This window comes from Diachasma alloeum, unplaced genomic scaffold, assembly GCF_001412515.2.
Source record: "Diachasma alloeum isolate Michigan unplaced genomic scaffold, Dall2.0 Dall_scaffold_00213, whole genome shotgun sequence".
NCBI lineage: Eukaryota > Metazoa > Arthropoda > Insecta > Hymenoptera > Braconidae > Diachasma > Diachasma alloeum.
This window is the reverse complement of record NW_021680378.1, coordinates 125,621-197,709: the sequence shown is the minus strand read 5'-3', so window position 1 is coordinate 197,709 and position 72,089 is coordinate 125,621. Positions and strand designations below refer to the sequence as shown.

Here is a 72,089-nt window from a genome sequence, read left to right as displayed (position 1 = left end):
AATAATGATAAAACGCAAAAACGGTATATTATTTCGCGTCAATCCGATCAATAATTTGCCAGGAAAATGAAAAAAACCTGAATTTTGACCGAAAGGGTTTAGTACATCCTTAAGGATATCCAAGTACTTTGACTATTTTTTCTCCAGTGAAATGTTTTTCTACTTTTGTAGTCGAATATCAAAGCTTTCATTTGAGCCCCATTTAACCCTAAGTTTCCGGACATTTTACCATAATTTTATTATTTAAACTTTGCTGGTCTGAATTTTAATATGGAAATTAAACTGTTAGAAAACATTTTAAAATTGTGAATAAAAATTTAGAAAGTTTAGTTTTGGAGGAAGATTAATTAAATATTTTGAAAATTGCAATTTTTGAAAATTACAAACATTTTCTATGAATAATTTATTCAAATTAGATGTTATTAACCATTATTAACACATTCCTCAATTTAACCTACCCGAGTCGAATCCCAAGCACTTCAATTTTTTTCATTTCATGTACGTCTTTTCAATCTTTAAAAATAAGGAATTTATGAACATTCTATTTTCCACATTCAGAATTTTAACAGAAATTAATTTTATGTCTATAAAAATAAGGTTTCCAACAGTTTAAACAATTTCAATTATTTATTTACAAACAACGAATGTTTAAAAAAATAATAATTCTGTGCAAAATGTAATTTTAAAGACACTGAATATTTATGATTTTTTTTCAAATTTTTCTCACGGAATTTAATTGACAAATTTGATGATTGAAAGTGGTTGAATCTATAGTGTAGTCTGTACCAAACTGTAAAAGATACTTGGATATCCTTAATTTAGAGCATTCTCATAAGTTTTTCTATCCTCATAAGTTGTTGAAAGCAACAATAAAATAAGAAATGGTTTTATGAAATTTCCATTTTTTTCAATAGCTGGGGAATATTATAAACATTATCTACGAAAAAAATGGGGACAATCTTAAGAAAAACCTGTTGTCTAGGGATGTACCTTAAGGTATATCCCAAGATAATACCATTCAAAAGTTAGTCCCTATGAATTTCCCCTGGATCAATTATATCATAGGGGTCATAATTTTTCAATATTTGACCCGAAGAATAATTTTTCATTTATCCTGTAGCCCCATTTGAAATAACACTGATTTAACCTTGGGATTCAATTTAATTTTTTGTTCTTGGGGTAAATTTGAGCTACTCTCCTTGGTAAAATAATTTAATGAACATCCAAATTTTCTTTTTTTTGTCAGACGGTTTCGTTACCCGAAGCTGGTGCAACCGGGTCTAAATGGCTTAATTTATTGCACTCTCATAAGTTATTGAGTTTTGCTATCCTCATATATTATTAATGAAGGCAACAACAACTGTTTGAATCAAATAAGAAATTATTTCTTAATGAATTGTTTGAATCAAATAAGAAATGATTTCACGAAATTTCCATTTTTTAGAGCTGAATATCGCAACAATATCGAAACTATGAACTAGAAAATTTCACAAAAAATTCAGTCTGTTCGGAATTTATCAATCTACCATGGATTCGTTTTTTAATACCATCGTCAGAACCGTTTTCTGATGAGATGGAAAAATCGAGTTCGGGGGGACTCATAACATTATTTACTATCTCCTAAACTGTGTAGTACAGCTAGTTAGACTTTTTTTCAATAGCTGGAAAATATTATAACCATTATTTATGAAAAACATGAGGACAATCGTAAAAACCTGTTTTCCAGGGATATACCTTAAATAAGTTGTTCAATAAAACCTCATTCACTTCAATCGATAACATAATTAAAATGACTATCATAGATAAGTACTAAAAATGCACTGCTCAATCACTTGGAGGAATCTATAAATAATCACAATCACAGATTTTTCAAAATTGTTTATTGCACTATTCTCTCAGAATCAAGGAGAAATGTAATGTTTAACTTCACATGCACCAGTTGACAGATGCATTATAACAGTTTAGAGACACGAGTGGACGTGAACTCGTCACGAAGAAGCCCGGACGAGGACTGGAGACTGGCTGGAAGATTTTCATTTGGGTCACCGGTATACGAACACGCAGTATAGCGGATCTCAGTTGCGTTAGGTATCCAGTAACAGTGTTGGAGCGTTTTGTCTCTCACTGGTGCTGTTGGAGGGGAATTTGTGCTCTCTTGGGCATGGAAAAATCACTCGTATCGTGGCTGAAGGGGGGATGAATTGCTCAGAGTGAAGGTGCGGACAGCATGTTGTATGGGTTTTTCGATGGAAAACTATTCCAGGCATTTGGGGAATACATTCGTTAGGATGGATGGAGGAATGGGGAGTGAGCACTCAGTGAAATCCGGTACGAGGAAGTCACTTAGGTGTTTTTTTTGCTCTTGTGTGGATGAATATATTTCCTCATTAGGGAATTTATGGTTTCTGGTAAGGGATTTGTTTGGATTATTCTTGGCGTCTTTCAAGACACGCACGAAAAAATTCAATAGAAAAATCTATCGAATTCGTTAGAAAATTCTATTGAATTTCTATTAAACTTTCTACTAGTTTTTGGCCGATTCTATTGACATGTTCAATAGAACAAATGCAATAGAAAAAGTTAACAGAGTTCGATTTTTCTATATAATTTATTCTTTTCATATATTTTCTATAGATTTGCTCGACTCAAATTCTATTTTTCTTTTCTTATCATTAAGAAAATCAAACGAAAAAACTTAGAAAATTTGAGCCCAGGAAATTCTATAGAAAATATCTCAATAGAATAAGTTATATAGAAAAATTGAATTCTATTGACTTTTTCTACTGAATATTTTCTATTGAACATTACAATAGAATCGGCCAAAAACTAATAGAGCAGTTCAATAGAAATTCAATAGAATTCTCTAACGAATTCGATAGGTTTTTCTATTAAATTTTTTCGTCCGTGGGGGCCTTCGGGAAGGCTTGATCATGTTGATGTTTTTTCATTTTCAAGTTTGTGAAAATTTTCGGGGAAAAATTGAGTGCATTCTGATGGATTTCGAAGTGTAAGGGAGATACCGAAATTTTTGTCATGACCTTTTTTATAGCCTTCAGTACTCTATCTTTTTTTACATTAACGAAGGAAATTTATATAGCGTTCTACATCTTTGTAACGTCACAGGAAATGATCGGATGGGATTTGGATGAGGTAGGAGGGGATCCGGAATTATTCTCAGTATGAATAACGAGAAAATTTTTACTGAAAAAAATTGATAGTCCAGCCCTCAACGTACTCTACAAAAAAGATCATTATGAAAATTTCATTTTCTTCCTTAGATTCGAAGATATTCCTGGAAAACTTAGAGAAGAATTATTCCATGGAATAAAATTAATTGAATTAAATTTTTTTTGTGGATTAGTTTGAGGACAAGCGAAAAATAGAGTGGGATAAATTTGGAAAATTCATGTTGAAGAATTTCTGTAGAAAATGCATCGATAGGAAAAGTAGTACAGAATGATGAAATTGTTTTTTTTTAAGGAATAATTTCTATTGGACGTTTTCTATTCAAAAATGCACATTAAGGCTGTAGAATTCTTCAATAAAATCTGCAATTGCGATTGCGATTTTCAGTAATAGGTCAGTAGAAATTATTCGATAGGAAAAATCAATAGAATTAGTTATTTCATTTAGAATTAATTTTTCATTTGATTCTTTAATATAAAAAAGAAAAATAGAGAAAAATAGGCATCGGCATAATCATAAATTTCCATTAGAGTTGAATTTTCAATAAATTAATTGTTAATATTTCTCATCAAATTTTAAATGATTAAATTATTCATCAATTAAATATTCAGATTCCAAATTATTTTATCAATCAATGATTGAGTTCGAAAGATTATTTGGCTAATCGAAAAATACTTTTATAAAATTTAGAAATATTTACTCAATAGTTCATTGGAGATTTAAATTACCAATTATTATATTATTTTTCAAATTTCAGTAAACCTTAATTATTGTAAAGTGCAACTTCTCATAATATTACTAAATTAATAATTGATGCCGAGCGATGATCAATAGAAAAAGTAGTACAGAAAGACGAAATTTTACTAATTTTTTTCTATAAAATAGTTCCTATTCTATATTTTCTATTTAAAACACGCACAGCAATAAGCAGCAGAATTCTTCAATAAAAAATTTAATAGAAATCCAATAAAATTTTCTATAGGTTTCGCTAGGTTTTTCTAAGAAAATAGCATATTTTTCTTGAAAAAAATGCCAAAAGAAATTCTCACAATATTTTTTCTGCAATGGCCTGTTGAAAAAAAATCACCACTGCTTGCTGAAAGAACACTCAGCAACAAAAAACGTCTCGTAATGTTTTCTAATATTTAAAAAAATAACTCGCAAAACAAGTTACAAGAACATTCTCTCCCCTCTTTATTAACAAAAACTTGTGCATTTTCGTAACTCGAAATTTCTCACAACGAAGTAAAAAGAAAAATGTCCAACCAAATGCGGCATTAGCAATTATCATTTTTATTCGTAAAATGTAATTCTCTATCTACCCGGAAGTTCAGTTGGCTTCCATGTGCGGCATTAATGGTAGTACCCGAAGAAGTCTCTATCACTCGGGGGGTTACAGTAACGAGCCTGGCTACTGCCTCGCGAGCAATTTTGTTACGCTTTCACTCTTCATTCCATCACACCGATTATTTTCAATCTTCAACACACGCATTTCAGGATTTGAAAAAATAGGTGCACTTTGCGTGAATAATCTATATGTATAGGAAATACAAACGAAAGTTTGTTCGATAAGAATTCTCTCAATAATTTTTACCCAAAAATAAAATTGATGAAATATTCCTATTTGGAATATTCAACTTCCTTTTCGAAATTCTATTGGATTTCTATTGAAATATTCAATCGAAAATATTCTACAGAAAAATTCAGTAGAATTCGTTTTTTATTATTTTATTTCAATTTTTCTTTTCTTTTCGTCAATAAAATCAAACAAAAAAACATGAAAAATTTAAGCCGATGAAATTTTGCAGAAAATATCTGAACAGAATAAGTTGTATAGAAATCCAATCGAATTGTCCAGCGAATTCGCTAGATTTTTCTATAATTATTTCATCCGTGTTTTGTTCCTTCATTCTTCACGACTGCATCAAAATAGGAGTTTTAGGCTTTAATTCAACGTAAGTAGAATAGTCCAGTCTTAGTACAACATAATGATTGTTAGCGAATACTCTCCGGAAAGGATGGGCATTTCCGCTGTACAAAATGGGACAGAGAGGACGTTTTCCGAGTCGTTTGGCTCGACCATTGTCCGAGATGTCCCAGAGGTCCACCATTCGACAGCCAGATTTCCTATGGAGAAATTTTAATTATCATGCGGGAGATAATCAACGTGAATTATAAGTTATTCCCATTCTCTCATGCTATTCTTGGTGGGAAATTGTTCAATTCCTTCAATCGTTCATTCTTCATTATTCATTCTTCATTCTTCCCACAATCAATGATTTTTTATTCCTCAGTTTTATCTTAACTTTATAATAAAATTAAAATGACAATGCGAGTTGTATCACGCAATATTTCTCCAGGTGTCTGAATAAGAAATTGAGGCAATTTCACTGGAATTGATACAGCGAATCGTCGACTCGAGACTCTCCGCGTCAGATTGTAATTTCAAACTTCTATGTCAAGGACTTGAAATGCTGATTTATCCGCACTTTTCTTATTCAACGAGATGAATGTAACACGATCAAGAACAATGACTGCAGAAAGTTTCATTCAGGAGCGAGTGCTCAGTGAAAGTGATAAAAATTAATCTTCTGTTGTTTTTTACTGTTTCAACGAGGGGATTGAATGTCCCGAGACTTGTGAGGGTCATACGAGGGATAATATTATGCTGATTGAATTGTGGAATCAGATATATTGAACGGGGAAATTCTCAAATACGAAAACGTGAAAACAATGAATAACAGTAGGGATGAAGTTCAGTCGACTTCATGTGAGACGGTTGCACGCTCGCTAGGAGCGCCTGCAGACAGGAGAAAAATAGAAACCAGATATTTTATATAAGTTATCTCTCTCGTTGTCCCCTTATTCAATGAAATTTCTACGGCTAATCAACTGATATTGATAATTAATGACTCAATACGCGTTTAAATTAGGGATGTAAATTGACGGTAATTTTTTACATGCGTTAAGGATGTACTACACCCTTTCGACCAAAATTCACGTTTTTTTCATTTTTCTGGCAAATTATTGATCGGATTGACGCGAAATAATATACCGTTTTTGCATTTCATCATTACTGACTGACTCACGAAGTTTCATGGTAGTGCAATCATTTTCCTGCATTTTTTCTAAAGTTTCTACGAAATTCCGTCACTTTTGTCTGACCAAAAATAGTCAGTATCGGCCTTCGGTCAGTGACGTGTAATTTACGTGTAAAATTGCGGTTAATTGACCGGCCAGCTTTGTCCGTTATATCCCTAGTTTAAATGCTATTATTTCATGTAGTATAGTACTCTGTCAACGGGAGTGGTAAGTGGAGTGATCATAAAATGTCTTCTTACCCAGCCCCAAGGCCATAGCAGTTCCCCTCATCGAGTATTAAATAATCAACCTGCATTTTCCTAAGTGTCTCATAGACAGCTGCTGCGTCTTTCCTACTGTATATCTCGTAGACTTTCAATGTCCTGTCCCTGGAAACGTCGTTAACATTAATGTTAAATATGCAACTCCATTGGAATTTTCTCAAGCTGAAAACTCCAGTCATTAGAATGCAGAACAAGTTTACATAACTGATGCAAATTGGCTCGATAATAATTGATAATTATTTCAACTAGTTATTATAATCGATGCTTATCAATGGAGGAATTATCTCATGAGTAATTAAAATGAGATTGAAATGTTCACCTCATCTCCGTACTTTCATAATATGGATTGTTGACAATTGCTCGTTCTGTGGATAGCAATAAATTAGCCATTATCGACATTTTCCCAGCGAAAACTGCATTCTTCGGGGTGTTTGCATTAATCCAATCAAACAACTGCTCCTGTTCAATATTACTGTATTCCCCTAGATGAGAAACAATCAGGATGAAACAATTTCTTCATAAAAATGGGAGGTTGAAATTAGCGAAACAAATATTTTCAAGTCATGAGAAAATTTTTTTCCACTGATAATTCAATTTAAAGGATTTTTTAGGGTTCAAGGGTTAAACAATCCCTACTGAAATCATCTGCCCATCAAACAATTTTGCTCACATAAATTCTTTGATTCCTAAACTCTAAAAAATCGTGACGTTATTTTTTGACGACAATTTTTTGACGAAAAAATTTCTTTAACAATTGAACCGATACACACGGTGGTGACAAAAAAATGATTTCTATGAAATTTAATTTGACTGTGATGACATTTTTAATGATGTGAATACTTCTGAGTGAATAGTATTCTGTGACTGGAAATATTGTTATCTGTTGTGTTGGATGAATGTTGAGAAAAAAAAGAATTCGATAAAGGAAAAAATTGATGCAATAGCTCGTTGGAACTTTTAACCAGTTCCGTTCGTGAGAAGATACATGAGTGTATAAATACAGCTGAATAGAAAGTATAATATATAAAAAAATATAGAAGATAGAAAAATCGATCATTTGAAATAATAATAATTCTTTTCAGTAAAATATGAAAATGTTATTTTTTCGAACGATTTAGGTTTTGTTATTCACGACATAAAGCGCCGAAAAATCCTGTTTCGCTAAAAAATATTCTAAATTGAATTTCGCTGCAGAATAGAGGGAACAGGCCAATACCTGGACGATTTCACCTTTTATTGAATATTCTATAAACAATAAAATGAAAACTGTACAGACTGTTATCATTATCAATAATAACACTTAGGTATAATCACATGATGAAGTTTTTTCTTTCGAAATATCAACATTACAGCGAGAAAAAAAAATATTCGGGAGGTAGTGTTGGCTGGTGTGGCGCTGCAATTTGCTAAGCATCAGTGACAAAGTGTCGTAGAGAAAGAAAAGAAATTCTCTTCCGAAAGAGTCAGATGTGGGAAATAGCACAATATTTTCAGGAGGATAATCACATCCAGAAGATTAAGAATCTATTTGGCCTTGTATTTCTTAACATTCAATAATACAAAATTCACATGTTTGTGTGAACTGGATGAAAATTCTATATTCCTCCAGACCGTCCATTTACTGGCCCTAGCGTCCAGTTATTGGGGATTTGGACGATATTCCACTTTTCTCTCATTTAATTATTCTTCTCTTCATTTTTTCCACTTCAAATTATTGTTTTTTCCTAATTTATACATCCTTTCAGAACTAGAACTCATGTTTTATTCATTCAGCTACACTGTTAGAAAATTACTCTTGAAATTTCAAGTAAAAAATCGTGAAATTTTTAACAACAAATAACTTACATGGAATTTTCATTGATCTTATTATTGATAAATCAGTCAATTTTCTTGAATATTCAATGAAATTTGATTTCTCAGGTTCATACAACAACGAAAATTACTGAAAATCGTGAAAATTCAGGCAACTTTTCTTTTGAATTTTTAATCTCTTGAAAATTCAATTGAATGTAATGCTCAATTTTCACGATAGGTTTGAAAATCCAAATTGTCATTGAAAATTCAATGATCATTCATCATGAAAAACTTAATTTTATTGAATTTCCAAGATGAAGCAGGAATGCCATGAGCAATTTAGTCTGAAATCGAATTCGAGTTCCGAATATTGAAAATTCAAATGCATCTGTTACTTAAATTTCAGAAAACATTCAACAGTGTACTTCATCGATTTAAAATCCTTTAATGAAGTTCAACATTCCCGTAACCGTCCAACTATCAACCTGTTTACCCTACTCCGCTAGTTTCACCTCCACCATAAAAACGTACGAAACATTCCACTTTTTTTCTACATAAAATTCCTCAATCCTACCATAAAACTGTCGTTCCTCCTGCACCCGTTGTGCCCCATGGTACGCCATAATGGCAACAAGAGTGACAAAAATGGTGAGCCTAAGGCGTTCCCTCTTGATTCCAACAACAGCCAGATACTTGCGACTGGCTACCATGCCAGCGATAATGCACAAATGGGGAGTCATAAATAATTTAAGTCTCATGACTAAAAATGCCATGACAATAAATGCCCCAGTTTGCAGTCCATTGTATGCTGTACCCGGCTCAATGCACTCTGGATATCCCCTAGCTTTGAAATTTCTGTACCAATAATAAACAGCGAGAAATCCAGCGAGAATGGCTGTTGGCAGTAAAAATGTTTTAACAATAATTTCGTAAGTCTCGTAAGGCAGAAAATCGAATTCAGGGGAGCAGGTGTACAGCATTGTGTGAAAGTCCCTGAATCCTGATAATTTGGATCTCAGGAGATTGTAGATGTGGTGATAATCGTCGTAATCAATCATCGCGGATTTCATGAATCGGGCGGAGCCTATCGTTCCGATGACATCGGAGAACAGTAGGAGATAGGGATTCCAGAGGCCCTCGACATGAGCATTCATCAGATTGACGTATGTGGCACCCACTACCAGGCAAGTGTACATGGAGTTGACGACCATTGGTCCTTGGTAGAAGGTGAAGGCGATGGCTATGATGTGGTGGAAGAGCAAGTAGAGGGTCACGTAGCGTGGGATTATTCTCAGCCATTGGAGAATTAGCAGGATTATTACTTGGATCGTAAAGATGAATTGGGAGAATTGCCAGGTGAAGAGGCAGAGCTTCGTTACTATGAATATGTCCTGAAAATAATGGAAGCTGTTTCAAAATTTAACTTAACGCCGCATGTTGGCTCTGGACAATTATTTCGGGGTATTTTTTCCTAATAATTTAGTAATTTATTAGAGGATTTAATTTTCCTATTAATTTTTAATATATTTGTGTTCATTATTTTTGTGGGTTGTACTTGGCATGGTGTCCGGTTAATTCATCCCACGACAGTTTCATCTCATTTTTTCATTATTACTAGATTAGTCCGCGCGCTTTGCGCGCGTATGTCCTACTTCATGGGGCTCAATGTATGCCCATTGTAGTGAATAGTGTTATATTAGATTTCTGAAGTTAATATCAAGTTTTCCGAAGGAAGAGTTTCAGAAATTTGTATATTGTATTTTTTTTATATATAATACATCCAGTGTTACGTTTTTTTAAACCAATCTGTTGTGCGTATTATCATTAGATTTTTTATAAATGATGCCACCATACATTAAAAATATTACGATAATAAAAAAAAATTAAGTAATAAACTGATAACAATAATAACATACATTGAGAATACGATATTGTGTTACATTACATGTATTATTATATATGCCTAATGTATTATAATATAATATATTATAGAATATCATATAATATAATATTATCGTACTATCTTTAATGTATGTTATCATTTATGAAAAACCTAATGACACAATACGCCGAATAGATTGGCTTCAAAAGACGTTACATTGAATTTTTAAAAATTATATTACTGTTTGGATGAAGAATACGTTTGACTAAAGCGCGTAACTTATCGGATTAGCAGAGTGTTGACCGTTTGTTGTTGTTGTCATTATTGAATCGATAGTTCCTTCGAATATCAAATTCTGTCATTCATGGCATTCAAATTAAGAATGATTTGACCGCTTTTCTGCAATGTTTCCTGTTAATTAGTTGATCGGTTGTGTAAACAATACTAGGAGGGAATCGTGAAGTTTCTGATTGATTTTGATGTTGCGTTTAGTGCCTTTTTCAGTGAAAATAAGCCATCGATAAACTACATGATGCCCAATAAAATTATTAATTTGTGGGCTAAAATTAACATCAAGTGAATTTTCTGGAGCCCTGGGCCCTAGGCCTTCTCTCAATCAATTTATTCCAGTCGAATTTGGATTAATATTGCGATACTCCTCTTCAAATTCCTGAGCGCCAACAATACCAAAAATACTAGAAAATTCCATAAATATCCAGAAATGCCCACAGAATGAAACGCGACACCAGAATTGAATGCTCTAAAGAATCATTTATGCTGTTTAACCAAAATAAAATACAGAATTTTACAAAATCAGAAAAAGATCGTATTTGAACCAATATGAATGAAATGAATAGTAAATTCAAAATGTTAGGGGGTGAAAATGACCCACCTGACAATTAATCAAGAATATGATCTCGCAGAACACACCAGAGATAACACATAGAGATTACAACTCAGAAATAATTATCACAATTATGAATGTGGGGAAGATTCCCCTCAAAATGATTTGAAACCAAGGATCCACGTATGGAAAAATCGTATAGAAATATTCTATACGGATTACGTATAGACTTTCTATAGGATTTTCGTATATGATATTCGAATATTTCTATACGGATATGTTTTATACAAATTATTTCTATACGATTTCTATAGGTTTGATCCTATACGACCCACTGCCACATGTATCGAAACATTTCGTATGGAGTTGCAACATTTCTCTACGCTTTTCTCTGCAATGTTTAGACACCTTTCGTGTGAATACAAAAATTTATGTAAATATTTATATATAGAAATAATTTGTATAGAAATATCAGAATATCATATACGGAAATCCTACAGAATTTCTATTCGCAATCCGTATACGATTTTTTCATACGTGAAAAACCATGCATCTGATCGATGTCACGGATACTTAACTCACTCAGCCCACAAATCAAGGTTCAGGGTCTTCCTAGACCTCTTTCACTCTTAATTTGTGATCATCAACAATTTTTGCATGTTTGGTTTTCAGAGCCTGAGGGGGCTTGAATTACGAGCGAAACGTTGCGTATTGACAATAACATAGTACAGTTTATTGTTGTCCCTGGCTAAGGGAGCACCCAAGAAGGTATCTTATATAAAGAGTCAACTGTATTGAAACAAACACGTACCGTATAAGGATTATCCCACAGAATATTCCTCCACGTGAGTTTCTTCTTCTTGAATGAGTATTTATCAAGAAACATGGTAACCCTGAACATCTGGAAGAGCAATAATGGATACGCAAAACTCTCCCTGAGTGGTGGTGTCCACTGGACTCTAGTGCACTCAGTATGATTGAAGAAGAACGCTAGAATAGCGATCAATCCCCCGTAAATTGATCCACTCAGGTAGGTAGCGTATAGGAAGAGCACTGATCCAGTCATCATGGCTAGGGACCAGACAATGGCTATATAAAAATACGATGGCACTGATAGCCCTTGGCAGCTCATCACTGAGGAGAGCCCATCTCCTCTTTCGGTCTACAATAATTTACATTTTTAATTGAAATGTTTCCAGTTACTGAATCTTAATTACTAGAATTTCATTTATTACGATTAATTGATTGATTGATTAATTGATTGTGATTGTTCCTCCATTACCTGCCAACATTGGGGTTCTCCAAGGAGGCCCAATGATTCAGCAAAGCGATAAAGCGTTCCTGCGTAGATCTAAAATGGAAAAAAAAATTTCCTCTAAATTTTTTTTACGAAATCCCTCATGAAAGTGTCTCAACTAATTTTAGTTGCGAAAACCTCAATTGAATACAAAGTGAATTTAGTTCTAAGTCTAAATAAGAAAGAACAATTCAATAAATAAATAAATAAAAATTAATATATAATATTAATATATATCCTCAGAGATTTCACAGCTATTTTAGACACAATTAATGTGATATTTTGCTGGTTGAAGGACAGCGGAGGAAATGTTCGTCAGAAAAAGTTTTAATCACGTTGTCTTAGGGTTGTTGGTGTTGTTTAGGTTCTTCTCATTAAGAGCTAATGCACCGCCACGTCCTCGGCGTGACTCCTGGGTAAAAAGCGAAGAATGGTTGCTTTCACATATTGACAATTTTGTGTTGTTGAGGAGAGAAATTGATTCATCTTAACCCAGACCAATCTTCCAGTTAATTTTGGGTTCTTGAAGATAAAATCTACAGATACAGAAGTGATTAATTCTGTCATCTTACACATGGACTTTAATTGATTGATTACAACATCTATAAGTGGAATAGTTATGTGAGTATATATCCTCAGATTTCACTGCTATTTTAGACACAATTAATGTGTGATATTTTGCTGGTTGATGGACAGCGGAGGAAATGTTCGTCAGAAGAAGTTTTATTCACGGTGTCTTAGGGTTGTTGATGTTGTTTAGGTTCTTCTCATTGGGAGTCGATGCACCGCCACGTCCTCGACGTGACTCCTGGGTTAAAAGCGAAGAGTGGTTGGTTTCACATATTGACAATTTTGTGTTGTTGAAGAAAAAAATTGATTCATCTTCACCCAGATCAACCTTCCGGTATCCGGTCTAAATGTTACGGTAAAAAATATTACGCCATAATATTACGGTAAATAATATTACGATCCAAATTGTTACGGGATCTAATTATTATTAGTCGTTTTTATTATTGGAAATAATATTACAACGTTTTCACCGACGTTGGTATTATTATTTATTGTTATTTTCCGTTATTTATAGCATTTCTTTTGTTTCACAAATTCGTAATTTGTTGAATAAAAAACCTTTGTGTAATAGTAGTTTTGCGCCTTTTTCGCTGAGGATGAAGTGAAGAGGTATGGTAATTATTTCAACGCACCCGTGTCGAGCATTCCGATATAACTAACTTTTGTTGAAGAATCTTCGGTTTTGTGTGTGAATGTCTGAGGGAATTTTATTTTGTTTTGGGGGATTAATATAATCATACCAACTCATACACCTGTTGAGTAATCGATGGTAACTGACCTCGGGTCATATTTTTTGGTATTGGGCTATTATTGTATCGATTTGATTTTCGGAGAATTCCTAATCGAGCGGATAAAGGTTTATCCTTGATTCCATACCTTTATATATGGTAATATTACGGTTCCATAATTTTTTGTCCCGTAATAATTTTCTGCGTAATATTTTGTCCCGTAATATTTTTGCGTAATATTTTTTACCGTAATATAATGGTTCCGTAATATTTAGACCTGCAACCCAACCTTCCGGTTAATTTTGAGTTCTTGACGATAAAATCCATAGATGCAGAATTGATTAATTCTGTCATTTTATATATAGATTTTAATTGATTGATTACAACATCTATAAGTGGAATAGTTATGTGAGTATATATCTTCTGCGATTTCACTGCTATTTTAGACACAATTAATGTGTGATATTTTGCTGGTTGATGGACAGCGGAGGAAATGTTCGTCAGAAGAAGTTTTATTCACGGTGTCTTAGGGTTGTTGGTGTTGTTTAGGTTCTTCTCATTAGGAGTCGATGCACCGCCACGTCCTCGACGTGACTCCTGGGTTAAAAGCGAAGAGTGGTTGCTTTCACATATTGACAATTTTGTGTTGTTGAGGAGAGAAATTGATTCATCTTAACCCAGACCAATCTTCCGGTTAGTTTTGCGTTCTTTCACATATTTCATTCCATAATCATCCATACGTTAACAATAATTAAGAAAAAATTGCCAGTAACTTTGATTTTTAGACCAAACAAATGGAGGGGAGTATTGTGTCACATTACCGCGAATTTTTTGTTACAACTTTTTTTATAGACCGAATTGAGATCTACAAAAAAGGTAGTTACGAAAATTTCGCCATCTCCCTTAGATTCGGAGATATTCCTGAAAACCACAACTGAGAGCTGAGTTGACTTAAATCGCAAACAATGCCTTGCCTTCAGGGGTTTACTTACCTCTGGAAATAAATTATACGTTCTATCTGCATTAATGACCTTAGGAAACTGTGACAAATTGTCACTCCTCAGTCTATCGAGACCCTCTTGCCAACTTGGGGCTTCAATCATCAGTTTATAATAATAGTAATACATTCCCTGAAACAAAAAAATCATAAAAATTTCAATTAACATTGTTTACAAATGGAAATATATTTCCCACCATTTCAGTTCGAAAGGACATTTCCCTCTCCATCTCCGAAAGATGGGAGAAATGTCTGTCATTTTCGAAAAGCGTTGAGACGTGCCAGCGGTGAAGTAGACCGAACCCTAGAGCTGTGTGAAAACATTGGATTAATTAACGCAATGGAACATTATCTCGAGTGTTTATGGTCGCTTAGAAAAGAATTTACTCACACAAGAACACGAGGAGAAGGATGTAGGCAATCCTGGCAGCAGCCATTTCCCAATTTAGCCGCCAGTTTTGCGATATTTTCGTGATTCTCTAATGATGAAGACAATTTTTCCCCCAGAATCATCAAGAATTCACCGGCATCTGAAATGCAATTGTAATTATTCCTTGATTTTTTTTATGTATTTTGTTGCACCGGCTACTGACCCGACCTCTGCAACATCTTGAATTCCGGATAAAACACGCCCATGCCCAGTCGACAATGAAGTTATTAATTTCCGAATGCTGCAATAGATGGCAGCAGTGACACCGTCATGCGCAGAAACGTCTTTAAACGATCGGCGGAGTGAATTAATCGAATTAGGGATGGGCGATGTTTTAAAAAAAATCGATTATCGACGAATCGGTATTTTTCAAAAACATCGATCTTGTATATCGATTTTTCTGGAAAAAATTTCGATTATTAAAAAAATTGATGGTTTTTGTCATGACACAGAAAAAGAACAAATTTTTTAAAATAATTTTTTGAATGTTGTTTTTATTCAAAATATATTTTAAAATAATAAAATGAAATAATAATATTTATAATAATAATATAATAATATTTTAAAATACAATGCGAGTGACTTACGTTTCTATCATGAGAACTGCTGGAGAGTCAAATTTTGAATCTCGAAACGGGGTTGTTGATTAATTGAAAAAAATATATTAAATATTTTCAGTGGCTGGACGTTAGCTGCAATAATTTTTGATTGTTATATATATTATTATTGATAATGGTTGTGGTTCATAGACTGAAAAAAACAATAAACAATTGGATCTGTCCACTCACCTTAAGGCACATGCTGCAATAAATAATTACTTCCGATTGCGGATAAATTATTTTTTTTATCCTCAATCAATCAACATCATTATTCAACATTATTATTCGATAAAAAAAAATTTGTTAGCTTGCTCAAAAACATTGATGTGTTTGGAAAACAGAATCGAAAATCGATTAATCATCTGTTGAGAACATCGATGTTTTCGATTAATCGACCAACACCGCTTATCCCTAAATTGAGTGGCATTTCAATAGAATCGATCAGCTAAAGTGCAACCCAACAAAAAGACATGAATTCCCAATATTTCTCGGGAATGAGTCACGCTTAATTTCCGAATGCATCAATAGGTGGTGGTAGTGACACCGTCATGCGCAGAAAGGTCTTTACACGATCGGCGGGGCGAATTAATCGCCCGCAAAACGCCTACACATGTCGCAAAATTGAATGACATGTCAATGGAATTCATTCAACTGAAGTGCAACAAAAAAAAGGCATGAATTTTCAATATTTCCCGGGAATGAGTCACTCGCACTCCACTGATAGCATAAAAAAAGTGAAAATAACAATCTGACATTCAGTGAAACCTCAACGCCAAAGAGACGGTGCGCAGACTCATGAATAGACCCGCGTGAAAAATACCACCGGTTATCGATTAGACGAGTGGCACTCGTGTCATGGAGGATCTCCTGCAACAGATCGTGCGGGACTCACAAAATGCTAAACTATCGAATTTACGAAAAGCAGCGCAAGATGCCTACGGTAAGTGCTCCGATACCTTTGTCCATTAATTGCCTTCATAAACCGTTGATTTACGGACTTCAGAGTTCATGGAAAAACAGCAGGGACTGCTGCGTGATCCCCCTCATGAACTGCGGAGCAAGTGTCTTCATGCTATTCAACTCGCGCTGGAAACAAAAAGAAGTAAATTTGTGTCCTACGGAATTTCTGGATTACACGTAGGTATATTTTGTTATAATGAGAATTGCTTCTCTTATTCCGACGCGCGGTGACAGGACTTCCGGTTTGTTTTGATAACAACTTGGGCGTTTGGTGATAGTGCAGCCGGCTTTGTTGATTTATCAATGTCAGATTTTGGCATTGAAGGGAATTGATTGATTTAGTTACGAGTTTTATAGTTATACTTTTTACGATAGGATTTTCCGAAGAAACTATTTGAAATGAAGATAGAAATGATCGTCACCCCGGGATTTTTTTCGAATTTAAGCATTTTTTTTAGGAAACCTTCGAATTTTTTTGAATTTTATAGGAAATCGAAAAATTTTAGTCGCGAGTCTAGAGTATTCTTCATTTTTACAGAATGTTTTAGAATTTTTGAGAAGTTTCTATGAAAATCCAATAATTTTCTCAATTAGTAAGAGAAGCCGAATTTTTTCCAATTTTCCCCGAACCCTCGAGAATATTATAAAAAATTTGGGAATATTCTAGATTTTTCCAGAAAGTTACAGAATGTGAACTGTACAAGGCAGCGCAATAAATTCCTATAATTGAGTAATCAGTTTTATAGTTATATTTTCGGGATTTTTGAGAATTTCTACAATTTTTTGTTAGAAAACCTAAAAAATGTATTAGAAAGTCCGAAATGTGCTTCATTTTTTCAGAATATTTTAAAATTTTCGAGAAGTTTCTATGAAAACCCAATAATTTTTTCAAATAGAAAAAGAAGGCAAATTTTCTCAAATTTTCTTGAAACTCCGAGACTATTATTAAAAATTTAAGAATATTCTATATTTCGCCAGAAAGTTCCAAAATTTTCCAGAAAGCTCTATAATTTTCTAGAAGTTTGTACGCTGTATACTGAACTATCCAACCCTATCGGGTAAACTATTCAACAATGAAAATGCCATTGAAATCCATTCAGTTATTTTAACGTTAATCGCAAACAAAGAATCGGCAACAGATTTATCATTTCCAAAATTTTTCATCCGATGGATTGAAAAAAATTGCAGAAAATACTGAGAGACGATCGATTTCAATCGCCCTACGAACCGGAGGATGACTCACTGTGGCTGCCAGCTCAGATGTTGCACGCAATGGGATCCATACTGTCCCAGTCCGACGATACCCAAACGGATATGCTTAAGGTATTGATAATCCTCATTAACATAACACCCGGGTTTTTAATCTATGATAATGTCCCTCACTGTAGGTGCTGTTGCAAGTCGCCTGTTCGGCGTACTGGACGATGAACGGTCGTTTGATTATTGCCATTCTCACGACGTGCTGCGAAGCTTTTGAGAATGGCAACCAAGCGGTTAGGACGGCTGCACAGGCGGCGACTAGTCAGACACTCAGGTCATTTTGTTTATTCTTGGGTGAGTTTTTATTATTTACAATTTTTTTGTAATACCTGGCTGAAAAGTGCACTTTTCGTCACTGGGCCCGATAAACCGCGATTTTAACCTCGATTCATTCGGTTAAATCGCGGTTTTCGGGCCTAATGACAAAAAATATTGTTCGACACGGCCGTGGGAACTTTTCTACCTCATATGATTACAGGACTCGCCCTCGGCTCGTCCTGTAACCTCATATTCGCCAGAAAAGTTCCTCACGGTCTAGTGTCGAAATGTACTATTCCATCACTTGTGTGTAAAATCTCATTTTCCACACATTGCGATGAAAAATATAGGGTTTGACGAGCGCCAAAAAACGTTTTTTGATTATATCTGCCTGAAAAGTGCACTTTTCGAAACGGTTTAGTGTGCGTAAAGCAGTTGTTTTCCGCACGGCGTGCGTAAAGTTCACAAACGTGCGTAAAATGAAAATTCCACAAGAATTCACTCGAATTACAAGAATATTCACTTTACACACTTGAATTTTAATTTTCATCATGACGAAAAATAGGCTTCGATACTCGTGGGAAAAGTGTTCTTTGACCCTTGGGAAAGTAGCACTCGCCTCTGGCGACCGCCAAAATAGTATATTGTGCTACTAGTCCGTAAAGATTCACTGTTTCACACGCACGTGTTCACATCCTATTTTTTTGTGATACCTGCCGAGTTCACTGTTCGGAACGGTAGTGGGGGTAAAGTGGTTGTTCTTGTGCCTAAGTGTGTAGAGTTCAAGAACGTGTCTAAAGTGAATTTCGATTGTGTAAGTGATGCTTGACGCACGAGATTCACTTTACGCACGTCGTGCATAAAGCGGTTGTTTCCCGCACGGTATGCGTAAAACAACAATTTTACCCCCACTACCGTTCTGAACAGTGACCTCGACAGGTATTACAAAAATTAGGATGTTACACGCGCGTCCGAAAAAGTGGAACTTTACGCACTAGTAACACAATATACTATTATGCACGTGTATCAAAATATTCTTTTCTCAATCAAATTGAGCTATCGGGCTGGGAGGGTAGAGTTGACCCTCTGTATAAGATACCTCGAACTTTGTGTGCTTCTTATAAGATACCCATGGTCATGGTAATTTTTCACCGAGAAAAGTAATCATAAATAGAATCGTAAGGGTCTGATGACCTTGAGCCTTAACCATGTGGGCCCCACAGTTTCAAAGGTCAAAATAGCCTTTCGACTCTTCTAGCTATTTGACCCTTAGGATCACTCCACTGGTATCCCCGTTTGACCCTTAAGCCCCTTTGAATCCAATGTTTCTATCACATAAGTTTAAGTTCCAAAAAAGAGGAGAAGAGGACTGCATGAAATAATAGTATTTAAACACGCTGTGAGTCATTAACTGTCGACATTAATTGATTAGAGGTAAAAATTTCATCGAGCGACATAGAAGAAATTTTATATAACTGATGTTAACTAATTATTAAGGAGAGGAGGAGGATTACATAGGTGTAAAACAAAGAAAAACATTTGTAACCCCAAAGAGATGAATAAATAATAAAAAAATTTCATCGAATGAGGGATCAACGAAGGAAGTATCTTATACAAAGAGGGATACCAAAATTCAGGGATATTGACATAGTCTCATGCAAATTAATTGATCCCGCAGACGAAGAATGCCAAGAGATGGACGAATACGCAAAGCGCAATAAAAATTTGCGCGAAAGAGGTGTCTCCTGTTTCAATGAAGCCTTACCAATCCTCCAATACATCTGCAGCCGCTTGGACGAGGCGCAAAGGTAAGTAACAACTTCCCCCAATCACAAAAATCAATCAAAACTCCTCAAAAATTTGGAATAAATCTCTTCAACTTGGTAGAAAAAGATATTCAACCGGCAAAAATGGGAACACGATCGTCTTTCTCCTCGAATGCCTGCACACCCTCATCTCCTCATTACCCCAGAAAATTCACACAAATGCCCACTTCACAACCTTCCTCTGGCAGAAATTCTGTCCCGCATTGATCGCATTTCTGGGTACCCCCCGTGTGGACAAAAGTTTTACATCGCGAGAGGGTAAAGACACCGAAGTGGGCCGGGGCTCTGGTTACACAACATCAGCTTTAAGCTTTGATAATCATCAAGCGAAAACCGTGTACAGGTACGAAGCCCAAAACCCACTCCCCCGTTCTGTAGAATTCCGTTCTCAAAATAAAAAAAAAACAATTACAGCATCGGCACGGAACTGGTTCGCCTCGTGGGCTGTGTCGGTCCCCTCCGGCCAGTCCTGGAGTCGGTGTTCCACCGGATGTTGCTGTACCCAACCCCCCAGCAGAGACTGGAGCCCCTGAAAGCCCTCCGAGAACTTCTTCGAAGTCCAAGCCGTATAGTAGACTTTACAGGGCCCCTTCTGATCGAAGAAGAAAAGACAAGTCAACCGCAGAGTGACATGGCCCTGATGAGACTTGCCATGGACTCCATCGAGGAGTCTACGATGGCGGGACAGTCCACTCTGTACGCAAGCGTCTCCTGTGTCGTGGCGATGCTGTCAGCTCTGCAGGAACTCTGCGAGGGCAAGGCGATCAATCACAGTTACACCTGTACGATAAACTCCCTCTACGAGAACCTGGAATCCTGTGATTATCGTGGACCTCTGACGTACCAGAGCATGGCCAGATTACCGAAGACCTATCGAGAACAGCTGGAACTGATGAAGAAGTCGAGCGGCTCGGAGTCCGATTCATCTGGTCACGGTCCATCAGAGGACGGCGATTCCACTGATACAGAAGGTCCTCAGAATGAATCCGACGACATCAACGAGGAGAACAGCATCGACGAGCACGACTATGCAATTGAAAACGAAAAGGAACGACTGCGACTGGAGAAATTGCCAAAGTGTCTTCACGTTGGCCGACAAGCAGCTGAAGAATGCAATGTTGACGTAGAAAGACACAATGCCCGTCAGTTCGTGAAGATCCTCCGAACAGATCTCATTCCCAATGTTCTCAATCTCCGGAGTAACATTGAGGTCGACGAGGCACTCCAGAGTTTCGCATCTGAATACTGTCAAGGTGTCTTCGCTGCACAGCAGAAGATACAGGATCGAACGCAGATGAGCGTTGACACGTGTGCCTTAATCACGATCATGAATGCTGATGGTATTTACTTAGCTACTTACGCAGCACTACTACTCAATCTGAAATTAATCAGAATGAATTATTACTGCTTGGAAGGTCGTCAAGTGCCGATCAGCGAGGAACAGTTTGTCGAAGAGGTTCACGGATCGGGAGTTCTGGTATACTTATCAGCGACATGGCTGTCCGAGTTGTACCAGCAGATCCTGGCCTGCAATCTCTTGGAGAAATGCGGTTACAATCCTTCATCAACCGAGAATTGCGCCTTGGTGAACATCTTGGTCGACGTTGATGGAATAAGCGAAAGCCAGCGAGGAGGACAGTTGCTGTCGGATTACCGACGTCTTGAGAAGGCCCAACTCTCCCGAAGTGAGCCAACCCCTGAGGCTGAGGCAGGTGCCAAATTATCCCGTAGGGTATTGTCCTGTTGTTGGGCGAGTATGATGACAGTTCTAACAGCTGGACTGAATCCCGTCAAGGAGGAATCCAACAAAGGTCTCCTGAATCGGGACAACACACGCCGAGGAATCCGGGACACGGTGGTTCTCGCATTGGAGGGGCTTCACAAGGCGGCGACGCTCAGTAATATTTTGGGACTGCAAAATCGTTGTGGTTCTATCTTCGCTTTATTGGCGAAAGCTGCTTGCACAGAGCCCGCGATATCGAAATTGAGGCGCACCAAGGACGTTTTGAGACTCAAATTACAAAACAGGGCGACGAATATTCATACATCACATGCGCTGAGCATGGAGGTGTTACTTGGAAGGGGATTGGAGCTTGGAAGTCATGGATCTGACTGTTGGCCGCACGTATTCACCTGTTGTTTATACGTCAGCAAACTGGAGCATGATTTCTTTGGTAGGAATCAGACTCTCTCGCTTCCAAAAGTCATCAAGAAGGAGAAGAAAGACGCGAATACATCGGATTCAAAATTAAACGACAAGAATAAACTCAACTTCAATATCGTTGATGAGGAAGAAACGTGTGTTGATGTTTACAGCTTCCTGTCGACACCTTACAGCCAGAATACGATTACCGATACTATTCCGGAGATCATTCAAGAGTCCAACGCTGATAATCAGTTCAATGGGATCCTTCCTGCTGATTACGCTGCGAAGATCATCTGTGTTTTATCGCAGCAAGTCGATAGACTGTTTGAAGATGCTGCTTTGAAGTTGAATTTGAAGGCCCTGTGTTCCTTCTTATCAGCTTTATGCTGCGCAAGTAAAGATCAGCTCTTCAAATCAACGGAGAGCTGCAGGGACAGCAATAGGTTCTGGTGGAAGAAGAGCAAGCCTCGAGAGGAAGAGTTGAATGTTCTTCTTCTTTCAAGATTGGGAGAGGTCATGCTGAAGTGTGTGAAGAGCGGACGACCTCTGATTCACGTCATGAGGATTTGGAGTATCTTAGGTCCTCATTTCATGGAAGCAGCTTGCCACAAAGATCGAGAGATCTCTAAGAAAGCAGTTCAATGTATTCACGATTCAATGGCAGCGTTGTTGAATGAGCAGATTGAACTGCCGCACTTTCATTTCAATGAAGCCCTCTTCAAACCCTTTGAGAATCTCCTATGCCTGGAGCTTTGTGACAGCGATGTCCAGGACCAAATCGTCAGCTGCATCTGCGAATTCGTTGAGACAAATAGGACTGAAATCAGGTCTGGATGGAGGCCTTTGTTTGGAGCGTTACGTGTAGCTTCTGTTGGTAATTCTGACTCTGTCGAGTCAGCACCACTTCTCGAGGTCTTTCGAGTCTTTTTATCGACTGACAATACCCTGGTGTTTGCTAATGCCGCCTTAGACTGTATTTTGTGTCTCCTGAGACATGTGCGAGGCTCGGGAGAGACCGAGACACCGCAGGATATCGATCAAATCAATAACGCAGAAATTAGAAAGATGAGATTGTGCTTGGAGAGCTTGAAGTATTTACTCAACTGCAGTGATATCTTGTCGTCAATGTACCGAATGCCTGCGTGCCCTATCTTCCATTCAGCCACAAGGATTCAACTGTCTACGATCCCTCAATACGTCGATCCAATCATTCCTAATCTGGAATTGACAAAGTTCGAGAGATCCTCGGAATCAATGCAAGAAATTGTCCCTGAGATTTCCTACGAGATTCTTTCAAGGGTGGATAAGGCACAGACGATAACTCTTCAGAGCATGGAGAAACCGAGCGGAATTCTGAGGGTCTGGTATCTTCTGATCGAGGGACTGGCTAGCGCCACAATGATCTGCCCAAGAAGATATCAACCGCACACGTTGGAAACCCTCTTCCATCTTCTTCGAGATGTCTTGAATGTCCCCGGACCGGCCTTCGGTCTCTACTGCGTTAACCATCTACTTCTTCCCATGGTTCAGAATTGGCTGAGGATGACCTCGAAGATATTCCGGGGATGGGACAATTTTGCCCCGAATTTCAAGCAGTGCTGCGGACTGACAACGGATTTGGTGGTTGACTACTTGACCCATCTCCAAGGTATGATGATTTTGGGGAGGGGTGAGATGATCTGTGGTGATTATTGTGGGTCTTCCAGGTCCTGAGGTGAAGCGAAAGGACGAATTACTTCCGGCAACTACGCTTATGCTTAAGCAACTTCTATTAGTGATGGCTGAATGCGTTGTACAGCAGACTGAGAGTATCGCGAGGTTGGGCTGCGCTTGTATCAGGTATGTTTCTCTCCAGAAATTACTGGGCTAGTACATTTTTTGTAAAGACGAGATGGACCGCGCTCATTCTTCTCATCTCCTCACATAGTGGCGCTTCGGTTTCAGTCTTACGCTTAGACTTATTCGAGATTTTCGAGATATTTCGAGATCGATTTCTTTTCTCCTTTTTACGATAGGATAAGTTTTTCGGCGAATGCACGAACTAATGGCGCCATGTGGCTAATTCGTGTTCAATGGCTCAGAAAAGGATAGCATTTATTTTTTTTTTAGTACCGCAGAAAGAGTAACAAAAAAATAACACCAGGTGAACACACAACATGGCGCCATCTATAGATCTTTTGTATAAATTTGCCCCCTATAATGACGCAACTTTTGCTCGAAACATCTTTTTATCGCAGCTACCGTTCTTGAGTTATTTCGATGTGACTTTTAATTTGTGACACCCTGTTTATACTCGAGATGGTCATAATCATAAATTAGCATTACCATTGAATTTTCCACTAGTCTGTTGGTTAATATTACTCTACAATTTTTAATTATTAAATTCACCAGCAATTAAATATTCAAATTCCGAATTATTGTATTAATCAATAATTAATTGATAAATAATTAATTATTAAATAATAATTATCAATGATTATTTGGTTAATAAAAAATCCTCTTCGTGAAATTTAGTATTACTCACTCAATAGACAATTGGCAGTCCTACATTATCAATGATTTTATTATTTTCAAATTTTGGTGATTATTTTGTTGATTACGCTCCAGAGAAAAACGTAGAGAAATGTCGCAACTCCATACGAATTCTTTCCATACATGTGACAGTGGGTCGTATAGAATCAAACCTATAGAAATCGTATAGAAAAAATTTGCATAAAAAATATCCTTATAGAAATATCCGAATATCATATACAAAAATCCTATAGAAATTCTATACGCAATCCGTATAGAAAATTTCTATACGATTTTTTCATACGGATATCTTCGAATAAAGATGTTTCGATTGTTTAGAGTTTCGTTGACGAGTCTGACAGTCATTAAAATAGTGTTAGAAATAATCTTTTCCTCTCGTGAGATCCGATCAATTAGCCCCTCATGTATAGATATTCCAAATTTTTATTTTTTTCCTCATTGAAGTAGTTTTGAAGAAAATTGGGAGCTAATAAAAAACATTTGCTAGTTAGTACTTTTTTTTAAATAAATTTTTGAAAAATCACCTCTGAAAAAAAGGCGTTATGCCCTCTATTCCATTATTTCCAAAAAATTTTATCAGCAATCGATAGCAAATTGTTTGAAGATTTTTGCGAGTTAAGAAAAAATCGTCAATGCAACCCTATTATTGTGTAAATTAACAATTCCAATTTCAACGGAAAACCAGAGTTGATGACCAGAGTTTGTAACAGAGATGTCAGACAAGATATGAATGTTTTTTTGGGCTCAAACGAAAGAGCGGGTCGAGAAATGGCGTGCTAGGACCTCTAAAGATGGTGTTGAACCAGGGGAGACTCCTAGAACCCACTGGAAAATGTTGTCACAATTGCGCTTTTCAATTGAAAACAGACATCATCTTTAGAGAGATTTGTCATCTTTAAAGACTTCTGCACGCCATTTCTCGACCCGCTCTTTCATTTGAGCCAAAAAAAACATTCATATCTTGTCTGACATCTCTGCTACAAACTCTGGTCATCAACTCTAGTTTTCAATTGAAATTGGAATTGTTAATTTACACAATAATAGGAGTGCATTGACGATTTTTTCTTAACTCGCAAAAACTTCAAACAATTTGCTACCGATTGGTGATAAAAAATTTTGGAAATAATGAAATAGGGGGGATAAATTTTCAGGGGTGATTTTTCAAAAATTTATTTTTAAAAAAGTACTAACTAGCAAATGTTTTTTATTAGCTCGGAATTTTCTTCAAAACTACTTCAATGAGGAAAAAAATAAAAATTTGGAATATCTATACATAAGGGGCTAATTGATCGGATCTCTCTCGTGACTAACTTTGTTCAATGCTGTAAGCACCTGCTGCCATCTGCTTCAGCTTTGCGAAAACGCCTTAATTGATCAATGCCTAGAAAACGATGAATGATCAATTATCTCATGATGTGAAAGCCAATGATTCATTAAAAATCGTAACTACACGATTCAGTAGTGCAATCACATACGCATGGAATGTGGGTTTAGTGGTTTTAAAGACAAAAAAAATATAAGAATATTGTATAGGTGTAAGACGATAACGAAGCTTGACAGACTGTCGGATAGGATATAAGGTAGCTTCTGATCCTACCTCTGGTTCGATACAGTGTGTCTGTATATTGGTAAAGGGTGACACTCGACACCCAGTGGAACCCGTCAAACATCCTCGTCGTGACTAAAACGTCTCCTATCGTGCATGTTACACTTTTTTTTACCAATTCTTCACTCAATGGACTTGTTTCGCGTAATTCAATACCTATTGATGATGGATACGTGACAACTTTCTTGCTGTCTAGGATTTCATAATCCGACATAACGTGATTGATAAAAATATGAATTGTCAACTGGGACAAGTGTATATCCCTTCCTTTTACAATTGACTTTGCAGGCATGTTCTTGTCAGCAGCGGACCAATTCTCACCCCAGAACAGTGGGAAGTCTGTGGTATTGCCTGCTATCGTGCCTGTTCAAATTCCCTCCAGGAATTGCATCAACTTACGATGGCATTCTCACCAAGATCCGAGTCTTTTTACGGAGACATTGCACAGGTCAAGGTTGCCGCAAGGCGTGATGCCACACCCGAGGAGTCTGAGCGTCTTCGTCAACTCTCAGCGCAGGTTTGTCACCATTTTCCATGATTCATTAGGAATTGGCTTCAATCAATCAATCAATTGTCGACAATTTGCGAAAGAAGAGCGGAGAATATTTCCATTTATTCACCGATAATTTCATTGATCTCGTGATTTAGAAGTGTCCGCCCGTGCTTGCGTCTCTCATTATCGCATTTATCTTGATTTACATTATTTTTACTTTTTTTTGCCTTCTCTTCGTTCTTCTTTTTTCTTTCCCTCCTGTGACCTGAATTGATCTCAGGTGAGCCAGCTGCGCGAGGTTATGACTGCCGTGAAGAGGCAGAATGCAACAACACTACCATCAACAGTATTCGAGGATACGATGACCATTGAGACGACACTGATCGACCAGCACACAACTTCCTACCCCGTCGGTTGTAGGCAGCACACGACACCCCCCGTATACACTAACACTACGTCGAACACGGGCCCCCATTGGCTCTAGCCGTTCACGGTAACTCACGTCATGGATTTTAATTTGCAAAAAAAAGAAAAAGCAGAAACAGATGAATTGAAGAATGAGATAAAAATTTTCTGAAGAAAAATTTTTTGATTTTCCTTGGAAAAATTTTACACACAAACCTCTTTTATTGTAATTACTACCCCCCCCCATCACCAAGGCTACGTTTGGTTATTATACATACGTTTCCCCATAACCCTATATTGTATTTTTACGCGAGTATAGTGTGTCCATTGTTGAAGATGTTATGACGTTGACAGTTATCTTCCCGTTATCGGTGATTGATTCAATTTTTGGTGTTTTGAAATGCGGGGAAAACATTCTTTACCTAGGAATTTAATTGACTAAATTGTAGATCATCAGAAGAGGATGAATAATTTTAAGGAATGTTTGAAAATACGAGGTGGTGAATAGCCGTGAGCGCCGCCATCTTGGGTGCCTTCTCCCTCTGCCGCAAGGGCCTTCAAAAATGGCGGCGCCTCCACCTCGTATTTTCAAGCATTTACTAAATCTATTTATCCTCTTCAGATCACCTTCAACTCGCTTCACGCAGTTTCTACGAGTGGAACCAATTTTTTAAGCCATCTTCCAGATTTTTCTATCTTCCCTTCGCTGAAAAATCCCCGATTCATTGAATCCATCTACCGATTTGATAACGTAAACCAGTGTTATTAGACACACATGCACCCGCTGTTAGTAAGCACGATAATGTTTTGAGATGAGCAAAACAAAATACCTAGAGGAGTCCTTTTTCAAAACCTCAGATGTCACCACGACATATCAGTGGAAGAAATTTTTAAAAAATCTTTATAATCTGCGGTAACGATTTTTCTGAATGCAAAGAACTCCTCTATGGAAACTGACATTGAAATTGCGCACGATTTTGTAATATATGTTTGAAGATATAATGAAATATATATCGTTCATCACTATTAAAATCCATGGCTTGAGTCCATGGCTAGATCACAGTTGACTAAGATGAAAAAAAACCATACGATGAGTTGAATTATTATTTTTTATTTATCATTGAGAAAGCAGCTTTCGTAGTACGCACACCACATAAACACATAAATCTCGTCCACGAAAGAGTGATTGAATATTCTATATCATTTTATCCCTCCACGAGTTCATCCAAACCGCAATGACATCACAGATATTAAACAAATTTTATTTTCCAAAGAGTATTTAGTACAACTGTTTGTAGTCTTAACCAATGAATAACCTATTTCTGTTCACAACAGTGTTTCGTATTTTGCGAATTTTATTTTGCATCCACCCATACTAACCTCACAATGTTCAAGTTATGAAAAAGCTCTACTATAATCCGTTTAAATTGGCAAAATAAGTACTCATTATTTTCGTTATTTTTTTTCTTATGAATTCTCAGGTATTTCTTCTTGCTGAGCAACGACCTGAAAATCCCCAACAGCATTCGGATGAAAGATCCTACGTCTTCCTGTTGTACCCACCGTCGGTCGCCTCGACGTTGAACCCTGATTTATATATTGTACGGGTACAATTGAGAGCATTGGTTGTTGGTTTGTTGGTGCATCAGATGTTGTTGCAGTGCATTGCTAGTGTCCTTCTGCCAGGCTCTGGAGGCTCAATATCATGGTGAGTATGAAAACAATGAGATGACACAGTTGGTCGATATGTTAAATTGACGAGTGGCGGCGCTGAAGCTTACAAGATGGCTGACATAAAATTTTCCACTTGAAAATTTTCAATCAGGCCTGAAAACCCATTTATTATTGGAGAGCATAATTAATTGAATCATAGACAAACTCCAACAGCGTATATCAATGCGAAGTTTCTCCTAACACCACTTTTGCTGATTTCATTCTAAACGTTGTACGTCGGCCATGTTGAAGCGTCAGCGCCGGGTTGGGGCCAGCAGGTGAACGGAATTCCGGGGATTCCCCGAGAAAGGAAAATGAAACCAGATTCTTATCAATTGAAAAGTTTACTTCTAATCAATTGATATCAATAATTAATGACTCAATACGTGTTTAAATACTATTATTTCATACAGTCCTCTTTCCATCTGGTATTCGAAGATAACCTCACGTGACAGAGACAAGTGGAGGGATCATAAGGGTCATATGAGCCCATGAGACCGATATAATGAACTGTGCGCATCTCTGGTTCACCCCTTACGATTACTCATTTCTCGTTAAAAAATTACTAGAACCATGGATGTCTCATACAGAGATCCTGATCCTTTCACCTTCCTAATCACCATCAAAAACGAAATCGCCGCCCTACAAATTTGAACATATCTTCCCCAATTTCAGCTTTACGAACGTGATACCAAACTCCACCTCACCAACATCAAAAATTCCCCCAACAAGCTGTATATCTCATCTGACCTCTCCTCACATCGATACATTCTTAGCTGCCCTGGACCTCGCCTATGCGGCGTCCCTGAAATTCGACGCCCGTCCAGGGCTCAAATTTCTCCTTCAAAAAGTCGCAAATTTAGATCAGCCCGCAAACCTCTATCGACAAGCAGGAGCAGCCTGGACTATTAAAATTCTAACGCTCTTTGAGCTTTGTCTGGCCGAGATAACGAAAACCGGAGCCGATCTTGAGATAGTCAAAGCTATCGTTTCCAATCACAATCTCGAAAAATCGCAGGATAAAGTTAGATATCGTCAGCTAGTCAAATATGTTAAGCAGCTTCGAACGACTTTTGAGACTCTGTGCGAGAATTATGTTGATGTTGCGTTGAACCGCGATGGGAAATATTCTTTGGCTGATAGTTTTGCAGAGAGGAAGATTTTCCTACTGGTCGCCCAGCCCGACGATTTTCCAGAGATCACGAGCAAGGAGTCCATGGACGTTCGAACGTTTCATCCTATGAGTCCAGAGGCAACTGCTAATGATCATGAGAGAACGGGTGAATCCAATCTCGTGGGCGAGGATAATGGAAAAATTGAGGAGGAATACCGATCTCTCAAGCTTTTTGATTTGGCTTCTGACTATTATTTGGAATCTGGACCAGAGTCGGAATCAGAATCCGATGATTCACGACCATCTTCACGACCAACATCTCCGAGAAAACGAATTATTTATCGAGCAAAATCACCGGATAATTCAGAGGGAAATAATTGTTCTGAAAAGAATTCGCCAGAAATTCCAGTGATTTCTATTGATAGATTAGCAGAAACGCACACTAATGACGTAAAAATTCCCGACATCAACGATTTTGATAGTAAATATATTACTCAGGAACAAACAAATTTCAACATTACCTCGTTTGATAATTTCAACGTTGAAAGGATAAAAAGTGAAAATAGTTTACTATCCAGAAGAAATTCTCTGAAATTTATAATGAATTATGATTTAAAAGATGACGAGTATTTTTCAAAATTCCAGAGATCAAAATCTCTGATGGAGTTGCACAGAATTTACGATGATAATTACACTAAAGTGTCTTCGATATATCGAATTAACAATGAGCCTTTTAAGAATAAATTAGTTGATGAGCAGCAAGAATCTACGGATAATGCAGGGAGTTCGATGATAAATTCGAGATATGAGGACAATGTTGATGATTTATTGAAAGAGTACGAGAAGAGTAAAAGGGGATTTAGGATAAACCCCTTCTTGCAGGATTATGAAGGCAATTTGGTGGAGAGAATATCAGAGAGTGCCAAGGGGAAAGCCATTGGGAGGGATAGTGAAGCGCATCGGAGGGCATGGGCCGAGACACTTTGCGCTGCTCTGGAGTGGGCTCTTGCACTTACGGTGAGTGAAAATTTTTATGCCAATCTTGAAGTTCGTAATAGGAACATTTCATGATTTTTGTGTATTTTTTTTACTTGATAATTAGGGGGTTACGCCCCCGGCTCGCATCGCTCACCAACCACGGGGGCCGCCCCCTCGCTCGCTTCACTCCCCAACGCCGGGACCATGCTCACCCTCTCGCTTCGCTCCCCAACCTAGGGGCTACGCCCCTCGCTCGCTTCGCTCCCCAACCTAGGGGCTACGCCCCTCGCTCGCTTCGCTCCCCAACCTAGGGGCTACGCCCCTCGCTCGCTTCGCTCCCCAACCTAGGGGCTACGCCCCTCGCTCGCTTCGCTCCCCAACCTAGGGGCTACGCCCCTCGCTCGCTTCGCTCCCCAACCTAGGGGCTACGCCCCTCGCTCGCTTCGCTCCCCAACCTAGGGGCTACGCCCCTCGCTCGCTTCGCTCCCCAACCTAGGGGCTACGCCCCTCGCTCGCTTCGCTCCCCAACCTAGGGGCTACGCCCCTCGCTCGCTTCGCTCCCCAACCTAGGGGCTACGCCCCTCGCTCGCTTCGCTCCCCAACCTAGGGGCTACGCCCCTCGCTCGCTTCGCTCCCCAACCTAGGGGCTACGCCCCTCGCTCGCTTCGCTCCCCAACCTAGGGGCTACGCCCCTCGCTCGCTTCGCTCCCCAACCTAGGGGCTACGCCCCTCGCTCGCTTCGCTCCCCAACCTAGGGGCTACGCCCCTCGCTCGCTTCGCTCCCCAACCTAGGGGCTACGCCCCTCGCTCGCTTCGCTCCCCAACCTAGGGGCTACGCCCCTCGCTCGCTTCGCTCCCCAACCTAGGGGCTACGCCCCTCGCTCGCTTCGCTCCCCAACCTAGGGGCTACGCCCCTCGCTCGCTTCGCTCCCCAACCTAGGGGCTACGCCCCTCGCTCGCTTCGCTCCCCAACCTAGGGGCTACGCCCCTCGCTCGCTTCGCTCCCCAACCTAGGGGCTACGCCCCTCGCTCGCTTCGCTCCCCAACCTAGGGGCTACGCCCCTCGCTCGCTTCGCTCCCCAACCTAGGGGCTACGCCCCTCGCTCGCTTCGCTCCCCAACCTAGGGGCTACGCCCCTCGCTCGCTTCGCTCCCCAACCTAGGGGCTACGCCCCTCGCTCGCTTCGCTCCCCAACCTAGGGGCTACGCCCCTCGCTCGCTTCGCTCCCCAACCTAGGGGCTACGCCCCTCGCTCGCTTCCCTCCCCCCCGCGCATCCATGCGAGTGTGATCCAGAGGAAATCGATAGCTCCATAATTTTCTAAAATTCCACTGTAGCAGAGGATGTTCATATGTTATATGAAACATTCAATGAATTGATCATACCAACCACGGGAGCCGCCCCCTCGCTCGCTTTACTTCCCAGTCTAGGGGCCACGCCCCCTCGCTCGCTTCGCTCCCCAACCTAGGGGCTACGCCCCTCGCTCGCTTCGCTCCCCCCCGCGCATCCATGCGAGTGTGATCCAGAGGAAATCGGCAGCTTTATAATTTTCCAAAATTCCACTGTAGCAGTGAATGTTCATATGTTATATGAAACATTCAATGAATTGATCATATGTGCTCCACTGTTAGCAGATAAAGACGTCCATAAGTATAAATGACACGTTCATTGAATTAATATTGAACGTCTTGCAAATGTATTGCACCCGCTCCAAATATCTGATCCCCCTATACATGGACACTCCCCAATTCATGTAAAATCATACCCAAATTCACATTTAATTTAAGATATTATCCCATCATAAACTGTTATTTCCTAATACAAAATAATTTTCTCATTTCAGGATGAAAACCTGAAACCACTTCTTCCAGTCCTAGTCGGTGGAGTTAGAACCCTTACAAAGTTCGCAGTTGATCAAAATCTCAAACAGAAACTCTCTACTCTATTTCATCGTATCGTCGTACTCTATGGCTTGACAAATAACTAGAATATCTGATAATTTTAATTTAAAGCTTAATTATTAAATTATCGAAACATAAGGTTATGCAGGCTGTATAAAATGGTTGACTGAAAATTAAGAGAAACACATATTGATGAATTTTAAAAAAGTATTCGATATCCAAGTGTATTTTAAAGGAATATCTATGTCTTGGGAAAAAAGGAGGTGAATTTTTCGGAGGACGTGTACTCCATTGTCTTCGACAAGCTGATGCTGATACGATCATATATGTAATGCATGAACATTGTCATGTTTAAATGTAAAATGTATGATACTGTATGATTATGCCCAATATATTATTTTTCGAAGTGCTGTTGCTCATAAAAAGAAAATTGAAAAAAAAAAACAAAAAGAGAAAAAAATTGGAATATTTGAGAAAAAGGGAGGTGTTTTCTGACTGCTGGCAAATAATGTATTGACTGCTACATCAAAAGAATAAATATATCGACAATATAAATCCTAATCCACATTTGAAAGCATTTTGAAGACTTAATGATGCGCTCAACATCGATTATACCTTCTTCCTTAAAATCCATAAATCAAAACAAATGAAAAAGGAGAAGAATTCTCCGAGAAAAGGAGACAATGTTTCACGTCTGCGGTTCCGACGCGCTCCAACCGCGTCATTCGTGGCTCATAAAGTCGAGAAGCTTACGAGCGACATTCCCTTCTACTTCAACCCCACCCGCTTAACTTCACGACGATAAATGCCACTAGCAACTCAAGAAGGGGGACAAGTCTTAAAAATGGAGAGGTGTGAAACAATGGCGCAAGATAAGATATTAGTTGGTGGACAATTGTTGACTTCCCGGGTCGTGGAGGTTAAGAAATTTGGTCCAATCGATCAATGACGATTAGTTACGAATGTTTTTTTACTGGATTTTCACATTGAAAACATATGGAAGATGCTTAAACATTTTTTTCAACCTATAGAAACCTGATGGACCGAGTTAAAAATGATATGGGAAGAATAAATAATTTTGAGGAATGTTTAAAAATGGTCGGAGGTGGGAGCGCCGCCATTTTTGAAACCCCTTGCACCAGAGGGAGGGGATATTGAAGTGAGATGGCGGCGCCTACATTCATTCAGATCGTAATTTTGATAATTTTTTAGAATTATTCATCTTTTTTAGATCACCTTCAACTCATTTCATGCAGTTCCTAAAAGATGAACAAATTTTTCAAGCTATCCTTCAGATTTTTCCATGCCTTCTTGACTGGGAATTCATGAAAATGAACTTGACAGAGCTGCTGGACACCCCCAAAGAGTGCTTGTAAATTGACCGACCGACCACTCGCATTCTAATGGGTAATTCTTCTTTTGAACAATAAACTATGATCGCGGAACGTCAAATAAACAATTTTCAATCAATTTTAGGCATTGCAACTATTTATTATCAACACTTTATTTGTTCAAATAGCCGTAGCGCTTAAACTATGAAAGATATACGAAAATTTTCGGATCACGAATCATTTACAATTTGATAAGGAATAATTTTCATCTTTTGTCAGCTTCACAGAGTGCTATGTCTGTTTGCGTAACTAGTTTATTGCTCATATCCCGGAATCTCCGAGAGATACGTAAAATTGATAAAAGCCAAAAATTATTCCTTACTAAATTCTAGATGATTCATGATTTAAAAATTTCCATCTATACTTCATAGTTTGGGTGCTAGGTCGATTTGAAGAATTTAATTGTTAATAATCAATAATTCCAATGCCTAAAATTAATTGAAAATTGTTTACTCGACGTTTTGTGATCATATTTTATTGTTTAAAACAAGAATGACGCATCAGAACGCGAGTGATCGGTACATGTCTGAAAATCGAAGGTATCCCGCAGCTCTATGATGATGAAGACGTGAACGGCCCGAAGCGACGAGAGAGTCAAACCGACCAATGCTACAATGGATTTTCACATTGGAAAAATCTGAAAGATGGCTTTAGAAAATTGTTCTCTTCATATAAACCAGATGAAGTGAGTTGAAGGCGATTTGTAAAGCATAAATAATGTTACGAAACGTTTAAAAATACGAGGTGGAACTGCCATCATCTTTGAAACGTATTGCGGCAGATGGCGGGAGTATCCAAGCAATATGGCGGCGCCCACATTTGTCCACCTCGTGTTTTCCAATATTCCTTAAAATTATTTATCATCTTCAAATCACCTTCAATTCATTTCATCCAGTTCCTAAGAAATGAACAAATTTTTCAAGGTATCCTTCATGTTATCTTTCCTGTTTCATTGAGAATTCCTGCAAAATAAACCTCTCACAAATCCCGTTATCCCCCAAAAAATGCCTAATTCATAGACGATATATCGTGGGTTTGATCAATGATAAAGGCGTGAAGGGTCCGAAGCGACGTGAGAGTCAAATCTACCAATGCTTCAATGGTACTACCAGCCGAAACCGCAACTATCCATCGGCACACGCAGGCAAACGTTTAAATATTATATGGTTGAGTCTCTGGGAGTATTCAATGGTGTTTCGTGATCGTAAAAGCGATGCCTCTGTGATAAAACGATCGTCTTCAAGAATTTTACGGGTTTAAATTTTATTTTTAAAAAATTATTTTTCTCCTATTCACCTTTTCTAATATTAAAGTCACGATTTACCCAATTTTTTAGTACTCATCAATGATAGATGAAGCGTTTGCGGTTGAGACAATCGATTTACTTCACGACAGATAGTCGACCCCTTTTTACGGTACCATTTCATTATTATTGAGACCTTAAAGTCCGACTTTTCTCGAGTCCAAATTGAAAACAGTTGGATTGACATGACCACAGAAGGAGTTCTTTATCATCAGGAGGGAAAAAAACTTCAATTCTAATATTTCACGATAATTTTATTTTCAATGTAAAATATTATATGTACATAATCAGAATGAGATAAATTACAACTGAGTTCATTGTCTCCCAATGAGAAATAAAACAAGAAGATACATTGACACTATCACTATCCAGTGTTCAATAAGTCTCCAAAAATCACTGATAAACTTGGCTGAAAAGTCTAGTACGGCCGCCACACGTCATTTCTCTGTTCATTCTCCTCACCTAGAACACCAATCTCAAGTCTATTACTGCTTATCGTTAAGTTACCACCGGCAATTGTCACTTGATCATCACTCAAATCACCATGAAGATGAAGATGTATCTGATTCTGATTGACAGTACTGTAGAGCTGTGGATAGAGTACCATTGGCGTTGGGCTTATGTAGTTTTGACTTGGACTGTTGTAATAACCTTGATAATTTGTGTTGTAATTGTGAGATGGTACGGGCACGGGTGTTGTTGGTCCAGATGTCCACGAGCCGTAATGATAACCCGACGTACCACCACCTGGGCCACTTCCGGGGAAGATTTCCGTGTCTGATGGTTTAGCTGGTATCAGGGGAAGGGTTGACGTCGGCGTCGAGTGATTTGGATACATTGACACGCAGTTTGGGGTGTAGGCATCTTGGGGGGTGTCCGATGGTAGCACTGAAATTTCAAGAAAATAATTTCATTTGAAAAATCGGTGGAAACTGGTGATTTCAGTTCAATTAGTGCATATTAATGGATAAAGTACAGCAGAAAATACAGTGAGAATGTCGCCATCTTTGAAGCTATTTGCGGCAGAGAGAGAGAGGGTATCCAAGCAAGATGGCGGTGCCCACATTTGTCCACCTCGTATTTTTGAATACTTCTTAAAATTATTTATTTTCGTCGAATCGCCTTCCGCTTATTTCATATGGTTTTTAGAAAGTGAACAAATTTTTTAAGCTATCCTTCCGATTTTTCCATCTCATCTCGACATAACTAATGTAACTGATAATTTACAGTTGACACACGCAAATATTATAACAAAATCTAAAAAAGGGCATAGGAGTGTAGGCGTCTTGGCGTCCATTTTGAAAAATCGATGGAAACTGGTGATTTCAGTTCAATTAGTGGATGTTAACGGATAAAGTAGAGTATAAAATACAGTGGGAACGCCACCATCTTGGAAGCCATTGACGGCAGAGAGAGAGAGGGTATCCAGCAAGATGGCGGCGCCCACATTTGTCCACCTCGTATTTTTGAACACTTCTTAAAATTATTTATTCTCTTCAAATCACCTTCCACTTATTTTAAACGGTTTTTAGAAAGTGAACAAATTTTTTAAGCTATGCTTTAGATTTTTTCATCCCTCCTTGATTGAGAAGTCATTACAATGAAATTTCGACAAATCCCGTCATCACCCAAATTGTTTCACGGCAGCACTAAATAACAAGTGTAATTGATAATTTACACTTGACACACGCAAATGTAACAAAACCCCTAAAAAATTCTCGAGGCCATGGGTAGCGCACGGAGTTACAAAATAAAATCATAGTTTAGTGATTGCAAAAAACCGGTTTGAGCGGTTTGTTAGTTTTTTGGTTTATTGATTTGTTGTTTTTGAATAGATTAGTTTATTGGGTTTGTTTGTTGTTTCCTGTGTTTACCTGCAGGTAATGGCACAGGTTCAGTTGTCGGATGGTGGGACAGGGATTCCCCTGGATATGTTGAAAAAGCACCTCCTGGAAGTGGTGAGTAGGACCCGCCGTCGCTACCAGAGGGAGCTGGGTAAGATGGCGCTGCTGACGGGTAGCTCCATTCGGCGGTGCTTGCAGCATTATCTATAACATCGAACAATAAATAAAATTTACTAAGACACAAATTTCTAACAAAATTATTCCAACCGTTTCCATTCATCTTCAAAAAACTCCCACTTCCTCAGCCATTAACGGTCATAACAGCAATTTTAATTAGAAATGAAATGAAGGAAAAAATTCAGAGAAAATCATTCTTTCATTATTTACCAACGTTTCGAACATACAATGTGTTTTTCAGCAGAGGGCATTTGTTTATTCTACATATAAAAACAAAAAATATTTGTTCATAAACAACTATTACAAATCAATTCTATTGCCAATGTATTGCAACGAAATTATTCATAAAAATTAAAAAACATACCTATTCATCAACCCATTAGTTATGTAAAGGTTGTGACAACAATATACTAATCCAAAGAAAATCACGAAAATAAACATAACACCGACACTAAACAGACACCTGTCGGAGCCCTTCATAACCTATGAGTTCACGTACGAAAAAATTTAATAGAAAAACCTAACGATTTCGCTAGACAATTCTATTGGATTTCTATTGAACTTTCTATTAGTTTGGGGCGATTCTAGTAAAATGTGCCCTAGAAAATATTTTACAGAAAAGTCTATTGAATTCCATTTTTTTATACAACTTATTCTATTGGGATATTTTCTACAGAAAGTTTTTCGGCTCAAATTTGCTAAGTTTTTTCATTCCACTTTTCTTTTCTTTTCTTTAAGGAAATCCAATAAACAAATTGGAAAATTTGAGTCCAGAAAATTCTGTAGAAAATATCTCAATAGGATAAGTTACGTAGAAAAATCGAATTCTATTGAGTTTTTCTGTAGAGTATCTTTTAAATAGAATCGGCCAAAAACTAATAGAAAGCTTAATAGAAATCCAATAGAATTGTTAGCGGATTCGCTAGGTTGTTGTTGGAATAAACCTAAACAATACAGCAACAGTAAACTGGAACCACAAGTAATGATTATTATAACGAGCTTCAGTTAATGATGTATTAGATCAAAGTGGCTATAATGTAATTCTTAAAGATGCCAACAAACACTAAATATGAAAATGTGAAAACTCTGAATTTCTAATAAAAAAAAAAAATTCTTCCTTTATAATCTAGATGAAAAATCGGTTTCTCCGAGGAAAACTTCAGCCATTTCTCATTGTTTATAATTGAGGCAACAATTTTATTCTTCTCAACAGAATCAGTGTTTTTTCCTCAATCTATTTCGAGATCACGGAGCAGTTCCTCTAATTATGAATAGTTTCATGTAGAGCCACCACTCGCTGCATGATTCACACCAATTAATTGCTGCTCTCTACTATTACTCATTCCCTGTAGTCAACGGAGAGCAGCGAACGGTAGTCATAAGCCATCAGTGACTGCATATCAATGAACTAAACTCGCTAAACTCATTCAAGAAACAAAAGCCTCGTTGAACACTGACTTTGACATCTCCTTGACGATTTCAACTTGCATTGAATATTCAACAAATAAAATGAAAATTGTATTAATTATTTCACGGGCCAAATTCACTTGGCATTCACTTAAGCGTCCAGCAATTGGCCTGGTCACCCTACAATGTCATTATGTTCTGGGGATTCTCACATCGTGCTCATTCGCACGTTTTCATACAGCGTTTGATGCGTATTAGCAGGCAGGGATATTCCGTCTTGAATGACGCACGGAATTCATTCATGAAGATGTGTCACGTATGCGTGAGAATTTCTTTCCTCCAATTATGAGGTTTTGTTGGTGCATGGACATTTGAGATGGCGACAATTATTCCATTTGGATAATTTAGGAGAATAGAACTAGTGAGAAGAAATTACGAGGAAAACATTTTGACTGGAATATTCTATTGGATTTGTATTAAACTTTATATTAGTTTTTGGACGATTCTATTGGAAAATTTGTCAGCTTATCTGCGCGTGTTTTGGCGAGAGAAATGTTTAATGGAAAATATTCTATAGGAAAAATTAACAGAATTCGATTTTTCTGTACAATTCGGTTGAAATATTTTCTATAGAATTTTTCTGGTGTGATTTTCATAAGGTTTTGTTCAATGTTTTTAATTGAACGAGACGGAAAATAGAGTGGAATTTTGAAAATTCATGGCGAAAAATTAGGATAGAGAATGTCTCAGTGGGCAATAATCTATAGGAAAATGAAATTCTATTGATTCTATTCTATTTTTGTATGGATTTTTTTTTATTCTATTGATTTAAAAAAAAATAGTTTCCAAAGCTGCGGAGTTTTTTCATAGAATCAGCCAAAAACTTCGAAGAAAATTCTGTTAAACATCCAAAGATATTTTCCCTGATTAATTATGTAATTTGTGAATGCTATTCAGTTTTATATTCAGAAGCTCCGTGACATTCCACGATTTCTGGATTTAATCATAATACCAGGAAGTCTATATTCGGGTAAACCAGTTTTCAACTGTCCACTAATGGATGAAGCTGACTATGTGTAGCCTGGAAATTAGCGTCATTCGCATATCATTTCCCATTACGAATTCCGGGTGTCATAGAAAGAATAAAAATTCCCATCAATTTCAGTAGCGAAGTGGTAAAACGGTTTAAGGATATCTACGTTTTTTGGTTATTTTTTCTCCGGCTTTTCTGCTTTTGCTTTTCTAAGTTCCTGGACATTTTACAATGATTTTATTATTTAAACTTTGCAGCTCTGAATTTGAATCTCGATATTGAACCGTTAGACAACATTTAAGAAATCTGAAAAAAATTAGTTTACTTTTGGAGAAAGATTGATAAAATAATTACAAAATTGCAATTTTTGAAAGTTACGAGCATTTTCTTTGAATAATCTGTAAACAATCACGTTTCCACCGTAAAAATCATTTGCTAGGAATTGTAACAAATTTATTCATATTCAGAAATTTAGCAGAAATCGGTTTCATGTCTAAAAAATAAGATTTCTGAAAGTTTAAACAATGAATGTGTAAAAAAATGATAATTCCATGCAAAATGGAATTTTAATGACGCAGAATATTCATGATTTTTAAATTTTTTTTTCATTTCAGCCCCATTTGACTCGAAATTTCCGGACATTTTACAATGATTTTATTATTTAAACATTGCAACATTGTGAGTGAATTTCAATCTCGATATTAAATCTTTAAAAAACATTTTAAAAATCTGAAAAAAAAAATTAGAAAGATTACTTTTGAAGGAAGATTGAGAAAATAATTAAAAAATTGCAATTTTAGAAAATTGCGAGCATTTTTCGTAAACAATTTATAAACAATCAAGCTTCCACTGTAAAAATCATTTGCTAGGAATCGTAAAAAATTTATTCGCATTCAGAAATTTACCAGGCATCGGTTTCATGCCAAAAAAATAGGGTTTCCAAAAGTTTAAACAATTTCAATTATTTATTTATGTAAATAACGAAGCTAAAAAAATAATAATAATTCTGCACAAAATGCAATGACGCTGCATATTCATAATAAAAAAAAAATTTCACGCAATTCAATTGACCAATTTGTTGATGACCAGACTGTAAAATATACTTGGATATCTTCAATATTGGAAAATAGCTTTCCATAGGAAATTCATTGAATATCAGAAGCTAATTATGAACGACAAATAAGTGATACCCCAATGTCTAAAACTATGTCAGCTTGGGGAGCTCGTTTGCGAGGTCAAGGTCATGCTGACCATTACTTTCCAGAGATGACCATCTCAAAGGAAGACCGCCTACGGGTGTATTTCAACGGAGAATAAGTGGGGGGAATATGGGGCCGGTTGGAGGGAGGAATGATTACCGAAAGTGGTGCCTCTGTGTATTTGCCGCTTTTACGGGAACAACAATCGCAAAACAAAGGGGCCACGGCATCCTAGTGAGACGGTTGAACGAACCATCTGTTGGACAACAGCTCGGGGTGATCATCTTTATATTTCTCTTCTCATTTTTCCTTTCTTTTGCACTTCCCATCCTAGTGCACGAAATAGCCAGGATGAGAGACAATTCGTACCGAAAGGAGTTTCTTGTTTCTTGTATTTATTTATTTTTCAGTGGATGAATGTTCCTATTGAAAATACTCCCCAGTATTTCAGTGAATTTGCGATTTGAATGTGAAAGGAATATTTTTATCGAATTTCGCGCACCCGTTGGAGAAATTGGATGGACAGTTGGAGCCCCAGATGTTTGAAGCTTTGGCTCTGCACTTTTTTGAAGATACCCATGGCTTCGGTGATTTTTCAATGGAAGGAGAGTGATCATAAGGGTCTAACGATCTTAAGGGTGCAACCTCCCTTAAAAGGACAGAAGACTAGATGAAATAATAGTACACGGAGAGAAATGTTCAGTAAAAATTACAGAACTCACAATTTACTCACCGATTACGGAAACGACTCAGAAAATTTAAGTGACAGTATCGTAATTTTTCATAGGAGATTCCGATACGAAACGTTCTGGAAAAATTCCGGGACAGTTCCGTGAAATTTGCTACAACCACATTTCGCTCTGGAATTACGGAAAAGATACGTAATTTTTATTGAATATTTCTCTCCGTGTATTCAGACACGTATTGAGTCATTAATTATCGATATTAATTAATCAGAAATAAGAATTCACTTAATTAGCAAGAAGCGAAGGAGGTATCTTATATACAATGTCTGGTTCCTATTTTTCTCCTCTCTACCCGGGCGAGTGGGACCTCTTATATAGAGAGTGTACCTCAGACAATACTACCCAAAAGTTAGTCCCTATGGATTTCCGGAAACAATTATGAATGACTTAATTTTTTGCATTCTTATAAATTATTGAGTTCTATCCTCACATGTTGTTGTTGAAAGTAATAATAACTCTTTGAATCAAATAAGAAATTGTTTCGCGAAATTTCCATTTTTTAAGTTGAGCATCGCAGAAGCTATGCACTAGAAAATTTTGAAAAAAATTCACCGTATTCGGTTTTTTAACCCTAGTCTGGTCACCTGGCGGGAAAACGCGACTTTAGTCACCTTCGCGGGAGAGTGCCGCCGAGTTATTTAGGCTCCAGCGTTGCCGAATCAACTCTAGACTTCCCGGGCGCGTTTAGCGAGTTCCCAGCAACGTCGCGCAACAGGCAATTTCATTTAACACGGGAAAAAATTGTTCACCTTTTGGAAATAATTTTTTTTCTCCCAGAATTAAGGATACAATATTGTAAAAAAAAATACTAGAATTTTCCAGATACTTCAATTGACGAATTAAATATTTCTCAAATTTTTCCGGTCAATCAGTCGATGGCAAAGTGAATAAAACGACATTTTGCGGCAATTACCTCGCATGGTGACCAGTCTAGGGTTAAGAATATCGTAAGAACCGTTTTTTCATAAGATGGAAAAATCAAGTTCAGGGGAACTTATAACCCCCGCTTGGCCTATGTCTCGTGTGCAGGAAGCCCACATTTCATTATTTATTATCTCCTAAACAGTGTAGTACAGCTAGTTAGAATTTTTTTCAATAGCTGCGGAATATTACAAACATTATCTATGAAAACATGGAGAGAATCGAAAGAAAAATCTGTTCTCTAGGGACGCAAACCCTGGGACAGCGGAAGGCATCTACACCATTGCGCACAAGCTCTGACCAAAGGAACTTCTCTCAGCCGACCCGAAGGCCTGTTTACTACCGCTCTGCGGGTGTGAAACCACAGTGGAGCGGTTTGGGCGCATAGTCCTCTCCTCTCTCTAACATCTACTTAACGAACCATCCATTGACCGTCATCATTTCGTCGTTTTCGCCGACTTCTCCGTTAACGAAACCAATGCAATCAAACAGCATCAAGTGATTCGTCTTTCTTATTTTTTGCGAGAAATGTTGTTTTTTTTGTAAGAAATGATTTTTCAAACCACATTGTTATGCAGTTTGGATTTGGTGAGAAGAAAAAAAAACTGTCAACGGCGCATGGTGTCCGCAAGCGGTCACACATCCAAGTACTAACCACGCTCAACGCTGCTTAGCTTCAGTGATCGGACGAAAACTGGTGATTTTTTAAAAGATATTTACTGTCATCGCCAAATACAGGAGCAATTTGTGTTTCACATTTCCTAAAATTCGTTCTGGGTAATTATATCCACGAAAATCGCCAACCTGCCGTCACCAAAATTCTTCACACAAAGCATCGGTAGTTAAGAATAGTTTTTATTGCACCAAATACATATTTTCAAATCCGGGCGGATCATGTAGGCCACAAACGGACCCTCCACAACCCCCCGCGGTACAAACGGCTTACAATATAGAAGTCATAAAATTTTTATACGCGAAGAAATTTCAAAAATCCCCCTCAGGGTAATAAATAAAATAGCATTCGCTCGGTCAAGAATAACAAATCTCGTCAAGTTGTCTTTTGTCGCCCCCCCCCCCTTCAGTCGTCTAACCTCAAAGTTGACGTTCGACAAAAACTCGCTCCCACTTGTCACACACCTCTCCCCAGGCCACACTCCTTATCACGCTTTGCGCGTTTTATGGATACGGGGCCTGTGCACCCCTTAGTACTTAGCGGGTGACCCGGGTTCGATTCCCGGTCGATGCAGTATCTACTTTTTTCTCTTCATACTAGCTTTGAAGCACAACCAGAAATGGGCGGGTGCCTATGTTCGTCATAAGATGCAATAATTGTCAAATTCAATGTTGAAACGATAGAATATAATATATAATATAACGTAGTGCACATATACATTATAATTTTTTCACTTCCCGACATGAAGGGAGGAAGTTATTGTTTAGTAATATTCTTCTCTTGGTACTACGAAAGATTATGCTGGAGTATAGTATAATATAGTATTGGTTCAATCCATCTTTCTTTCATATGGTGAGGAAAACAATGTGGAAGATAGAATATTTTCGTAAATTAAACATAGATTGATGAAAAAAAACGTTACATTCTTTTTTTAAGAGGATTATATCTCGAAGCTTTCTTTTTCAAAAATATGTTTTTGTTCTTTCTGGGTGATTATATCCACGAAAATCGCGAACCTTCCGCTACAAAAATTCTCCACGCAAAGCATCGGTAGTTAAATGGTAGAATACTCGCCTGCCACGCGGGTGACCCGGGTTCGATTCCCGGCCGATGCAATAGCACTTTTTTTTCTCACCGTACTAAGAATTATACGTGGACTTTTAAGTTGCGAGGAAAAAAGTCCAGTTATCAAGCCACTCTACGTCTCGTGCATAAATAAGAACGTTCATTAAGAAGTAAAGAGGAATGTAAACTGAATTAGTCCTCAGTTGTTCAAAAATCGTCGGAAATAAATTTCTCCATTTTTTTTTGAAAAATCAAGGTAGAAACCGTCGTCCCCGAAGGAGTAACACAATCCCCGTGACTGGATACTTTATATAAGAAAAAAAGTCGTTGATGGAAAGCGATACGGGGGAGTGAGGAGGTACGTACCTCCTTGAGAGTTCCTAGGGGGACTCTACACATCATACTCACACACCGTATGCGTAAGACTTCTCTTCGAATATCAGCCTTCGTCTCCACGTGACAAACAGAGATAGAGTGAAAAAAAAATTCGAAAAAAAATGGAAATTGTAAATGTGTAACGTGCAACACTGGTTATAACTGTCCGGATATCGGACGAGTATATCGATACGACGCAATATCGACTTACGTTACACGACCGAGTGAGCATCTATCTCGGTGGGAACCGAAGCCCCACTTTGACTTATTTTTCAGTTTTTATTATGATTAATTATTGTTTACATTTCGTAATTGTTGAGTGAATTCATCCATAAACATTCTATCGGGGTTCCCATATTCCTCTCCCTCGATTTATAAAAACATATCAATGTAACTCGAAAATTGATGGTTTGAGAATTGATACAGTCATGAAATTCATCTCTCAATTAAAAAAATTATCTCAACTCCTGATACGTCAGATATCCAGTCTCTTTTTTCCACCTAAAATTCCCATGGACTCAATTTCCATGCATCCTGTTTCGTGTCTCGAACCCGTGAAACTGTGCACTCTATATAGGCTTCTCTCACCAGTCATTTTTTCACTCTAAAGTTGAAAGAAGAACCGGACTTCAGTTATTCATGATTATTCCAAACTTCGGCACAGGAAATCAGTTAATTTTTTTTTCAACAATAGAAAAGAGTCACAGCCTCACACGCATGTGCGCATACTCGAGTTAAAATTTGTCAGTATCACGAAACTTTTTGCTACCCACTCTTCATTGACAATGGACAAAAGAAGGATGAGGTGAAGATTGAATGGATAACGCATGATGCTGTGATTCAGATGATCGTCAAAAAAAAGCACATTCTTTCGAAGTTCTCCTCTCCAGTTGCTCATCTCTCTTGTTTTGGTTTCACTCTTTTCCCGGGGTTCCCTTTTTTTCTCCTCCTTGCTTCGCAATTTTCGGGTAGAGTGAATGAAGGCAGTCACGGCGTGGTGTATGAATGGGAGCTACCTATAGTGTAGCGTGTCCGGAAACCGGGTCTTCTTCCTTTTCTTTCTATCATTCATTCTTCCTTTCTCCCTCGTATCACCGGGGCTATATCCATGGAACACAGCATTCATGGGGCCTTTCGATGAGAGGTAAGAACCCCCCCTGCGCCCGCCATTCCTTAACGTAATTGCTAACCACCACGAACATGGCTTACGATCCTTCGACACCCGTTCGTTCATTGATTCCGTGGAGAGATGAAGGGGGATCAATTGAAATGTACGGAGAGTAATTTCTAGGTTAGGTTAACATGAGGGCTTTTTCATGGAAATGATGATACTTATTTATCAGGAGTTGATATAGGGAGAATATGAATGTTAGGACTGAGTGAATAGGAGCGAGCCTTTATATAAGATACCGTAGAGACTGTGGGAGAACGGAATAAGTGATCATAGGGGTTACAAGGGAGTTTTGACCGTTATAATTACTCCGCCTGTCCTACCCGTATGACCATCAAGGCCGTTCGACTCTTATGATCACTCTTTTTTCGTTGAAAAATGGTCGGAGCCCTTGTACTGATTGAATGATTTAGTGACGTCTTCGGACTGGTGCACGGCAATGTTTCACCTTTACAAATGTTGCCGGGAAGATTAGCAAACTTGATCATTTAGAGGAAGTAAAAGTCGTAACAATGTTTCCGTGGTGAACGTATCAAAAGAATAAATATTATTTTAACTATCACCTATCCAATTATTTTTCTTCTTTCTTTTTCTTTATTTTTTATTCATTTTCTACACTCTACAATCAATACTTTGTATATAATATGTAAATACCAGGCTGAAGGACCTCAGGCTATGGCCAGTGACAAGCTTCTTGTGACGAATTCCGTTAAAAATGAAAAAAAAATTTTTTTTTAAATACATTATAGAAATGATGTTTCAGCCCATGTTATCGGGGCGAAGGATAACATTTTCCCGCATCTAAAAAATATACTAGCACGCGTCCTTGAGACAAGTTCCCACGATGTTGTCCCATGTGACCCAGAGCTCAGTCAATTAACAATGTATATAATCTAAAAAATCATTTGAAACATCGTGTCATTGGAATCTTCTTTTCTGAGAACTACGAAATACTACGTCCGGAAACGAATGATTCTTTGATAATACGTTTTTTCGATGAAATAGAAGGTGCGTTTGTAGCATTTCCAGGGAGACGATTTGAGAAGTTTTGAAAAGCATCAGAGAGTCAGAGAACTGAAGGAAAGAGGAGATGAAGGAGAGAAACAACCACTCGTTGTTTCACATTTTTTTTCCAAGTATTTCTGCGACGAGTTGAGAGAGATGGAAAAATAAAATAACAAGTTTCTCTGCCTTAACTTCCCCTTGCACTCTTCTGGAAGGTTAGGGAGATCTCCACCGGTGAGGGTCAGACCTCTCATTAGAGACTATGATGAAGGACTGTCCTTTGAATGTAACCGACCATCAGGATGAAAAATTATCATGAAAAATATTTTTCTCTCGAGAAAAAAGCCATTGAGACTTGAAAATTATTCCATAAAAAATAAAATGAAATGAAAATCTAATTTTAAACAATGTACCATTCGCAAAAAAATGAATTGACCCATTATTTCCCATCTATTCATTGACTAGAGCTCGCAAAAACACTGAAAAAAACAGATTGAGCGTAAACGTGAAGAGAGCCTAGGTAAAACGAGTTTTAGAAAATTATTCCGCAGCGTCACGGCTCACAAGCTACCAGCAAATCAGTTTTATAGCTGAGGCCCGTTATTGTTTACGTTTTCGCATGAGATTGGCTTTCTCCTTTTTTCATCACTTTCATCTAATTCAATTCACTTTTTTCCGCCGTAACACGCACGTAAGTACTTTTTTTCATTCTCAATGTTCCAGAGGACGGAGACAATAATTTCAATCCAGTGACTTTCAACTTTTTCATCACCATTCAACATCGTTCATATTTTTTTATTATCGAAAAGCAATTGATGTAATGAGATGACAATTACTTGACAATTGAAACAAAATTTCCGTAAAAACAATTGATTTCCATCGATAATATTTTTAAAAAACTCCGATTCCCTCACATAACCTCAAAAAAAAATTTAAACCCGTTGACCTTCATGAGGTGCGTATAGTGGGCGTCCGAAAAAGAAGCGAATCCGCATGAAAAACGAATTTAAAAAAACGAACAAGAGAAAAAGAACTAGATGGAAACCAGTGGAGGTGGCGAAGATGAAACAGTGAAATCTGTGCCCCCTCGAGCGTGGATCACGTAACAGCTTCAACCCCCCTCCCCCCTCTTTCGTTTATTCTTCATCCCGATCATCTCGAATATACCTGGAAGAGAGTCCATCGACAAGAGCAAGCCAATGTACCTGCAGTTACGAGATACAAGAATTTCGTGTACCGACGCACAAAAGTAAAAGATTACAGTTTGATGAAAAATTCTGTTGCCGAAGGAGGGGGGCGAACGATAGGGGAGTGAAGAGAGGGGAAGGAAACATGAGGTAACTCCTTCCCCTGATTCACTCGACTTCCGTTCCGCATAACCTCAAAAAAATTGACTGCAAGTGTTCTTATTATCGCGATATCTCGCTGTCTCATTGGATTTTTCGATGATTTTTTTCTCAATCTTCATTCGAGTCACGATTTTGGCCAGAGATCGTGTGCCAACAATTCCGGGTATTTCCGGTGAATGTACACAGTGAATCTACAAGCGGCATAGTCAGGTATAATATGTTCCGGGAATTTTAATATTTAATGATTCATGAAAGTTGTAAAATCAAGCGATTGAATGTGATTATTTTTATTTTATTTTGATTTATTTTGGGAAATGGGTGAGACAAAGGAATTCGATGGGCTTGTGTTCACCTCAGGTTGTACTGATAACACTGACGAATTTGAGTTGAATGACTCACTGAGTCACGATTCACAACGGAACATTAATTTTTTTTTCCCTTGTTTTTTGTTTATGTCTACTGACGGTAGTCATCACTTCTGTTTACCGTTCAAACATCTAACGGTAAAAATTGTTGATATCTCTGTGACCTTGTGAGGGAGTTGGAAAGGTCGTCAGAGGTACAATCTCTCCCAACGAGGAGTTGATGGACAAATGTTTTTGTTTCTAAGTCAGAGCATTAACGACAAAATGTAAAATGGAGATAGAGGTGTCGAAACTAGGTCCACTCCGAAGAAACCACTGGTACAAAAAAAATGATAAGTAGAAAAAAGTATTGAAAAACTGGAAAAATGACTGAGTGTTCTTGATCAATGGTCTGGAACACCTGGCACAACCGTGGGAAGATGAATCTGAAGTGAATTGTCTCGACGACAAATTGGATTTATCTTTAGTCGTTTCGAAAATTTACTCTCTTTTCGAGTTCAGGTGAACGAACTCGAAAGCTAATGATGATTGGACCTCTTGACGAAGGACAGTTTCATCGATTGCTCATGAGAACTGATAAACTGGCTCATTATAGAATTGTATAAATTAGTAATGATCTTAAACTTTATAAACAAATATGAAATAAAAATCGGCTGGCGCCCTAAATATTTGAAGCAAGGTTTGAATGAGCTACTGATTGTTCCCGATATCCAGTTTTGTCATTTTCGTTTTTGGCTTTTCACATTTGTTCGGTTACGACACCGAAGATAAAAATTTCCCATGTTCCGGATAACCGATAATTTTGAGCTAGGGTTTTTGCGAGTTTTCATTGAGACAAAAATAAAATCATTACAAATTTTTTATTCAAGTATTTCTGATCAATTAATGTTCAACTTGCACGCATACTTCTCGTTATAAAAATTAACCATGCGATATTGTGGTAACTTTGAACTATTAACAATACACTTCAGATTTTTACGAAATATTTGCGAAAAAACTCGCTGATTAGAACAAGAGAGTTTTTATGTACTTTAATTAGGAACTTTCGTGCATGATATGGTGTTAACAATTTTCGGTTGATAAGTTCTTGAAACATGATTTGTCTGGGAGCCTCGTACAGTGGGCCTTGACCACAGGACGTCATCGATGTTTTCTTCTTCATAACCACATTTACGCAATGATGCGACTATACGAACTCGTTCCAGTGAAAACTAATAGAAATGGATAGATAAATAATTCTTGAACGCAGTGAAGTAAACTTTTACTTTTCTTTCTCTATTAATATCGCACGAGGAAGAAACGTTTATACTTTATATACGAAGTGCTGCAGCAGACTGAATATGAAGGACGGACGAGGTTTGTCGATTAATCGAAAACATGGATTTTCCATGCCCAAGCATCATGTTTTTAAAAACATCGTGCATTCCTACTAAATACCGGTTACAAAGATCAAAAGAATATCGTCACCCAATGCCAAAGAACCCTTAGTTCTTCTGCCCTACGACATAATGATTTATGTTTATATTAAAACGCACAATCTCATTAAAACAATTCTCGGAAACAGCAAATTTAACAAAAACAATGATTGATTGAAAAATTCCAGTGTAATTCATGAATTTCTAAATAGTTTTCACTCAACGAAAGAAATGATCTCCACCCGAAAAATGACGAAAAAAAGAAATCATCGAGGACAATCGTCTAGGCGCCAGTCTAGCCGGAAGTTTCACCGACATCATCTCTCCAATAAATCAGTAAGCCCGTAAAATTCTGACGCCTGGGCATCCGGATATTTCAACCAAATCGTCGAGAAATAATCGCCCCCGATATACAAAATATCTTCAGTGAAATGATCCTTTGAATCACGAGGGAACTCGGCTCTTTATCACGGTTTAGGTGAACTGTTAGCAGCCACAAAAGGTTTCCTTAAGCCTATTCGATGATTGGAGACATCAGGATGTTGTCAACGGGATACGATGCGATAAGAAGTGATACCAAAGCCAAAACATGTTTTCTTAATAATTTTCAATGAAGACTTGAAATTATATTGACTAGTTTGAAAAAAAATATTTACCAGCGCAACGCGAAACATTACACTTGATGGGCGTGAAAGTTCAGATTCTAGGCGAAAGGCAAGGGTTACTTTCTTAAAGGGAGTTTACCCTCGGGTAATTAGGAAAGTGTCACGCACACGCAAATTCAAGACACACCCTTTCAACATCGCTCGCACAACCCCTATCATGAACCTATCACTGAAGTTATTAGTCCCTGAATTTAAACCTTCCAAGATTGCAGGACCATTTTTCCCCCAGAACCCGCTAACAATCCGATCTTCCCTCTTTCTCTGGTACTTGTAACATTGGTCGTTTGAGAGGAACGTTATGGAATGCTTGAAATTAATGGATAGCCCCTTCGCTCCCCCTGAAGTGTGAATTGAGAGACAATTGAATGATATATTGATTACGATGAGAGTCTTTTGTCGGTTACGAATGAATTCATTCCTCTTTCTTTCTTCCTGTCATTGAAACCAAACCACTCCTTTAATTAGTCTTGTTCCCAAAAAACGTCAGAAGCGCCGATAGAGGCGCTGACGACCCGGTAGGTACAAATCGGAGCGCACATAACCACATTTAAATGAATCAAACTGGTGAATGAGCATTGAATTGGGTCAGCATGTACGAAAAAATCGTATATAAATTTTCTATACGGATATTTTTTATGCAAATTATTATTTTCTATACAAACATTTCGTATGGAGTTGCGACATTTCATTACGGTTTTCTCTCTAGCGTTTAGACATCTTTCGTATGAAAACAAAAATTTATGTATAGAAATAATTCGTATAGAAAATATTCGTATAGTAGTATCCGAACATCATACACGGAATCCTATAGAATTTCTATACCCAATCCATATAGAAAATTTCTATACGATTTTTTCATAGATGAGGATGCTCAATGGTTGGGTTATTATCTAAGGTAAAATTGGATCACTTGCATGCTCCCAATCATCGTCTACTTTTCTCCACATCTACATGTGACTTTGGAAATGGTATGAAAAAAACTGTATCCTCCGGGTAGCGAGTATCAGAATTACACGGGGCATATGTACAACGCTTAGTTCGCCTTATTACAGATGTACTTTGAGTGTTTTCTCTATTTATCACTTATAAAAACTTGATTACTGAGTTTTCATTCGTGTTTTGTTGTGCTTTGCACTTTTAACCCCCTTATTTTGAATTCTCCGAGATTCATACTCTTCTCGGGTGATGGCGCAGTAGATTGTACCTACCGACGCTACTGTCCTCGCGTGACAAATCTTTCAAGCTCGTTTGGGAACAAGACTAATTAAATAAAACTTTCTTATTTACTACAGTATTTTAATTCATATAGAATATCAGAGGTATCACATGAGAAAGATTCTAAGGAGGATTATTGATGAATGATACAATACATCATCTCAAAAAATAGGGGCGAGGATAATTCTAGAGTAAATGGCCATTCAATTCAACTGAGAAAATAATAACTTCAATGGATCTAGAAAAACTAAAAAAGAGAGAAAAACACGAAAGAAAGAAGAGAATAAAAAAATTGGCTACAATTTCAGATAAACACAGTTGAAAAAAGAATCATGTCTCTATCATCAGTCCTACCACATTATTTCGCCATAGTACGCATTGTGCGACTGCATCATCTCACTTTAAACATCTCAAGACAATCATGAAAACTGGTAAAAATGTCAAAGTACCCGAGGACTTATTCCTCCCTGAAATCAAAAGAACCATTACGAAAAAAAGGAGAAAAAAAAGGCGAAATGAAGAAGAAGAGAAGGATGAGGATAAAGACTAAGAATATAGTCACATTCCAGTAATTTTTTCACAAATCCTCGTAGTAAACTGAGCACGTGGGAAACGACGTCTTCAGAATGTCTGAAGTGGAAAGATCTCGTCTCCTGGACTGCCACCTGGGATAAGTGGCTGGGGGCATCATGGTAAATAGGTAAAAGAGAGGAAGAAGTCTCCGCAATATTTCTGTATGAAAAGAGTTGGAATGAGATGTTATACTCTGTTCCACCCGCAACCACTACCGTTTGAGCTTCCACTGGTACGGTTGGATTCATTTTGGATTATCCACTGGGTGATATCCTCTCTTCCATCGCACTGTCTCTGTCTCTCGTTTACCTCTTGGTGTTACCCAAGTTGATATAGTAGTGGTGGTAATAAAAGAGAAAAAGAAAGGTATAAAACAAGAGGATGCAAAACGTTAGAAGTATCTACTGAGATGCTTCAGAAAACACGGGAGGAGAGTCAGAAATGTACAATCAGTGATGATTGTTTGACACCCCATAATCAGAGTCCTTACCCCCACCACTATTTTATGTATATACAGGTACATATATTCTTCATCTCTTACTTCACATTCTATCTCCTTATTCTTCGTTCTGTCGTTCCTTTCTTTTTCAGTTCCTCTCTCCCTATCACCTTTTTTGATGGAGTCCTGAGGAGACTCTTGTCTTTGTTTCTTTCATCTCTTTTGGGTTAACCTCCTCCCCTCCCAGGAAGTTTCGTTTGGAGGGGGTACCGGGTCTCATTACCCCGATCACGACTCGAGATGAGGGAATCTCTGTTTCTCATTCTTGGGTGGAGAAAACGAGAAACGGACACCGCGTTATATTATAAGAGACAGTGGATCATTTGTTCTGACTACTTTTGTTGTTCTTTTTTGATTCAACTTTTGTACTTGACGAAACATTTCCTTTAATCATTCTGAATTCTTCTGGAAAATGGGTCTTCAGTCCGTTTGACCCTCATGATCAGAGGTATCTTATACGGATATTTTGGCCTCTTCTGACTGCTTCATATACTTTTGTTTTTTTTTTCTCCAACTTGTGTACTTTGTGAAAGTTTTCCTTTACTCATGCTGAATTCTTCAGGAATTGTTGAAGTATTCCTATGGGAACTGTTCTAGATATGCAGAGCATTGTCAACAATTTTATGTCGATGGGTTGATTGAAGTGTAGAAAGAAAATGATTGAAAGAAACAACCAAGTAAGATTGTGCAAAAAACAACATGAACCGGAATGCCTCATCCTTTCTTCCTCGTCTACACATCGTGAAACGATGGAAGAAGTCGATCGATCGTTCTCTGGTATTACGCAGACGTGCATCAGCCAAAGTGTAAGTTGAGAAAGCGTACGTGATGAGGGCTTCCTTTAAGCGTCGGTTGGCTGTTTGTGTGATGTTGCACCAATGGGGCCAACATCAATGATACAAACCATTTCTCGCTGGGCAAAGAATTGGTGGCGAATATCGAGCGATGAGACTCTGTGATGACTTCAGAACGAGAAAATTGCATCTGATTCTCTGGTAGAGAGGGCTTCGTAAAATCGTTTCGCACCGCCAACGGCCTCTCCTGTTTGGATTATTTCTCATATCGATATTCTTTTTGGGATTCAGATGAGTGGTCCTTCGACGATTGAAGGATAATTTGATTTCAACGACTGTTGAATATTTTATTTGATCGCAAAATCTCGGATCATACCTTTGAAAATCAAGAGGACCGATCGATTGTTCTTTAATCACATGATTTTAATTCAACAAGCTTTCTCCCATCAGCGGTCACGACCCGTTCAAAGTTAAGTAGACCCCGATACGTCCGATACTTCCTCCGTTGGAGCCTCCACCTTTGATGCTGCTCTGTGGTTTCAGCTTCACTTGTGCCTTCGACCTTTTCCAAAGCTAATACACAAGCTCAGAATAAACTGTGAAAAGCTACCCTCAGAGCTTCAAGTTCCTCTCCAAGACGAGACTCGAACAACTGGCCGGAGAAAAGTGGAAGTGACTGATGGAGTGGGAGAGAATTTATTTATTTTTCTTCTCCCTGAGGTCCACTGCCGAGATCGGCCACTGTTGTAATTACCTCGTTTACCCCGCAGGCTCTTTTCCATTCTGCGCGGTATAACGAGTAAAAAAAATGGTAAATAAGGGACGTTGAGCGACCGCGCACTCGTTGCCTCGTTGTCATTTGGGTTTTTTCGGCAACAAGTGGTCATTCTTGTGCTCTTTGATCATTCTCATTTTTTTACTTGAGGGAAGGCTATTGGAAGACTATTGAGGCGAGTAATTCCTTCATCATTGGTTGCCTGACAACTCCTTAAGAAGATAACTTTTTGGTGATTTGATGATTGTGGGTTAATCGCGTGTCCTCTAGAGGTCTATAGACCTCTAGGTCGATAGAGCTATGCATGAAATTTAATCGATTTCATCGCAAGGATGAATGATAGATCACCAGAGAACCACCGGAATGACGGGAGAGATGAAATGCATCAGGGGCTTGTGCGCTGTTCGGCCGGTGTTGGATGCTGCTGAGTGTGTATAAACCGAAGGGAGTTGGGGAGAGATGGAACAGCAGGTTGAATGTCGTTATTACAGTGAATTAGAGGGTGCAGAGCCGGAACGAGGTATGAAACTATTACCTCGCGAAACGGCGGACGTCTGCCGTCTCACTTCTCCGTATCTCACTCTGTCTAATTTTAGATGGTTTTTCTGGACCCTCGGAGAGACGACGGAGATAGAATGCCCGAGGATTGAGCTATTTTGACATTGTTTCTGTGTCTTATGAAGGGCTGATCAGAAAAAAATAATTTTATCGAGAGAATTTTATTTGGACTAACTATCATTTGGTTGTTAATTTTTTAATAATGTTTAGTCTCGTTAATATATAAACCAGTTATGTATGAAGACATAGCTAACCGCATTAAATTTGACACAAACAGCAGAAAAAACGTTAAAATCAACGGCCGGACGTTCCTCTTCAGAGATAACAATAACAACTATTGTAAGTATGTCAAAAATTTCATAGCGTCACATTTCGGGATTGGATGATTTCGAACGCACCAATACCATAACAAAAATTGTAGACTTGGAACTGCAAAATTTTACACTTATCGATGATTTCTAATGATTTCGGAAATCACCTGATTTTTAAATGATTTCTATTGATTTCCGATGATTTCCAGAAATCTTTAGAAATCACTACCGAAAATGGAAATCACTTGATTTCCAGTAATTTCCATTGATTTCTGGTGATTTCTTCCTCGATTTCCAGTCGAGTGGTCCAGTGATTTCCTAAGTAACCGGCCCCTCGTGTGTTAGGTATTGTATTATGGAAATAAATTCAAGTCTTTAAATGGTTAGGTTAGCTTCATTGGTCGTTTCATATAGAAACATTGAAGGCGAATGGATTGCATATAGCATCCCTCCTTCATAACATGTATAACATGTATGACCGTATCTGTGTTGCCAGATATTTTAGCGACAAGTCGCCGAATCTGGAAACTATGATTATTTGTGAATCAATTTCTGAAAAAAATGAGGAATGCCCGAGAGAGGTTTGAACTCGTGACCTTCAGATTGCCGGTCTGGTGCTCTACCTACTGAGCTACCGGGAGTTCCGTCACCTTCCGTCGAATTTGATTCACTTTAACGCCGGATGACCTACCGCCGCCCTTCTAACGGCATTTCTCTAATTAATATTGATTTATTTCAATATTTTTCAACTGAACTGTGTTGCCAGATATTTTGGCGACAAGTCGCCGAATCTGCCAACTATGGGCCGTATTATGGCCGAATAATCCATTAGTATAATGATCACTATTTTTCGTTGAAAAATTACCAAAAACTTGAACAATAATATGAAAATCGTCAACAACTCACCATTCTGCGGACTGTGTTTGAAGCAATCCTGATGACCCGTGGCATTTCCAAGATGGCTACCAGAATTCGGTGAATTGCTGGGATTTCCATTGTTCGGATTACCCGTACAGCTTCCACTATTATTATTATTATTATTATTGTTATTCGTATTATTTCCGGTTTGGCCATGCAGATGGCTGCCCTGGTGATGATGATGCTTGCTCCTCCTGTAGGACTGCAGTTCTCGCAACTGTGATGTAAAAGAAGACGTTGCGTCCAAATATGGCCTCTGTCCCAGACCAAGTGCACGAAATTGCTGATGCTGCTGTCCTGCAATTAAACCATAACCTGTTCTATATATTTTCAGCCCTAGTATTGACTCACGGACTTGCATTCAATTATTCTAGCTGTCATTGGGGTAGTTCAATGACAGCCTGTAGACGCATGTTTCGGTAAATGAAGATGATATTGAGATAATTAAGAGTTTCAACTGGAACGCTTGTGTTGATGGAGTTCAATAGCATTCCGCACATGCCGTCCACTCTGCTTCATTTGGGTGATGTAATTTTGATGAGCTATATAGGCTCCGTGGATTGTTGTTTCACCCAAAATGAAGTAGCCTCTGAGGAATTTGAAATATTGCTCGAAAAATGCATGCATTTGTCAGGAAAAAATTCATTGTTTGGAAATTCGTATTGACGCTTCATTTTTATTAATGGTTTGTATGATATTTTCGGAAGTCCCTTGTCTATCGTATTGGGGATTTTTTATAATAGGGAAGGTTACATGGCGAAGGTCTGGACATCTGTTTGGATTTGTTAGCTTCCAGTTACTTTAAGAACATGGAGAATTGTATGTTTCATATGTGGACAATCACTTCATTTGAATAGTGTGAATTTGACGTCAATGTTTGCTGGAGTTCTACGGGGTATTCTTATCTTATCAAAGTCCCTCGGCCCTGGAGGACGGAAATAGCGCGGCTTTCCTCTACTAATAATCCCTCCCATTATTTTCTTACGTCCTTCTTAAATCAACGGGGTGAGTCTCAATTGCAATTTGAAGAATGGTTATTCACAAAAGAAAAATGTAGAAAAACCTAGCGGATTTGGTAGGAAATTCTATTGGATTTCTATTGATTTTTGATCGATTCTATTGGAAAAATCTACAGCTTATCTGCTTCAATGGAAATGTTCAGTGGGATATATTCTATAGAAAAAACGGTGGAATTCGATTATTCTATACAACTTATTCAATTGAGATATTTTCTATGGAAATTCCTCGGTTAAAATTTTTCACTTTTCTTCCTTAATTTTTTTTTGTAAAAAGAACAGAAAAATGGAATAAAAAAAAATTGGGAAATTCTTGTTGAGGAATTCCTATAGAAAGTGTTTCAATAGAAAAAGTTGAATAGAAAAATGGAATTCCTCAGATTTATTAATGAAATTCCTTCATGTGTGTTGAAAAAAGTTTTCCTGAAAGAAAAAATCCCATTACAAAAAATTGTTTCTTGGAATAACAGTAGTGTTAAATGCCTCAAAAGAAAATTCTCCTATTATCAAAAAAAAATTTGTCCTTCCGGTCTTATATCACCTGAGCTCAAAGAGAATAATTTGGCCCTTCCGTTCTCCCCCAACTGACAAAAATTTTCATAAAAGAGGCACTGATTTCAGCAGAAGGAGATAAAAAAAAGCAACGGGAAAAAAAATGGAAGAAAGTCGCAATTTTAGTCGCAGTATTATTACAAGGAAGTAATGAGTGGTGGCAGGTGTATTGTGGGGTAGATTTTGCGTCGCATTGTTGGGTAGACAATGAGCCGGCGGTTGTTGTTCATATTAGGACCCCTCTCGTGCGAGAGCCATCCAGTTTTCTCTCCCTAAATTCCCTCGAAAAATAACAACACCATTGTTCAAGGATTCCGTGACGATCAAATGAAACTACACACGTATTTTGGGTTCATAGAAACACGCGTCAATCTCGAGGTGCACGACAGCCCCATATGTACGTCAACATAGCTGTCTAGATGCAATATGTTTTTCAAAGCCGTTCAAGCATTGTTTTTTTACAATTAGAAAACTGAGAGAATGGGAAATTTTTCCTCTCGAAATTTCCAATAAATGATGTGCAATGATTTTAATAATGAGAAGGTTGCGGGTTTAAATGGCAGGTAGATCTTCGGAATTTCAATTGAAGGAGAATAAAAAATTGTATGTAAATATATTGTGTTATCGACCGCCGTAAATTCAATGAATTAAGGATTGATTGGCCTTTTTTTATTTATGCGTATCAACCCTAATGGTTTATTTACAAAAAAAGATGGAAACTGATAAAATATCTTCTGCTTAAAGCTAATACCTACTAGATCTGACTAAGCATTTTAACATTCAGATTTTTATCTTACAATTTTTAACAAATTGGTGGTTAATTAATAGTAGTTCTACATCCTCTGCCACCAAAAATGCAGCTATGGTGAACGGTCTGGGATTGATTGACCTTGCGGTCATTAAATAAAACATCCACAAGTACAGATGATGTGAAATTCTGTCGACGTTCGACCTCAGATTTCGAAGTCTTCACGACAAAAGCCCGTTATCTTTATTTCTAAATCAACTCTCATCCCGCTAAACAAAAACATCGGGGATTGACGTGTTCTCCAATTAATATTATTAAATGAAGAGAGAGAGAGAGGGGGGGGGGTTAGAGCATAATTCCAATATTTCTTGTTGTGTTAATTGTTGTACAAAGAGTTCTGATGGCTTGAGATCCTCGATTTCTGGCCTTTTTAAATTTTAATGATGACCAGTAGCGACTGTTAGCCTGGTGCACTGATAGAATGATTCATTTATTCCAAACGAGATTCGTTAATTATCAACGAATCGTAGAGTTGAATACGACCAAATGGATATTCGTTAATAGTTAACGAATGGTTCACTTGAATGGCGAAAGGCAAGTCAAACAAGGCTCCTCAAATATACATTCGTTAACTGTTAACGAATGCACATTTGGTGAGACCGTATAGACCCTAACCTCCAACCAAAATCCATTCGTTAACAATAACTAATCCGTTCTATCAGTGTGGCTTGGCGCAGTGGATAAGTTCATTGTCTCACATGCGAAAGGTTCCGAGTTCAATACCCGGCCGGGTAGAATGGTGAGATCTAACCATTTAAAGTCTTGATCATCATCGCAGCATACCCTAACCGGGTCGAAGCAATGTAAAACAAAGATTAAAAAAAAAGTAGTGACTATTGACATTTAACTAGTGACATTTTCTGCTCATGGTTTAGAAATTAAGACAGTGGTGTTTTGTCCTGATGAGGACCTCGACCTCGAAATCTGAGGTCGAAACGTGGACAAAATTTCACATCGCCTATCATTTTTGAACTTTTATTTAATGACTGCAGGGTCAATTAATCATTAAAACTTGTGAAATTTCAAGATTTCAGGCAAAATTTGAAAAACTCGTGAAAAATCTAAAAAATACATTTCTAAAAAGCCCTGTTCCACCAATGAAAGCACAATATTCTGAACATTTCATCGAAAATTTTCCGCCAAATGACGCCAAAATGAGATTGAAAGGACATCCTGCACTTTGAAAACGCAGGACTACTGAATCAACCATTCCGTTACAATACGCATTATAAAAGGTCCTATTCGTTGAAATAGTCGATGGCAAATGGCGTGAAACACTGATTCAAACCCCCCAATACCTCATATATGCAGTAGATTTTAGGTACTAATTTAACGTGTGCATAAAAGCGACAGCACTAGTGCAACTACATCCGATGGAAAATCGAAAGAGGGGAAATGAGGGGGAGCCTGATGATGCCGATGACAGAGGGAGAGAGCTTATGTCCAGGAGAGAGAGAGAGAGTGATACATGCGTAAAACACGAACTAGAACGAAAACAAGCACACGTGCCCCTGAATTTTGGGAGAGAGAATTTTGGCCACTGCATCATCGTGCACCATCTGCTCGGTAATGACGTGGTCATTACCGCATACTGACTTCAGCCTGAATTATATCGGTTTTAGGTTACTTTTGGATACTAAATGCTCTGGACAATGACAAAAAAATTTTAATATCAAAATTTGAAGAGGCAGAAAAAAAAGAAGAAAAAAATTCGTAGAAAAATTTAGCGAAATCGATAGACAAATTTATTGGATCGCTATTGAATTTATTATCTATTGACTTCTATAGAATATTTCATTGACAATTTCTGATGCAAAAGAAAACGCGAAGACAAGCTGCAGATTTTTTCAATCCAATTAGTGAAAAACTAATGGAAAATTCAGGAGAATCCAACAGAATTTTTTAGCAAATCCACTCGGTCTGTCCGTAAAATTTTTTCGTACATTCTCACCTCTATTCTACTTTAAACCCATCCTTCCTCTTCTCTTCATAATTCTCTATTTACAGATTTTTCACTCACTTGTTTTGGACCTAGGTTCCCTGGGGCCATCGACAGTCACCTTGATTGCCCTAGTATAAGTCGCCACCTGAGGTGGTGACGTTGACACAGTGATGGTGATACTAAAACTTTTTCCTGAAAGAAAAAGTGAAAAGTATTAATTAACCAACCCAACTCGTCGCAACATTTTAAAAAGTGTAAACGATATTCCAAACTCTTTCACGAGACATTTAACATTCCAAGACGAGTGAAAAAAAAGGCGGGGGGATGGAAAATGTCTGGAAAACAATTCAGGTGTCGCCAGCGCCATTCACTCGTTGGTTCACCGCAAAAGGCGGTAATTGCCTGGAGCCTAATGGGTCATCAATCACCAGTGGGAAATCATTTTTTAAGAGATTGTTCCTTTTTTCCACAATAAAAATGCATTTGTTCCAGGTTATACGGCCAACCCGAGTGTGACATTAATGTTTAACATTTAAGCAGTAGTAGAAACTACCGAAAGTTTTATTAGATTCTCCTTTTGATCTAGGTAACAGCGACTTCTTCAAGTTTAACGATGCGAATTGGAGGAAGAAAGAGAAACTGATACGCAGGAGTGAGTGAGGTGAGGGGTGTACCACGGGTGGAGTTGTAGCCCGATGCATATATCACTGAAGAAGGTCTCGAAGGTTGAAGGTCCGGTATATTAATTCCCTCTTCATAAATGTCCGACGGAAAGATTGACTACGCACTCTTAAAGAGCGCCCGTCGCTTGGCTAATATGCATTTGGTAATTCGCCGCTCCCAGAGTTTTTATTTCCCGTAGAGAGGTGGCTACAACAGTCCTTTGTGAGAGAGGGGCATCAGCTTGTCTTAACGGCCTCGTAATGTGCTCTAGGTTCTCTCAAGTTGTAATACACTATAATATATTTTTATGAAACCTGCTGTCTTGCATTGTAAATCATATTTTGTTTAACAGATTTCATGGACTGTGAGCAAAATAAAAATGACTAATCAATTTTCATTTTCAACAATGAGAGTTGTCACGTCACAAGACAAGACGAGATAAGAATCTACACGACAAAAATATCTCTCGTCTTGTTTTCGTAAAAATTCACCATTACAAAATGCGAAAAAGATGATCGTAAAAAAATCCTGAAGATGGAAAATACGGGAAATTATTCACTTTCTAATTCTCATTTCGTTTTGTCTCATTGCTCCTTGAGAGAAAAAATGTTATTTTGTCCTGTCTCTTGTTGTCATTTTCGTCTCATCATGTTTCTCTTGACGAACAACCTCAACCAATTTCTGGATTTTCTGTAGAAATGACTCCGTTGTATTTCGTTATCGGGTGACCAGGGCGTAAATGTCAACGATTTATAATTGTCTCCCCTCNCCCCCCCCCCGTATAGCCAAAATCCCGTGTTGGTTACATCCGCGAAACTCTCCCCGCTGTGTCTGTCAACATGATAACTGGCATCAAACACCCCCTGTCACCCTTCCACTCCTTCCTTGCCCTAGGGACAACTGCAAATGACTGCACGCCAAATATCGTGTTTGTTGCACATCGGATATTCTATCCCAATACAATCACTCCGCAAAGTCGTTTTACCATGCGTAAACGAATTACTTAATTAGATAAAAAATGGAAAAATTAATTTCCCCAGCCACAGGATCAACGAGTCATGATTCCAATGATTCGAAGCATTTAGTGACGAGCGTTCTAACCTCAAATGGCGGCGGAGAGGAGTGATCAAAAGAGGTTAGAAAAAAAAACAAGAAAAGGAAAAAATAGAAAACGTAGTGCTACGAGTGACGTAGAGCAGCAGAAACTGAGAGGGAGAGAGATCTAGTTGTTGGGGTCCATCACATTTGGGGGCTAATAATGCCTGGCCGTTCCGGCTATCCCCGTGCCCGGGACCTGCGGTTAATACTCGATGATGGGAACGGTCATCTGCAGAGACAGGGAACCAAACCCGTGGCTCGTGCACACTATCATCCTGCACTGTGTTGATGCAGGTATACGTTCTGGACGTAAATGGAGTGAGTGAGGAAGAGAACAGGGAGGAAAGAGAAGTGACGATGAGGTGGGAGGGGAGGGTGGGGGTGGGAGGGTGGAAGGTATGAGGTGAGGGATGAGAATGAACGGGAGGTGGACAGTAGCTGGACAGATAAAACCGGGCCACGCGTATGTGGCACCTATAACATTCCGGTCTGTTCAACCATCCCTATCCTGTTCGTGTCTACGAAGTTCTGGAGAGGGTGAGGATTGGATTGCTTCATCACGCTTTCCCATATTGCATCATTTATCCTTGTTGAGGGACTACTGATGACGTCAAATTGGGAAGTTGGGGGGATTAAATGCAATTGGTTGGTTGATGCACATTAGCGGATGAGTAGTCTATTCAGCTTTTTACGTTCGACTGATCAAGACTGATGCTATTTTTAGTTGAGGTCGTTTTAATGATAAATGTCGCCCGCCGGGATTTGAAAGTATAGATGGAAAATGTGACGAGACCAGTACCATTGTGCAGCCTTTTATCAGGGCCTCCTCAGAATGCAGCTTTGAATGTCAATAACTCTATTCCGAATAATGGAAGAAAATTAGAATTTGTGGAAGTGAAACGGGCAATAGCCCAAGTCAGGAATAGGAAAGGTGGAGGACTAAATGCAATTGTTAGTTTATCCATATTGACGGATGAACAGTCTATTCTGCTTTTTATATTCGACTGATCAAGACCTTGATGCTGTTTTCAATTGAGGTCGTTTCAATGACAAATTTCACCTGCCGGGATTTGAACCCGGAACCTTTCGCATGTGAGTCGAGTGTCTAATCCTGCGCTAAGCAGCCACGTTATGGATTTGAAAATATAGAGGAAAAATATGACAAGACTATTACCATTATGTACCCTTTTACAAGGACCTTCTCATAATCCAGCTTTGACCGTCAATAAATTAATTTCGAACAATGAAAGAAAATTAGAATTTTTGTCTTCGTGACGCTTCGAACATCCATAACCACTGCAGACCAACTAATGATTCTGAAATCTGTCCTAAAGGAAGATGGAAATAAACACGGAAGTGAAATGGGCAATAGCCCAGGCCGGGAATAGGGAAGCTGGGGGATTAAGTGCAATTGTTAGTTTATCCATATTGACGGATGAACAGTCTATTCTGCTTTTTATATTCGACTGATCAAGACTTTGATGCTGTTTTCAATTGAGGTCGTTTCAATGACAAATTTCACCTGCCGGGATTTGAACCTGGAAACTTTCGCATATGAGTCGACTGTCTAACCCCTGCGCTAAGCAGCCACGTTATGGATTTGAAAATATAGAGAGAAAATATAACGAGACTAGTACCATTACGTACCCTTTTACGAGAAGCTTCTCATAATGCCGCTTTGGTCGTCAATAACTTCATTTCGAACAATGAAAGAAAATTAGAATTTTTGTGTCTTCGTGACCCTTACAATATCCACAACCACTGCAGACCAACTAATGATTCTGAAATCTGTCCTAAAGGAAGATGGAAATAAACACGGAAGTGAAATGAGCAATAGCCCAGGCCGGGAATAGGGAAGCTGGGGGATTAAGTGCAATTGTTAGTTTATCCATATTGACGGATGAACAGTCTATTCTACTTTTTATATTTGACTGATCAAGACTTTGATGCTGTTTTCAATTGAGGTCGTTTCAATGACAAATTTCACCTGCCGGGATTTGAACCCGGAAACTTTCGCATGTGAGTCGAGTGTCTAACCCCTGCGCTAAGCAGCCACGTTATGGATTTGAAAATATAGAGAGAAAATATAACGAGACTAGTACCATTACGTACCCTTTTACGAGAAGCTTCTCATAATGCCGCTTTGGTCGTCAATAACTTCATTTCGAACAAGAAAGAAAATTAGAATTTTTGTGTCTTCGTGACCCTTAGAATATCCACAACCACTGCAGACCAACTAATGATTCTGCAATCTGCCCTAAAGGAAAATGGGAATAAGCGTGAGGGTGAAATGGGCAATAGCCCAGGTACGGAATATTGTAACAGAGCAAATGTTGGAATAGACCACTCGCACTGTTCAGGATGTGTCCGTGAAATTGTCAAATGATTACTGTTGGATGGTAATTTCCAGAATATCCCCGGTATTGATAATTGTATGGTTAATATTAGAGGAATTAGGGGATTCTAGTACAATCCGTGGGATGAATTTAGATCAGCAATCTCGCATCAAAATACTTCCCACTTTGGGATATAAATCTGCCTTTCAATTATTCTAATGCATTGCAAATTTTTTGATGTTTATGGAGAAAAGACGAGAGGAATAAAGAGGAAAGATAATAGTAGAATGTATCTTTCACTAATACGAACACAAACGATGATGTACCTTTTAGCTTTGATGGGATCAGCGAACGGATTTTGGATTTTCCACCAGTAGAATATGTTGTGCATCACGATTGTCCGAGGATGACACAGGACCAATCAAATTAATAAACTGTCGAAACATACACCGCGAACTGGGGTAAACGCGAATTGCAATAGCTCACTATATCGCCAAACTGGCCTCGCGGTAGTATTACGTCGTTTATCCGCAGGCGATTCAGCCAATCGTCGAAATTGAGGATTACCTATTATCGGGGAGGGATTTTCATGGAAAAAAAGATTGTGAGGTTACGATAAAGGCGGAAATTGTTGAAGATTTGATATAAACTTCATCACCATTTGTACGTGTACCGGTATGATGAACTGGACGAATTGAATTTCTAATGAATCATTGAATGTTTGAGCAATTTTGAAGACTTGTAAGGGCAACTGCAGTGAATTGGTCGTTCCAAAACATTCGCCTTGTCAAAGAAACTGAAGTTGTCAACGAGGCTGTGCTCAGGACTGATGTTTATCTGTATCTGACATCGAATTAAGTCTAGAGTTGATGGAAACGAAGAAGACACTTCCACCAGTTGTGATATATTCCAAAATTTCATCCCCATCATCAAACGAATCAATATTTGCTGGCAAAAAATACCAGCACGCTTAACCATCAATAAAAGACCATTGGCCCCCTCAAAAACCCAATGCAACATCCCTGAATAGTCCTCAACATCACATATGTACAATGGAAAGGGGTCAAAATGACGAAAGCACCTGAAAGATAGATGATGCCATTCGCGAGTCACTATCGCATCGTTTTGAAACGCACGACCAGTCGATCTATAACGCATCGCTTCTCTACTGTACAACAGAAACACACAGATTGCCGCTCTCTGTCCACAACCCTCATCCCTTTTCTATTCATCTCACTTCAGCCCTTCACCACTGGATACAAACTCCGGACAGCTTGTTTTCAAGATTGATAACTAACCATAGCGGATTGTGGACAAGCGTTCTGGGATTCCCCCGATCATATTTTCCTGTTCTTTCAATCATTTGTCAGAGATCCAACGATCAATGATGCAGATAATTCGCTCATGCATCTGAGGGATGTGAAATTGTCCAAATAATCTCTATAACGTGATTTTGAGAGACTTCTAGTCTCACTGGGGGGTCCTCCAGCCACGATGATTTCTGATTAACGGCTTGTTGTTTCACGTACCCATTCGGGGGTCGGTAGCGGACATCGAGTAATGACTCTGGGGTGGCTGGCAGGAGTGAGAGGGAGAGAGCTAGCTCTGGTGGAGTGAGTTTTGGTAGTGAGGGGAAAGCCAGATAGAAAACGCATAGAGAGGTTGGGGGAGGAGGGGGGGCTGTAGGGGGATGAGTTTACCGGAGGTTGGGCGCAGACCCGATGATGATGGTGATGATGATTACAATAACCGTGATTCTAGGAGGGTCAACTGAGGAGTACATGGGGATGGGCTTTTTGGCTAATATAGCAGAATGCCACTGCCAGATGTTTCATCATTTTCTCTGAATATCCATACGCCACCGCGAAACGATTGATTTTTTCTGTACAACAGGGGGATTCCCATCATCATCATGATCATTTTGGGGGATGACATTTCAATTAATATTTCTTTGATTCAAAAGGTACGGGATATTTGATGAATATTTTTGACTGACCTCTTCCACTGCGTCCGACGAACCTCAAATCATTGAACTTGGCTACTTGATTTTTCATCAGCGCTGTGGAATTTCGTAATTCAGCGCAACAGTTTTCGTCGTTACCAGCGCGTACAGTCACTAGGGTGCCATCCCCTATGTCACCGAGGGCCACTACTTTGAAGGCTACTGGGAGGGTCTTGTTGGATCGCCAATGCGTCGGGAGTTGACTGCATAAAAAATAGGGTGAACCTGGAAAAATAGATTTTTTTAGGGGGGTGTTAGGGTGTTGGATTAAATAGCTGAGAGTGAGTGGTGAGAAAGTGCTTGAAGATTAGATCGGGATTTTGATTCTAAGAATTAATCTTATGGATTTGTCGGGGGATGATTGCCATTATAGTTGGACTATTGACGTCAGGGTTGAATTCCTGAACTGGGCAATGAGTTTTTCTATAATTCCTTGAAGGCGTATGTAATATATTGAAGTTAGGAAGTCGTCTGCAGTGACTGGTCCTCAATGACTCGAAATTTTATTCTCAGGCATAAATTCCTCAACCCAATCAGCATTACCTGTCCTCACGAGTTCACCGGGATGCTCGGCCTGGGCCTCACCAACGAGTCTCTCAGTCCACCACAATTCCCCGACGGCGGCACCTTCACTCATTTCTCCACCGGTACCCCTCGCACCAGGCCCGGCAGCACCACCACCACCACCACCACCCCCGTCGTCCTCCTCACAGTGATACCTCGTGTCAACCCCTCGGAGTGGTGTCAGGGAGGAGCCTACGAGACCGGCGCCTTCGTGTGAACCGACGGAATCGTAATTCTCCCCGCAGCCAACCGAGTCCACCGGTAGATGCATCCCATCGGCGTGTTTACGCCCCGAAGTCTCCCCCGAGTAACTCACGATTTATTTCTCACGTACACTTATTCAACATTAATCAATTACATTCGAATTAATTTAATCACCTTGCGGATTCACTCACGATTTCTCCCTTAACGACTCAGTTTTTCAGAGGAAAACGACTTTTCTAAGATTTTCAATAATTTCTAATATCACAAGACTCGATGAAAAATCATCATCAACTGATTTCACATCGACACAAATCACTAATCACAAAAATCCAATCTGTTCCTGCAGAGTTCACTCAATTTTTCCCCTCACATTTCTTCTCATCTCAAACGATATATAAAGTAAAAAGTCTGCACAGAATTATCAACACCATCATCCATGTTTATACCCCCGGTAAAGTCAATTCAATTGATAATAAACGTCGCGTTATCGCGATACATCGGACCACCACGAGGAAAAAAAATGATGAACGGATTCAGCAGCAGTCAGTCGCGTTCGGCGGCGCGCGACGTAATGCCGCGGTAGTTTGGCACGTAGTCCGCGTGTTTCGTGGGGGGATACAGCTGGAGCGACGATGAGAGGATCCTCGGGACGGCCCAAAACCCCCGCGCAGCACTCCGACCTCGCCGACCGCTCGCTCACTCGCTCTCTCCCTGTTCCCAACAGTATCGGAGTGAGTGGAGTGTTCGTTGTCAGACCCCCCTCCACCCACTTACCACGAAAACGCACACGGCTTGTGCGCCTCCCTACCACAACTTCAATACCACCACTCTGGCTGACGGAATTCTCTGGTCTCGCGCCACTTTTCAAAGCAGACATTCAACCCAAACCCCAGCGACGGGGTTTTGAAGAATTCTATTGCGCCGGTGACCCCTCTACTGTTTCTAGCCCCTTGTCATGTCGTTTCGATAAACCCCTTCAGACCACTGCTACTCTCCCATGGTCATCCTGATTAATTGAGTGGCACTTCATTGGTGGGTCATTTGAGGGATTGGTTCTTGGTTTTTGCGTTTAAGGAATAATTGAATTGGATTGAATTGAATTCGTGTTATGTACTCAGTGGACAGCCGTGTGGGTAAAGGCTGAGACTGGAAACCCGAGGGTCGTGGGTTCAAACCCAACCTCCGACGATTTTTTCACATTTTTTCAAATTAATAACCAGTACTATTTTGTCCAAAAATGGGAAATACAATAACCTTCTTAACGGCTTCAAGATAGTTTAGTAAAATAGAAGATTTCTAGCCCCTCTTCTGTGGACATCCTGATTAATTGAGTGACACTTCATTATAGTGGGCCGTTTGAGGAATTGGTTCTCGGTTTTTGCGTTCAAGGAATAATTGAATTGAATTCGTGTTATATACCCAGTGTATAGCCGTGTGTGTAAAGGCTGAGATAGCCCGTTTTTACTGACCAATTTTCTGGTCTTAATTTAACATGACATGAAAAAGATTTGTTTAATGACTAAACAACAAAAATGAATGAATCTTTAATAATATAGTGCATAACACAAATCCCGTTACATGATTATTACGCGCAACGCAACTGTATTCATATCATATCTCTTAATTACTTATAAAAAAATATAATTCCGTTTTTATTTGTCTGTTTATACGGAAATAACGTACCCACTGTGACATAGTACGTGTAACTGTTCCACTTGGTCTAAATAAACATTCTTTAAAAAAAAAAGGTAAAGGCTGAGACTGGAAACCTGAGGGTCGTCGATTCACATCCAACCTCCGACGATTTTTTCACATTTTTTCAAATTAATAACCAGTACTATTTCGTCCAAAAATGGGAAATACAATAACCTTCTTAACGGCTTCAAGATATTTTAGTAAAATAAAAGATTTGTGGCCCCTCTTCTGTGGACATCCTGATTAATTGAGTGACACTTCATTATAGTGGGCCGTTTGAGGAATTGGTTCTCGGTTTTTGCGTTCAAGGAATAATTGAATTGAATTCGTGTTATATACCCAGTGTATAGCCGTGTGTGTAAAGGCTGAGATAGCCCGTTTTTACTGACCAATTTTCTGGTCTTAATTTAACATGACATGAAAAAGATTTGTTTAATGACTAAACAACAAAAATGAAAGAATCTTTAATAATATAGTGCATAACACAAATCCCGTTACATGATTATTACGAGCAACGCAACTGTGTTCATACAATATCTCTTAATTACTTATAAAAAAATATAATTCCGTTTTTATTTGTCTGTTTATACGGAAATAACGTACCCACTGTGACATAGTACGTGTAACTGTTCCACTTGGTCTAAATAAACATTCTTTAAAAAAAAAAGGTAGGGGCTGAGACTGGAAACCCGAGGGTCGTGGATTCACACCCAACCTCCGACGATTTTTTCACATTTTTTCAAATTAATAACCAGAACTATTTCGGCCAAAAATGGGAAATACAACCTTTTTAATGGCTTCAAGATATTTTAGTAACGTTGAAGAAGATTTCTAGCCCCTTCTCATGCCATTTTGATAAAACCCTTCAGACCACTGCTACTCTCCCATGGTCATCCTGATTAATTCAGTGGCACTTCATTGGTGGGTCATTTGAGGGACTGGTTCTTGGTTTTTGCGTTTAAGGAATAATTGGATTGAATTGAATTCGTGTTATATACCTATCAATGGATAGCCGTGTGGGTAACGGCTGAGACTGGAAACCCGAGGGTCGTGGGTTCAAATCCAACCTCCGACGATTTTTTCACATTTTTTCAAATTAACAACCAGTACTATTTCGTTCAAAAACGAGAAATACAATAAATTTTTCAACGGCCTCAAGACAATTTAATCCATGTTGTGAAGTTTATTTTCGTCTGTATCCCTCTGAACATCACAGAGGTGAATACTATTATCAGTTTCTAGAATGATTCAATAATTCTGTGAAAAATTTCAGGAAAAATACAAAATTCTCTTACTGTGGATTACTCTTTTCATTTCATTTTGATATTATTACTCTGCTTCATTACGAAATTCAACAGCTTGTTTCAAAAGTCTGTACAGCCCCAATTGAAATTAATGATGGGTTTTTCTTACTGAGATATTTCGAAAGTTACGTTGAGTCCAGGAAATGGTGGTGTTAATACAACCATCCTTTTAGTGCCAAATTCTCAGCACTCTATGTGTTATCGGTACTTTCCCACGATGAATGAGTGGCACATATTTTTCGAGAGCTCCGATATGACAGGCTGCAGCGAATTTATTATGATAGCACGATTATAATTAATATTTAAACGTGATTATCATAATTAAACATCAGACTTTTGAAGATAAGTTGAACATTCGCGGAGATTCGAATAGTCGAATTAAATTGTTGTTTTCAATGACGAAAGAAGAGAAATAACTTTTGACTTGAGAAGATGATATTAAAATTTTTAGAATATTTGTTATGCTCAATAAAACCCATCAAGGATTTTTTCTAACATATGACATCAAGTGATGGGTCTAGCTTTGAATAGTAATTAATTTTAATATTCACCCAAGGCAAAATCCTTCTCTCAAACAACTGTAATCTTCAAATGCTATCAAAACAACAAGGCGTAACAAGTGTCCGTGTGACGTCACGAGACTGTCTGGAGGCGGAGCCATAGTCACGAGGGGGTGGGGCTCCAGATCGACGCCTGCCAACTCCACCGAGCCCCACCCCCAGGCAGAAAATTTTCCACTTTTTCTCCTCTGAGGATCTTCCACGGAGATGTCACCACCAACTCTCCAGCAGATCTCCCCCGAACCAGTGTCGAAACATCGTCGATTGCATGTACTTACCCCTTCTCCAAAGACAAATATTAGATCCATCACAACATTTGCGTGAATCTCCACGGATGAATGGAAATTATGAATTGAGGGAACTTCATTTGGAAGTTCCAGTATCGAAAATCCAGAATTCAACTCATGCCATCGCACCCATGGTCGCCCTATTGTGGTCTGCCAAAGTGCAATCGAGAATGCTGATGTGGTTTTACGCACTCGTTTCCTGGGCATGAACCGGGAAGAGCGTCATTAACCCTTTCTGGGGTTTACAAATGTACTAGTGCGTTTCTACCGCCCACCATATTAACTTCACCATCATTACCACAATTATTTTTGCACAAACCTCAATGAATCGTAGGGACTTTTCATTGTACTGTATTTTTGTTACCTGTCAAAGACTAATTTATTCCTTATTTTATGCAACCAGAGCATCAGACGCATTATCATTGTGG

The 72,089-nt window shown here is 38.5% G+C and overlaps 4 protein-coding genes and 1 non-coding gene across 14 annotated transcripts in view; 2 read left to right on the top strand and 3 right to left on the bottom strand.

Annotated features, from left to right (window-relative positions):
- Positions 1-2,008, bottom strand: part of LOC107037015 — a 31,389-nt gene extending 29,381 nt beyond the window's left edge. For 4 of the 8 annotated variants that reach the window (XM_015255325.1, XM_015255326.1, XM_015255328.1 and 1 more), the window contains exon 1: positions 1,735-2,008. The gene's annotated coding sequence lies outside the window, so the exon portion shown is untranslated. The remainder of the gene's footprint in view (positions 1-1,734) is intronic. The other 4 variants (XM_015255327.1, XM_015255329.1, XM_015255330.1 and 1 more) reach the window with 2 other exon arrangements.
- Positions 2,009-5,001: 2,993 nt separating this feature from the next.
- LOC107037137 (C-mannosyltransferase dpy-19) lies at positions 5,002-15,244 on the bottom strand. Of its 2 annotated transcripts, XM_015255526.1 has the most exons (9): positions 15,055-15,244; positions 14,861-14,973; positions 14,659-14,796; positions 12,354-12,422; positions 11,883-12,233; positions 8,920-9,736; positions 6,871-7,033; positions 6,528-6,656; positions 5,002-5,313 (listed from the first exon to the last, which is right to left on the bottom strand). In XM_015255526.1, the coding sequence occupies exons 1-9, from the start codon at positions 15,098-15,100 to the stop codon at positions 5,100-5,102; spliced, it is 2,040 nt and encodes a 679-aa protein (XP_015111012.1). In that variant the 5' UTR covers positions 15,101-15,244; the 3' UTR covers positions 5,002-5,099. The 2 variants fall into 2 exon arrangements, with proteins under 2 accessions (XP_015111012.1, XP_015111013.1); XM_015255527.1 differs by lacking the exon at positions 5,002-5,313 and having other exon boundaries at positions 6,550-6,656; positions 6,884-7,033.
- A 1,303-nt stretch (positions 15,245-16,547) lies between these two features.
- Positions 16,548-33,444, top strand: LOC107037132 (brefeldin A-inhibited guanine nucleotide-exchange protein 3). 2 transcript variants are annotated; one of them, XM_015255516.2, is made up of 12 exons: positions 16,548-16,632; positions 16,696-16,829; positions 17,841-17,975; positions 18,041-18,206; positions 19,849-19,978; positions 20,058-20,339; positions 20,411-23,790; positions 23,849-23,981; positions 26,569-26,797; positions 28,660-28,886; positions 29,567-31,022; positions 32,826-33,444. In XM_015255516.2, the coding sequence occupies exons 1-12, from the start codon at positions 16,548-16,550 to the stop codon at positions 32,967-32,969; spliced, it is 6,501 nt and encodes a 2,166-aa protein (XP_015111002.1). In that variant the 3' UTR covers positions 32,970-33,444. The 2 variants fall into 2 exon arrangements, with proteins under 2 accessions (XP_015111002.1, XP_015111003.1); XM_015255517.1 differs by lacking the exons at positions 29,567-31,022; positions 32,826-33,444 and adding an exon at positions 27,054-27,266 and having other exon boundaries at positions 28,660-28,730.
- A 2,472-nt stretch (positions 33,445-35,916) lies between these two features.
- On the bottom strand, positions 35,917-68,366 carry LOC107037040 (protein lozenge). The gene is made up of 6 exons (XM_015255358.1): positions 67,591-68,366; positions 67,042-67,272; positions 61,027-61,140; positions 56,619-56,945; positions 37,452-37,625; positions 35,917-36,465 (listed from the first exon to the last, which is right to left on the bottom strand). Exons 1-6 carry the CDS (start codon positions 67,880-67,882, stop codon positions 35,996-35,998), a joined length of 1,608 nt encoding a protein of 535 aa, XP_015110844.1. The 5' UTR covers positions 67,883-68,366; the 3' UTR covers positions 35,917-35,995.
- Positions 44,622-44,692, top strand: Trnag-gcc. Its single transcript has one exon. It is a non-coding gene; the product is annotated as a tRNA-Gly (tRNA).
- Positions 68,367-72,089: the final 3,723 nt, after the last annotated feature.

Coding starts and splice junctions, on each gene's coding strand:
- LOC107037137 (XM_015255526.1), bottom strand. CDS start 15,100: ATGGCTGCTGCCAGGATTGCCTACATCCTTCTCCTCGTGTTCTTGT. Junction 14,797..14,860: donor TGTCCTTTCGAACTGAAATG/GTGGGAAATATA, acceptor TTTTTGTTTCAG/GGAATGTATTACTATTATTA. Junction 6,657..6,870: donor TATGAAAGTACGGAGATGAG/GTGAACATTTCA, acceptor CGACGTTTCCAG/GGACAGGACATTGAAAGTCT.
- LOC107037132 (XM_015255516.2), top strand. CDS start 16,548: ATGGAGGATCTCCTGCAACAGATCGTGCGGGACTCACAAAATGCTAAA. Junction 16,633..16,695: donor AGCAGCGCAAGATGCCTACG/GTAAGTGCTCCG, acceptor TACGGACTTCAG/AGTTCATGGAAAAACAGCAG. Junction 18,207..19,848: donor GTCATTTTGTTTATTCTTGG/GTGAGTTTTTAT, acceptor TTGATCCCGCAG/ACGAAGAATGCCAAGAGATG.
- LOC107037040 (XM_015255358.1), bottom strand. CDS start 67,882: ATGCATCTACCGGTGGACTCGGTTGGCTGCGGGGAGAATTACGATTCC. Junction 56,946..61,026: donor GGAACCTAGGTCCAAAACAA/GTGAGTGAAAAA, acceptor TATATAGAACAG/GTTATGGTTTAATTGCAGGA. Junction 37,626..56,618: donor CAAACACAGTCCGCAGAATG/GTGAGTTGTTGA, acceptor TCGATGTTATAG/ATAATGCTGCAAGCACCGCC.